At 41.9% G+C, this 72,089-nt stretch overlaps 2 long non-coding RNA genes across 2 annotated transcripts; one reads left to right on the top strand and one right to left on the bottom strand.

Annotated features, from left to right (window-relative positions):
- The first annotated feature begins 19,749 nt into the window (after positions 1-19,749).
- On the top strand, positions 19,750-44,317 carry LOC122457954. The gene is made up of 3 exons (XR_006277748.1): positions 19,750-19,808; positions 20,638-20,639; positions 44,182-44,317. It is a non-coding gene; the product is annotated as an uncharacterized LOC122457954 (long non-coding RNA).
- LOC122457953 lies at positions 35,657-44,278 on the bottom strand. Its single transcript, XR_006277747.1, has 3 exons — positions 44,148-44,278; positions 41,957-41,960; positions 35,657-35,667 (listed from the first exon to the last, which is right to left on the bottom strand). It is a non-coding gene; the product is annotated as an uncharacterized LOC122457953 (long non-coding RNA).
- Positions 44,318-72,089: the final 27,772 nt, after the last annotated feature.

Genomic DNA, 72,089 nt, shown 5'->3' with positions numbered 1-72,089 from the left:
AGAATTAGTCACCGAGGACCCTAAATCCCATTGCTTTTAATATGACTGAGGATCCAACATAACAGCCAGTTTTTTAAAGGTATTAGGTGCCTAAAGGAGGACTCTCAAGAGCATATAGGTATAATAACTCCACTGATATGAATATAATTGATTTCAATGGCAATTAGGCACATAAGTGCTTTTAAAGATCCTGCTAGACAGCTATCTGCATATATGTGACTAAATACCTTTTAAAATCTATCAGTAAGTAACTTTTGAACGTGGCACTCTGGAACATAAGTCACTTAGGTGCTTTTTAATATGTTACCACAGGACATTAGTTCAAATCCAGCTCAGGCTGGTAGTGCGTGGCTGATCTTTTGGCTGCTCAGTGGCCTTCATGAAGTGAGATTGTGGCCTCAGAGCACATTACCAAAACCACAGTTGGATAATCATCATTATCAGCAGAGAGGCCAGAACATGATTCAGCATAAGAATGAACCATGGAAGTCAGAGTCCAATGGCACATCAGTACCTTGGACTGGGGCTCTTGCACTGCTCCTGCAGGTCTTATCTGTACTGGCTCTTTAGAGGCAGTCCACTTTAAATTATGCCGATATTATTTAATTAATAAAGAGTGAAGCGGAATTCAGATTAAGTTGAACAAGTATAACTTTATCAAATCCTGTATGCTGCTCTGTCCATGTGGCTGAGTTGCTTCCACCCCCTGTGCCATGGTGTCTCCTCAGTAACATCTTCCGTATTTAACAAACTTTTTAATATAAACATTAAAAACAAATAATTCACCCCCCAGACCTCCCACCCCCTGTTCCTTCAGCCAGAAGTTGCTAGCAGATAGCCAAGTGGGAGTCTTATCTTTACTTCAGACTCAGCTGGTTACATAGTCTTTGAGATAGTTTGGTCTTCTCAGCAGGTGACCATACCAAAAGTGAATTATTAGTCCCCCTGTCACCTGTCTCAGAGTCAAGCAAGCTCTCCCTGTGAAGTCTCCTCTCTCTTTATGGGGTTGGCCTCTGAATGATTCTCAGTCCCGCTATTGTGTGATGATCTCATCTCTGTTGGCTCTCTCTAGGTATTATGTCTGTTGGGTCTTGTTGCTTCAGAACACATGTCCCTCTTCTGTAGTCACTTGTCAAGGTTCCTTCCCCACTCTGAACTCTAGGGTACAGATGTGGGGACCTGTATGAAAGACCCCCTAAGCTTATCCTTACCAGCTTAGGTTAAAAACTTCCTCAAGGTTCAAACTTTGCCTTATCCTTGAACCCTATGCTGCCACCACCAAGCCATGTTAAACAAAGAACAGGGAAAGAGCCCACTTGGAGACAGCTTTCCCCACAATATCCCCCAAGCCCTACACCCCCTTTCCTGGGGAAGGCTTGATAAAAATCCTCACCAATTTGTACAGGTGAGCACAGACCCAAACCCTTGGATCTTAAGAGCAATGAAAAAGCACTCAGGTTCTTAAAAGAAGACTTTTAATTAAAGAAAAAGAAAAAGAATCACCTCTGTAAAAATCAGGATGGTAAATACCTTACAGGATAATCAGATTCAAAACATAGAGAATCCCTCTAGGCAAAACCTTAAGTTTCAAAAAGACATAAAAACAGGAATATACATTCCATTCAGTACAACCTGTTTTACCAGCCATTTAACAAAAGGAAATCTAATGCATTTCTAGCTAGATTACTTACTAACTTAACAGAAATTCTGAAGAGCATTCCTGTTCCTGGCAAAAGCATCACACAGACAGACAGAGCCTTTGTTTCCCCCGACTCCAGCTTTGAAAGTAATTTGCCTCCTCATTGGTCATTTTGGTCAGGTGCCAGTGAGGTTATCTTTGCTTCTTAACCCTTTACAGGTGAAAGGGTTCTGCCTCTGGCCAGGAGGGATTTGATAGTTCTGTATACAAAAAGGTGGTTACCTTCCCTTTATATTTATGACATCACCTCATTTGATGTGGGTGCTGCTACACTCCTCATGACTCCTTTTGTCCACTCCTTGTGGTGTGTTTCCAATGGCTGGATCCTCACGGGATTCTCCAGAGCTAGTAGGTCCTGGAATGAGTTGTGGTACTCTAGTGCCTGAGTTCTCTGATTGTTGGAGATACTGCTGAGAGGAGATGGCCATCCTTCTGCCCACAACAGATCTCCTGTCATAGATAGTAGGGTTTTGGTCCTTCCTCTCATCAATGCCTGTGCTGGATCATTTTGGCAGCCCTATGCTGGGGTATTCCTATGTGTCAAAAGTGCTGATGAAGGGTCTGATCCAGAGGAAACAGCATTATATAACAGTCTCTTCGCTGTTTTCACAGCTTATTTCACCCTACCATTACTCTGTGGACATGCTGGCGAGGAGGTGCAGTGTCTAAAATCACATTTGCCTGCAAATTTCTTGAATTCTTCCAAGAGAAACTGGGTGCACTGTTGGTGAATACACTGCCCAGAATGCAATATCTTGCAAAGCAGACCTTCAGTGTACCAATCATTGCTCACTGATTTGTTTCTGGCATCAGCCACCCGGAAGGAGGCTCCTTCTATCAAGATGAGTAGTTGTGTGTTCATTCCCAGCCAGCAAACTTACTCCTGAGCCCATCTAAGACAGCTGTCAATGCACAGGTATGAATCATGTATTTTTGCATGATATCTTTACAAAAGAGAGCAGGGAAAAACTGCTCTCAGTCCTCAAAATATGATTCCATCCTGCACAATCAGCTCATCTTTAATTTGAAAATAGGGGTCTACTCCTACCAGTACTTGGCATTTGTTTTCTGGACATTCTGTTTGTATCACTATTTTTACCATCTGTAGTTGATGTCTTTTTCTGTAGTTTCTTTGATTTTATCAGCTTTCCTGTTGAAACTGGGAGATACTGCAGCATCTTGATCCCCTTCCTCCAACTCACTGATGATGGGTATATGGGTTCTGTACAGGATATCATCTAACACCCCTTAATCCTGTACACCAGTAATCTTCGTGAACGCTATCTGATCTCTATCTTTAGAGTTGGAGGTACATAGAATCACAGAAGATTAGGGTTGGAAGAGACCTCAGGAGGTCATCTAGTCCAACCCCAAATGTGCACTGCAATCAATGTGCACGGCAATCTCTTTGGAGCACTAAGACGTGGCTTTGCCATAATGGTTTCTAGGAGTTTGTGGCCTGTTTGAACTGTCATTGGGTGGTCACAAATTGCCAATGGAATCACTCCACTTCAAATACCACAACTAGATTTTTTTTTTCCTAATTGTATGTATCCTTGTTCAGTCTCCTGCAAAAGAGCTATATCCCATCCTCTCTCTGATGCATCACACTAGAGCATCAGTGTTTCATCATTTATTTCAGCATGTCAAATTCTTACTGTTAGGGACCTGCGTAGTCCCACTCATTATCCTGCCTTTTGAGATGATGTATGGTTTTGCTACTGAAAACAGGTGTGGACAGGCCTTGGACAGAAAATTTATCAATCTTATGACGCGCTGAATCCCTTTCACATCACCTGGAACTGGCATGTTTCTGACTATTTTAATCTTGTTAGGATCAGCTTTCCTCTCATGAATCAGTAACTGGTTAAATAGGAAACAAATGGTAGGAATAAATTATCAATTTTCACAATGGAGAGAGGAGAATAGTGGAGTTTCCCGAGGATCTGTACTGGGATCAGTGCTATTCAACATATTCATAAAATATCAGGAAAAAGGGGTAAACAGTGAGTTGGCAAAGTTTGCAGACAACACAAAATTACTCTAGCTAGTAAAAGTCCAAAATAGACTATGAAGAGTTACAAAGGGCTTTCACAAAACTTGGTACCTGGGCAAGAAAATGACAGATTAAATCAGGGGTTCCCAAACTTGGTTCATGGCTTGTTCAGAGTAAGCCCCGGCGGGCCATGAGATGCATTGTTTACCTGAGTGTCCACAGGTACAGCCGCTCAGAGCTCCCAGTGGCTGCAGTTCGCCGTTCCTGGCCAATGGGAGCTGCGGGAAGTGGCATGGGCCAGGCCACCACTTCCCACAGCTCCCATTGGCCGGGAACTGTGAACCATGGCCACTGGGAGCTGCAAGAAGCTGTACCTACGGACACTCAAGAAAACAAATAGTCTTTCAGCCCGCCAGGGGCTTACCCTGAGCAAGCCATGAACCAAGTTTGGGAACCCCTGGATTAAATCAATGTTGATAAACATAAAGTAAGGCAAATTGGAAAATACCCCAACAATACATATAAAATGATGGGATCTAAATTAGCAGTTACCACTCAAGCAAGTGATCTTGGAGTCATTGTGGAGAGTTATCTGAAAATATCTGCTCAATGTTCCATGGCACTCAAAAAGGTAAACAGAACTTTAGGAACCATTAAGAGAGGGATAGATAATAAGAGCAAAAATATCATAATGACATTTTATAACTTCATGATGCACCCACACTTTGAATACTGCATGAAATTCTTGTGTCCTCCCCCCCCCCATCTCAAAAAAGAAATATTAGAATTGGGAAAAGTACAATTGGAGAAGGGCAACAAAAATGATTAGGGGTATGGAAGGGGTATGTTACATATGAGAAGAGATTAAAGAGACTGGAGCTGTTCAGCTTAGAAAAGAGGAGGGGATATGATAGAGGTCTATACAATCATTAATGGTGTGAAAAAAGTGAATAAGGAAGTGTAATTTATTTGTTTTTCACATTGCACAAGAACTAGGGGTCACTCAAGGAAATTAATAGTCAGCATGCTTAAAACAAACATCAGGAAATACTTCACACAAGGCAAAGTCAACCTGTGGAACTCATTGCCAGGGGTTGTTGTGAAGGCCAAAAGCATAACTGGGTTAAAAAAAAAGAATTAGATAAATTCATGAAGGATAGGTCTATCAATGGCTATTAGCCAAAAAGTCAGGAATGCATCAGCATGCTCTGGGTGTCCCTAAACCCAGACGCTGGATTGGACAACAGGGATGGATCACTTGAAATTGCCTTGTTCCATACATTCACTCTGAAGAGTCTGGCACTGGCCACTGTCAGAAGACAGGATACTGGGTTAGCTGGACCATTGTTCTGACCAGTATGGCCATTCTTATGTTCTTATGAGTCTTCTTTGGAACACATGTTACTGCGGTTATGTCTGCAAAATCCAGGGCTTCAAGGGGTTTCAGACTGAGTTCCATGGCTCACACTACTAGCTGCTGAACATCAGGGAAACTTGGCCCTCTGCCTCTAATTCCATTGATCACGATACCGGGCTTAACATTAACTCTCCAGCTCACCTCCACCATTCCTATGTCCTGCTCCCTATCCTATATGATCCACTTCTATTTTATGCCTCCTCACTATTGCCTCAAGTGTGCTATTTTGCACTCTCCAGTAGCAAATAGATCCCATCTTCTTTCACTGTCTTCCACTACAGATGCCTTACCTTAGTGTTGAGATCAACAATTAATTGAGGTAACACAAAGGACTAAAATATCTCTTCTGTAATAACTATACATTGTTAGGATTAAGAGGGTGAAATTCACAATGGCCTGGGAAAGTAGCAAAATAGCAAACACTGATATTTTGCTGTCATAACACAGCCCAAATCTGGTCATAAATTTAGCCCCAGAGGGCTAATCTTCCAATTTAAATCTTGTCAGCAGCAGTGGATAGTCACATACTGGCATTCAGATGGGTAGATGCAACTGGGAATGCTGGCTACCACCTGGTGCTGAATTCCTTCATAAACCACAAGGCATTTAATTTGCAATTTTTGTCGGTCAGCAGATTTGTTTCCATTTCCAAGACTATAGTACATATTTACAGAATCATATGATAGAATCATAAACAGCTGAAATGAAGAGGCAGTTCATCTTGTTCAATGAAGGATTGTTTTCTCTGCATATAAGGGAACAATCTTTCATTTCACAAGACAGCAGGAGTTCTCAGTGCAATCTAGTTTTAAATGACTCAAGCACTACTCAATTTGTTTAGGTGTTGGACTGGGAGAAGATGTGGGGGGAGTTTTGTTGTCCCTGTTGTTTACCTGGAGACAATGGGGTAACAGTACATAATAGATCAGCTTTATGAGCGAGATTGTGATGAAGTGGGGGGTTTCTCTGAATTGTGGATGATTTAATGAAATGGTATCATGACATTACTGTGTCATTGAAAGCCTTAGTGTATGTGAATCCAGCCTGACTTAGCAGGGTTGTTTCGTGTCTCTCCCAGGCTAGAGACAACAGTGAGTGATCAGTGCTCAAAGATCATCCATTCAAAGTAAAACACCTTGGGACAATGGGATTGCTGTAGGTGGGAGAAGACACTTCTTCCCCTTGTCTGAAGGGAAAAGGGTTTGAGAGAAGTGGAAAAACTGCAAAAAGCTGAATAAAAGCAGCAGTTGATGACTCCAGCAGGAGTCTCTAAAGGAACTCACAGGGTGGAAATGAGAAAGAGACATTTTGCACCAGATTAAGATGTGGGAGCCTGCAATGGAGGCAGAAAATAGGCAAAGGGGTGGAGGACCCTGTCTGTCTAATAGAACACAGAAGATCCCCTAAGGACCACCAAGGGAAAGGTGAGTTAGTGAGGGACACTGTATTTAGGATGTTTTATTGTTTTGTTTGATTAGCACTCTCCTGTGAGTATCTGTTAAGTAAAGAACATAAATATATTAAACTGGGCAACATGTGCACGTGTTGACTACTTCACCAATATTGTGTTACCCTGCCGGAGTTAAAACTGAAAAGCTCCTGGTTTTAGGTGGACTTCTGGGAAAAGGATATGATCGAGTACTGGGGAGTCTGAAGGTTCAGTGCTGTGTCCAGAGGGACTAAGTGGTTGGACAGCAGTTTCCAACACTTAAAATGGGGCTGCCAGATAGAAGATATGCATCCTAAGAATGTGCCTAGGGACCCTGAAATTGGGGCAGTGGCTGGACTCCATTCAGGGTCAAGGAGCATAAAACACTGAAGCACAGATTCCCCTCACAGCAGTGATAGCGGGTGGTCAAGAAAGGTGCTCACCGTGATCTATGATAGTGATCACATACTGAAACGTAAGGAACTTGCTAGACACCTTTTCTTAATATGAAAATTTGGTTTCAGCAGAAAACAGCAAAATATGTGGACTCTAAAATTACCAGATTAAAGTTTGTTTGCACTGTACATTTTCCTGTCTGTAGACACCATTATTTCTTTCCATATTTTTGACATGTTGTACTGCAATAGCTCCTCTTGCATTTATATAGATGCTGTCATTTAAATCATCTTGGTTTTTTTCCTGTACAGCTTGCATGTGGGCTTTGTCCTTTGCTGTCATTTTGTCTGAATCAAAATCCACCAATATATCCTCCATATTTATTTATGTATTTGAAAACCCAAACTTGTTGTGAATTCCAGTCCATTACAATAACAAAATATAGGGCCTGATAGTCCTCTCATTTATATAAGTACCAGTGAGAGGACATTCAGACCCACTTTTTCTACTGCTCTTAACTGTCAGCAATATTTCATCCTCAGTACATTGCATTGCAACAATTATGAAGCCATCTTGTGATCCCCATAGTAAAGCTATGTACTCTTGGAGCATAATCCTTGCATGCTTAAAACTCTCACCTAAATAAGAAGAGCAGTTTAGTTTGCAAGAAATATTGGACTGGCCACTTTTGATTTGTCTTTGGCAGATGATTTTAATACAGATTGCCAACAATGTGACTTTGGAAGCCCATCTGTACCTGAGTATTAAATCATAAATTAAAACATACCAAATCCTGCCCCTTTGTTCACATGAAATCCCACTGAAATCAATAGGACTATTTGAACGAGTAAAGCAAGCAGAATTAAACATTTCATTGACTTTTGTGGTGCAGGCACTGGCTCCAAGTCCCTAACATGTTGAAATGCTACCCTGGGGACATAACTGTATTTTAAATTTTATTTCCAGAAATGGTAAGTCACAGTGCTTGAAAAAAATCACAACATTCTTTCTAAAGCAACCTGCTCCAAGGAAGGTAGTGCTGCTTCAGCAAAAGAGATCTATCAGCATGAAAAGTGTCACTCAATCTTTACTTTCTCACCCAACTGAATTGAGAGAGAAACACTACCATTGCCAGACTCCCTGTGAGCTGTGTAACTGAGATCAAAATCTGCTCCATAATCCTCAGACTCTCTTTCCTCACTATGTTAATCTAATATTATAGCTGATTTTGGTTTGCTGGTTGGTTGTTGTTATTTTTATTGGTGTTAGGTGTACTGTTGATTGCTTATGAAATAAAATGGCTCTGTCACTTTTGACTAAACAGAAATATCACCTACCATCATTTCTTAATGCAGACCTGCTTTGAAAACATCATTTTAAAATGGCAGAGTTGTACAGACATTAATTTATTTTTCCTTGCACACTCCCTGTGCTGTATGATTTTCCTAACTTGCTTCTCTTGACTACGATAAATGACCAAAAAAAAAAAAGCCATTGCACCTTATCTATTTTCTTTTATTATTCTTTGCTAACCAGGGAGTGACATGTCCGCAACTAATCAGAAGCGGAGTTCATTTGTATATCATTATTATTCATTAGTATAAATGTCTCATTATGCTTAAACTATATAGTGTATGAGGCTTAATTTTCTAAAAATGATTGGATGGAGTAGAACCAAATATTGAATCATTAACATTCACCACCATTGCTCTGGGAAGATATAGGAAAAAGAAAACAGAAACATGAGAAGATAGACAAAAAGAGAGTTGTGAGAGGAGAGAAAGAGTGTTTAACTGTGCTTTGATCATCTGTGCCTGAGTCCCTCTTTCAGAGGACCCTAATTAAAGCAAATAGCCTTGGGTTACACTGCAAAATAATCCACAGTGTCATGTGATGATCTATGTTTATGTTTTGAACTCATTTGATTGGGTCAGCAAGCTATAGTACTAAGTTCAAAATGGTATTCTATAGACATGTACACATGTAATTTTCAACATTGAAATGCCAGCAAAAAGTCCAGTAAATAGACTCCATAGATTCAACATTCACGGCCAGATCCTCAGCTTGTGTAAACTGGCATAGCTCCATTGGTCCAGTGAGGATACCCTAATGGGAGGAGTTCTGAACATAACTGAGGGAACAGATATAATACAAAAGGCACAAAAAAAGGTAACCTAGAGGGAGAAAAAAGGTAAGATTCATTAGGGGAAAATGGGGGCCAATGTAGACAAAACCACAGTGATGGGAACTCAGAGTTTCCTGACTTCTTATGTAGGTTTTTCTTCTACATGGGGAAAATGTAGTCCAATACTGTTAGAGAGCAATAAAAGACTATACTGTACTTTAAGAATAACCAGCAATGTATCAGTACAACAACAAAAAACAACTCATATGCTGAAAAGAACCAACTTCATTCATTCTTCAGGGTAGTTACAACAAGATATAAGGACTGGTTATAAATTATTTAACTTATGAAAATATGCCCTGTATGGACAGTTGTCATGTCAATATTGGAATGACTATGTTAATTATTGTATTAAACTTTGGAGCATGCCCAGTTTGAACTAGATGTTTCCAGAGGACTGAGCAGTCAGACTGAGCTAAGAACAAACACAGATAATTAAAATGCTGTGCCTTCTCTCTCCAGATAACCTAACTCCTCTGTGCTTCTTATCATTACTTATCCAAACTGTCCGCCAGCCATAAAGCAACGTGCATGACATACACTCCACTACATACTTATCTCTTCAAAGCAATTCCTTCATAATGATGAAGATTCTAAACTACAGTAACCTCATTATCATGAGGTGGATTCATACTCCCTTTTCCCCTCCAGAGCCCAAGTCCACAGGACCATTTAGAAAGCAGGGCCAGAAAATATACAGATGTTGTAGTTCTCTGGGGGTCTGATTAATCAGTCCTGGGGCCTCCACAGAGCTCTGCACGAAATGTCCCTTAATGGTGGTCTCCAGCTCCACCATCACCTGCCATGGCAGCACAGCCAGAGCAGCAGCTGGTGAGCCTCATGATTCCATGGGAAGATCACAAAGTGCTTGGAGTTAGTGCTGTCTTTATGTTCAACACATTTTTTCTGCAGATCTTTTATAGATCTGGTTGGCAGCATACCACACTAAGTAGTTACTCACCACTCTCTTCTTCTCTTTAATCATTTTTGCTGCATGGCCCATTGGCCACATGGATAATTTTATAGACACAAGGCAAGCAGCAACACAGAGGAGATGCATCTCACATAGATGCTTTCCCCTATCACACAGCCCTAGTTTTCTCTGCAGTTTTGCTCGCCTTCACAGCAGGCAGCACAGCAAACCTAACAAGTTCTCAGTATTTAACTATAATGTCTGATCATAGTACAAGAGCAAGAGAATGAGAAACTCTCCATGGCCAAATAATTAAGCCACTGGCTAGGGACATCAGAGATTCAGGCTCAAGTCCCCACTCTGCATGATTCAAGGCACAGACTTTCATCACAGATTACTCTATATGGCCATCTGTTCTTTCACATACCAAAGAGGCCTGACCAAGCCACTGCTCTTTTCAACCTCAGTGACTCCTTATTCTTAAGGGTCTAGTTCAAATCCCCCTGTTAACGGTCACTTTATTTCACTTTGGGGGACAAGGTGGGTGACATAATATCTTTTATTTTCCCTCCAATATCCTGGGACTGGCATAGATACAACTACACTTCATGCATGTTTCCCTTTGGGCAGCTATGTTCTTATTAATGATCTAATACATAAATTAGTTCTATGATAAGATTAGCACAGTTCCTAGTGGATGACAGAGACTCTTTCTTTTGGCTCACAGGGCAGAGTTGCTCTTCACAGACTAGTAGCTAAATCCACCATTGGCATAATCACATGCTACTCCATCAATTTGCTCATCATTCAGCCATGAATTTATCCTGCTGAGTATCTCTCTACTTGCATGCCCCTCCCCCCACCACATTACTGTAGTATCTGAAGAATAATCTTCATGAGCTGTTCACAGAAATATCATATTTGTTAAATTCAATCTAGTTGTAAATTAATGCTTGGCAGACCCTATATTTCTCACAATTTGTGAATCTTGCATGGAAGGGATGTTGTATTACCTCTTTATTTGTGACTGCTACCAGAATACTGTGCCTAGTTCTGGTTTCCACAATTCAAGAAGGATGTTGGATAAATTGGAGAGGGTTCAGACAAGAGTCATGTGAATGGTTAAAGGATCAGAAAATATGCCTTTTACTGATAACCGAAACGGATTGAACTCCTGGTGTCAATCAATCAACAAATAAAAGGTTATGGGGTGACTAGATTAAAGTCAATAAACACCTATATGGAGAACAAAAAATTGATAACCAAGGGCTCTTCAGTCTATCAGACAAAGGTATAAATATTTGGAAGCTGAAGCTAGATAAATTCAGACTAGAAATAAGGTGCACATTTTGAACACAAAGTAACCATTGCAGCAACTTACCAAGTGTAGTAGTAGATTCACTGTCACTGGAAATTTTAAATCAATATTAGATTTTTTCTAAAAGATATATTTTTCTACTTTGATTCCCATCCATCAGCTCAGCAGTGATGATGGTGCCAGAGTAAGTCTTTCTATTACCTTCTATCTGATACCAGCTTCATGGCTTCATTCATCTTTAAACCTTTTGTGTTCTGTCATTCTTTACTGTGTCTATCTAGTGCATTCTTAGGTTTCCTCTATTTCTAGTTTCTTGCACTCTGGTATGTATCTATGGTATCCTTTCTGTTTCCATTCTTGACACATGTCCAAACCGCAACAGTTCTCTTTCTTGAATATTCTATAACAGTGTTACTTCTTCTCCTAAACATTTTCTTATCACTTCATTTTTTTTCTTTTCTGCAGCATTGAAACTCTCCATATTCTCCTCAGTCAGTTCATTTCTGCATTCAATATCTTTCATTTCTTGGCTTTCCTCACGCTCCTGCATTCTGACCTATACAGCAGTACTGGCAGGACAGTTGTCTCATATACATTGATTTTCATTTTAGCCTTCCAGATCTTGTACAGTTTTCTGAATACAGTAGCAGCTAGTCCAATTCTTCTTTTTATATCATCTTCATAGTTCATATTCTTTGATTCTAATCCTCCAAGGTACACAATTTCCCCCCACTTGTTCTAGTTCTTTGTCTCTGTCTTTAGCCTTGATCTCTACTTGTTTCTCTTGTCTTCCAATTGCCGTCCTCCTTTGTCAGTGCTATGAAGTCAATATTATCTGTGAATCTAAGGTTATTCATTGTTCTCCCACCTAACATGATTCCTCCCATCTAATCCCTCAGTGCTACAATATTACTGCTCCCAGTACCAAGATGAACAAATCAGGAAATACATCCTTGTCTCACTCTTACATATTCCTGAACCATTCATCAACATCCTGTAGATGTTGTCTATCACTTGATCAATTTCTTGAGGGTGCCATACATTCTCCAAAATTGCCATAACCTTTTTTGCCAAATGCTGTCAAAAGCCTGTTTGAAGTGTATGGAGAAGTTGTTGCAGGTTTGGTTATGTTCTATTTACTTCTTCAACATGTCTTATCATAATCAGCTGATCCATTGTACTTTGTCCTGATCTAAATTTGGCCTCTTTCTCTGCTTCCACATTTCTCTTCATTTGCCTCTGCAATCATAGAATCATAGAATATCAGGGTTGGAAGGGACCCCAGAAGGTCATCTAGTCCAACCCCCTGCTCAAAGCAGGACCAAGTCCCAGTTAAATCATCCCAGCCAGGGCTTTGTCAAGCCTGACCTTAAAAACCTCTAAGGAAGGAGATTCTACCACCTCCCTAGGTAACGCATTCCAGTGTTTCACCACCCTCTTAGTGAAAAAGTTTTTCCTAATATCCAATCTAAACCTCCCCCATTGCAACTTGAGACCATTAGAATCATAGAATCATAGAATCATAGAATATCAGGGTTGGAAGGGACCCCAGAAGGTCATCTAGTCCAACCCCCTGCTCAAAGCAGGACCAAGTCCCAGTTAAATCATCCCAGCCAGGGCTTTGTCAAGCCTGACCTTAAAAACCTCTAAGGAAGGAGATTCTACCACCTCCCTAGGTAACGCATTCCAGTGTTTCACCACCCTCTTAGTGAAAAAGTTTTTCCTAATATCCAATCTAAACCTCCCCCATTGCAACTTGAGACCATTACTCCTCGTTCTGTCATCTGCTACCATTGAGAACAGTCTAGAGCCATCCTCTTTGAAACCCCCTTTCAGGTAGTTGAAAGCAGCTATCAAATCCCCCCTCATTCTTCTCTTCTGCAGACTAAACAATCCCAGCTCCCTCAGCTTCTCCTCATAAGTCATGTGCTCTAGACCCCTAATCATTTTTGTTGCCCTTCGCTGTACTCTTTCTAATTTATCCACATCCTTCCTGTAGTGTGGGGCCCAAAACTGGACACAGTACTCCAGATGAGGCCTCACCAGTGTCGAATAGAGGGGAACGATCACGTCCCTCGATCTGCTCGCTATGCCCCTACTTATACATCCCAAAATGCCATTGGCCTTCTTGGCAACAAGGGCACACTGCTGACTCATATCCAGCTTCTCGTCCACTGTCACCCCTAGGTCCTTTTCCGCAGAACTGCTGCCGAGCCATTCGGTCCCTAGTCTGTAGCGGTGCATTGGATTCTTCCATCCTAAGTGCAGGACCCTGCATTTATCCTTATTGAACCTCATTAGATTTCTTTTGGCCCAATCCTCCAATTTGTCTAGGTCCTTCTGTATCCTATCCCTCCCCTCCAGCGTATCTACCACTCCTCCCAGTTTAGTATCATCCGCAAATTTGCTGAGAGTGCAATCCACACCATCCTCCAGATCATTTATGAAGATATTGAACAAAACGGGCCCCAGGACCGACCCCTGGGGCACTCCACTTGACACCGGCTGCCAACTAGACATGGAGCCATTGATCACTACCCGTTGAGCCCGACAATCTAGCCAGCTTTCTACCCACCTTATAGTGCATTCATCCAGCCCATACTTCCTTAACTTGCTGACAAGAATGCTGTGGGAGACCGTGTCAAAAGCTTTGCTAAAGTCAAGAAACAATACATCCACTGCTTTCCCTTCATCCACAGAACCAGTAATCTCATCATAAAAGGCGATTAGATTAGTCAGGCATGACCTTCCCTTGGTGAATCCATGCTGACTGTTCCTGATCACTTTCCTCTCCTCTAAGTGCTTCAGGATTGATTCTTTGAGGACCTGCTCCATGATTTTTCCAGGGACTGAGGTGAGGCTGACCGGCCTGTAGTTCCCAGGATCCTCCTTCTTCCCTTTTTTAAAGATGGGCACTACATTAGCCTTTTTCCAGTCATCCGGGACTTCCCCCGTTCGCCACGAGTTTTCAAAGATAATGGCCAAGGGCTCTGCAATCACAGCCGCCAATTCCTTCAGCACTCTCGGATGCAATTCGTCCGGCCCCATGGACTTGTGCACGTCCAGCTTTTCTAAATAGTCCCTAACCACCTCTATCTCTACAGAGGGCTGGCCATCTCTTCCCCGTTTTGTGTTGCCCAGCACAGCAGTCTGGGAGCTGACCTTGTTAGTGAAAACAGAGGCAAAAAAAGCATTGAGTACATTAGCTTTTTCCACATCCTCTGTCACTAGCTTGCCTCCCTCATTCAGTAAGGGGCCCACACTTTCCTTGGCTTTCTTCTTGTTGCCAACATACCTGAAGAAACCCTTCTTGTTACTCTTGACATCTCTTGCTAGCTGCAGCTCCAGGTGCAATTTGGCCCTCCTGATATCTTTCCTACATGCCCGAGCAATATTTTTATACTCTTCCCTGGTCATATGTCCAACCTTCCACTTCTTGTAAGCTTCTCTTTTATGTTTAAGATCCGCTAGGATTTCACCATTAAGCCAAGCTGGTCGCCTGCCATATTTACTATTCTTTCGACTCATCGGGATGGTTTGTCCCTGTAACCTCAACAGGGATTCCTTGAAATACAGCCAGCTCTCCTGGACTCCCTTCCCTTTCATGTTAGTCTCCCAGGGGATCCTGGCCATCTGTTCCCTGAGGGAGTCAAAGTCTGCTTTCCTGAAGTCCAGGGTCCGTATCCTGCTGCTTACCTTTCTTCCCTGCGTCAGGATCCTGAACTCAACCAACTCATGGTCACTGCCTCCCAGATTCCCATCCACTTTTGCTTCCCCCACTAATTCTACCCGGTTTGTGAGCAGCAGGTCAAGAAAAGCGCTCCCCCTAGTTGGCTCCCCTAGCACTTGCACCAGGAAATTGTCCCCTACGCTTTCCAAAAACTTCCTGGATTGTCTATGCACCGCTGTATTGCTCTCCCAGCAGATATCAGGAAAATTAAAGTCACCCATGAGAATCAGGGCATGCGATCTAGTAGCTTCCGTGAGTTGCCGGAAGAAAGCCTCATCCACCTCATCCCCCTGGTCCGGTGGTCTATAGCAGACTCCCACCATGACATCACTCTTGTTGCACACACTTCTAAACTTAATCCAGAGACACTCAGGTTTTTCCACAGTTTCGTACCGGAGCTCTGAGCAGTCATACTGCTCCCTTACATACAGTGCTACTCCCCCACCTTTTCTGCCCTGCCTGTCCTTCCTGAACAGTTTATAACCATCCATGACTGTACTCCAGTCATGTGAGTTATCCCACCAAGTCTCTGTTATTCCAATCACGTCATAATTCCTTGACATCACCAGGACCTCCAGTTCTCCCTGCTTGTTTCCAAGGCTTTGTGCATTTGTATATAAGCACTTGAGATAACCTGTTGATCGCCCCTCATTCCCAGTATGAGGCAGGAGCCCTCCCCTCACAGACCTTCCTGCCTGTGCTTCCTCCCGGTATCCCGCTTTCCCACTTACCTCAGGGCTTTGGTCTCCTTCCCCCGGTGAACCTAGTTTAAAGCCCTCCTCACTAGGTTAGCCAGCCTGCTGGCAAAGATGTTCTTCCCTCTCTTCGTAAGATGGAGCCCGTCTCTGCCCAGCACTCCTCCTTCATGGAACACCATCCCATGGTCAAAGAATCCAAAGCCTTCTCTCCGACACCACCTGCGTAGCCATTCGTTGACCTCCACGATTCGACGGTCCCTACCCAGGCCTTTTCCTTCCACGGGGAGGATGGACGAGAACACCACTTGCGCCTCCAACTCCTTTATCCTTCTTCCCAGAGCCACGTAGTCCGCAGTGATCCGCTCAAGGTCATTCTTGGCAGTATCATTGGTGCCCACGTGGAGAAGCAGGAAGGGGTAGCGATCCGAGGGCTTGATGAGTCTCGGCAGTCTCTCCGTCACATCACGAATCTTAGCCCCTGGCAAGCAGCAGACTTCTCGGTTTTCCCGGTCAGGGCGGCAGATAGATGACTCAGTCCCCCGGAGGAGAGAGTCCCCGACCACCACCACCCGCCTTCTCCTCTTGGGAGTGGTGGTCGTGGAACCCCCAACCTCAGGACATCGCATCTCATGCCTCCCAACCAGCGGAGTCTCCTTCCGCTTTCTCCCCCCAGACGTATCATCTGGTCCACTCTCCGCATTGGTACCTGTGGAGAGAACATGAAAGCGGTTAGTTACCTGTGTCTGTGTTACTGGAACCCGGACATTCCGCTTACCTCTTCTGGAGGTCACATGTTGCCAAGCTTCTTCACTGGCCTCTTGGCTCCTCTGTGCAACCTGCTCTACATCTTTAGAGCTTTGTGCCCCTAGAAGGCTATCCTGAGTTTGGTCCAGAAAATCCTCAGTCTCTCGTATACAACGCAGGGTCGTTACCTGTTGCTCCAGACCTTCAATCTTCTCTTCCAATATGGAGACCAGCTTGCACTTTGTACAGACAAAGTCGCTTCTGTCCTGTGGAAGAAAGACAAACATGGCACATCCAGTGCAGGTCACAACAGCTGAACCCCCCCCTTCCATATCACCTACCTACTATGAGCTTCCTCAGAGACGTTGGCAAGATGTAAGCCTCACTGGGCTCACTCCAGGCGAACTCCCAGGCAAACTCCTGCTGTGAGCTGCTCTGCTGTCCCCGCTGCTCCGCTGCCGCTCAGCTGGTTCGCGAGGCTCTGGCTATTTTTAAACAGCCAGGCTTCCCTGACGCAAACACCCAGACACCCTAATGCCCGCCCCCTGCAGGCTAGCAGCCAATCAGACACTCACTCAGGCTCCCTCCCAGCAAACACACGCTCGGATACTTCCTCAGCAAGCAAACACACACACTCGGATACTTACCAGTCCCAGGCAAACTCCTGCTGTGAGCTGCTCTGCTGTCCCCGCTGCTCCGCTGGTTCGCTGCCGCTCAGCTGGTTCGCGAGGCTCTGGCTATTTTTAAACAGCCAGGCTTCCCTGACGCAAACACACAGACACCCTAATGCCCGCCCCCTCTTGGTGAAACCTTTTTCCACACACTCAATATGCTGATTCTTCTGTAGTTCATGCACTCACTCTTATCTCCTTTTCCCCCATTCGCTCAGGGCTTCCTTGTTTGTAAATTTTGTTGAATAACTTATGTCTCACTTTTACCCTGTGTTTCTTGCCTGCTTGCAGAAGCTCTGTTATTATGTTGTCACTTCCCAGTGCCCTTTTCTTTTTCAAACTTTCTATTGAGATCTTTACTTCTGATCACAATTCCGACTTCTTCTTTCCCTCATTTTGTAGATGAAGCATCTCCAAGACTGTTTCATCTACCATGTTCTACACTTTTTATAGTTCTTCAAATATTCTTTCCATTGCTTATTCTTTGCTTTTTCATTATTTGCCTGTGCTTTTCTTTCACTGCCAACATCTTCATCCCATCCAATTGTCTTATCTTGCAATAAACCCCTGCATTGTATTCCTCTTTGTGACAGGTTTCAGAGTGGTAGCCATGTTAGTCTGTATCAGCAAAAAAAAAGTGAGAAGTACTTGTGGCACCTTAGAGATTAAGAAATTTATTTGGGCATAAGATTTCGTGGGCTAAAACCCACTTCATCAGATGCAAAAAGCGGAAAATACAGTAGGAAGCTATATATATAGATATAGATATAGATATAGATATAGATATAGATATATACACACAGAGACCATGAAAAAATGGGTGTTGCCATACCAACTGTAATGAGACCAATCAATTAAGGTGGGCTGTTATAACACAAGCCATAGGACATCCTCATTGATGCCAGCACAAACTTATGATCTGATTCGATATCAGCCACCAGTGTGTTGTTGTTCCTCTTTGTGTATTCTTGTGCGTCTTTGCATTGTTCATTTATCCAGTTTATCTCTGGTTAACCTATTGTACTCAGCTTTTAGACTTGCATCTTCCTTTTTAATCTTCTTCAGCTTCTTACACATGTCACTCAATTGCCGCACTTCATTCATTATCCACTTTGGTATCTTCATTTTGGTCTTGTAGCCTATTTATTCAGCAACTCTCATAATCCCATTTTTTTACACTGTTCCATGTGTCTTCGATGTTCATTTTTTCTTTTGCCAGAGATGTGATGTTAAATTGCATGGCTTCTTTGTATTCTTTCCTGATATCTGCCTCCTTCAGTTTGGCCACATCATAGACCTTAGTTCTTAGCACTTTTTTGGTGGCTCTCAGCTTCAAACTCATTGATGCCAGCACAAATTTATGACCTGATCCGATATCAGCTATCAGTATGTTGTGCAGATCACTTATGGCTGATCTAAAAGATATGCTCTAGTTCAAACGAGAATTAATTTAGGGATGTCTTATGGCCTGTGTTATACAGGAAGTCAGAACAAATGATCCCAGTGGACACCTTCTGGTTTTATCATCTCTGAAGCTATGATGGTACATTCTACACTTTATTCATTCATACAGTAACCTGGGGTTTGAATTTTGTTTTCCAGCCAGCCCTATTTGTGATGCTAGTATCACTCCACTAAAACATGAAAGTTTTGGGAAAGGAACTGAGATTTAATTTCATTTATAGAGTGTCTCATATCAGAATTATTGTAAAGTAAATATGAAAGATGAGCCTGTGGAGTACCGTCAAACACATCCAAGCATGAATACAGAAAAGAGAGAGGCACAGCACTCAGTCTTATACCCAGGAGAGAATTGGGGACCAAAACACTGCAAAGTTGAAAAACAGTATGATGGATCAGAAAGTACTCAATTTTTTCTCCCTCTCTCCATGTTGAGCCATTCTACAGAGGCTGTCAGACATGTACTGCTCCAGAAACAGTTATATTGGATGGGGTTGAGGCCTCCATCTTTGTTTTGCCTCTAACCAGTGACTTGCTATGGTTGTTAAGAAGTATGTTTGTTTTGGACCAGTACTCTGCCTCAAAAAATGTATTCAACAAAATGAAAACTGCTCAGTGAGACAAGGATATTGAAAGTGACAATGATATTGAGATCTGAGCTGACATCTTCATTGTCAGAGAACATGGCATATCTCATTATCATTCTAGTCATTTTTTTTCTGTTTGTACCAAAACTCTGGCTTCAAACACTCCAAACATAGGCTACTAGAGGCAGACTGTGAACCTCTGACTCTCACCAATGAGCAGCTACTCATGTGAGTAGTGCTGTCATAAATATAAAGGGAAGGGTAAACACCTTTAAAATCCCTCCTGGCCAGAAGAAAACATCCTTTCACCTGTAAAGGGTTAAGAAGCTAGGATAACCTCGCTGGCACCTGACCACAATGACCAATGAGGAGACAAGATACTTTCAAAGCTGGAGGGAGGGAGAAACAAAGGGTCTGTCTGGGTGATGCTTTTGCCAGGGACAAAACAGGAATGGAGTCTTAGAATTTAGTAAGTAATCTAGCTAGATATGTGTTAGATTATGATTTCTTTAAATGGCTGAGAAATTAGACTGTGCTGAATAGAATGAATATTCTTGTCTTTGTGTCTTTCTTGTAACTTAAGGTTTTGCCTAGAGGGATTCTCTATGTTTTGAATCTAATTACCCTGTAAGATATTTACCATCCTGATTTTACAGAGGTGATTCTTTTTACCCTTTCTTATATTAAAATTCTTCTTGTAAGAAATTGAATGCTTTTTTCATTGTTCTTAAGATCCAAGGGCTTGGGTTTGTGGTCACCTATGCAAATTGGTGAGGATTTTTATCAAGCCTTCCCCAGGCAGGGGGATGTAAGGTTCTGATGAGGATTTTGGGGTGAAAGACGTTCCCAAATGTTTTCCCAGTAAACCCAGTCAAACATTTGGTGGTGGCAGTGGAAGTCCAAGGGCAAAGGGTAAAATAGTTTGTACCTTGGGGAAGTTTTAACCTAAGCTGGTAAATGTAAGCTTAGGAGGTTTTCATGAACTTCCCTAGAGTTCAGAGTGGGGAAGGAACCTTGACAAGTGCCCATTGACTTCACAGGTCAAAATGGAATAACGCAAGGAAAGTTACTCCAATTCAAATTGCACTGAGGACTGGAAATAGGAGAAAGGCTGATAGTTTCAAAGCATCCATTTTTTATATTGTTGTTCACTGGTATAGAATGATACAAACTGTAAATGAGACCAAGATTATCCAACCTTAGAGTGAACGTCTATTTGTGTATAATGTTGGGGGAATTTGGGTCTTTCAGAGTCTGGTTATCCTGACACTTTCCTGCGTGCCTCCCTTTAGCTAAGTCTGCGTGTACACTGCAATCTGTGGTGTGACTGAAGCCTGGGAATACAGACCCATGATAGTTGTTCCTGTGCTAGCATGGCTAACTAACAGCATAGAAGTGGTGGCACAGGCTTCAGTGTGGTCTCTATAAGCACACTGAGGAACCTCAATACCTACTTCCTTTGTTAACCTGTGCTGAGGCTTGGTCCCCCATGTCTATTTTTAGCTGTACCAGCCCTGATAAAGGTAGCATGGGGAGGGCTACCTGAGCTGCAGTCACAACTTAGATTACAGTGTAGCCATACCCTCTGTGCGGAGGTACAGGGAATTTCTTCTGGGCAGCCAGGTGAAAGTCACCTCCTTTGGGAGTTACCAGACCTTAGATCTACTGCGTGCCTGTTTCTGTGTTGATACAACAGTTTTGATGACTAGTTAGCACATCCTTTTGAAGCCTCACCTTTTTTTAACAAAAGGCAACTATTTTAGGTAGCCTTTGTGATGGTAGTGTTTGGGGTTTTTTTCTTTACAGTTGTTGAATGACAGCTGTGTTGACAACGATTGCATTTTTTATCACAAGTCTCACAGTATTTGATGTTTCCCATAAAGCCCCAGCTCCTAGGGACAAATGATTAAATAAAAATCTCAGTTTTCATTTTAAAATAAAAATTAATTTTTCTATCCCTCTAATTGTGGGGGGAAAGCTTGAAAATGAGACCTGGTTGCATTCTGAAGGTTCAAAAATCAGAAGAAAAAAACCCACAAAATGTATTTTTTTAAAATCTCATGATTTTTAAACCAAATGTTATGATATTGTGGGACCTGACTCATAATTTTTGAATATTTTGGACTGTCAGTATTGCTATTGACATCATAGCATCTCCGCTATCAAAAACACAGTCTTCCAATGATGTAAACTGGCCTAACTGTATTGCAGTATAGCTAGTCTGATTTATATCAGCTCAGGATCTGGCAAGTATACCAAAATGTTTGTTTCCACAAGTCCAATTTTTAGCAATATAAATTGATTACTCATAACTATGGGACCAATGATTTATATTAAACCATTATTTATAACTGCCAATACAGCTCATAAGATCTTTCTGATCATCCATCAATATTGACTCCCAGATTTAATGACTTCATTACAATAACCATTATTGTATTATTGCAACTTGAAAGAAAATGTAAACTTGATCTGAGCCAATGAAAAGAATGGCATAATCAATCAAAAATTGCTAAATTGGTGGAATGAGGGTGGTGCTGAGCACTACTTTTTGTATCTTTTGATTTTCCATTAAATGATTATAAATTCTATTACAGCACCACCAAGTCATGCCAGGTAGTGCTAATCTTGTACCAAAAGCTATTTGGTTGTTGTTGCTGATGTCTTTACGTCTTGTCATTTCCAATGAAACAACACACATCTAATCTAGAAAACCATGTTTCTTTATTCTCTACAAGATTCTTTAAATGAGTCATTTAAAACTAGGGTTATACTGAGAGCATATTTTAGTAAGTAACTCCCATAAAAACATTCAACCTTTCTAAAAATTAAACTGACTGACTTGAATATTTTATTTCAGGATGTGATGGGACAATGTTGCTCAGCCCTGCAGGTTTGGCTCCTAGGAGCTGGAAGCAAAACAACCCCTGCTGATTTGCTAGGAGGTTTGTATTCTAAGAGAACTTTCCACAAATGAAGGATATGGAACAAGAGATCAGCAAGATGCAAACAAGCTTAACCCTTTTGTGAATGCTCTATGCATTTTTGGAGAAAACAGCTTCAAAACCCAAGTTATTGAAGGAACGAGCAAGTTACATATCAGTCTTTGGCACAGATCTAATTGTATCAATACTGGAAAGAACACACCATTATGAATTGTGGGTACCATTGTGGCTGCCAAGTATTCAGTGTTTGACTGAATTTAACCAATATAGTTGCCTGCTCGCTCACATCCAAGGAAGCCTGACCAAGTGTCACAGCTCCAGTCGAGTGCCCACTCTTGGCTACTTGCCAACCTCCTGTGAGGGGATCTAGACATTAAATCCTTGTGTGTTTTAAGTCTGAATATAGCCTATGCCCTGTCCTTATCTTGGGGTGTCACTCAGGGTGCAGATCCCCTACCTAGCACCTGTTCCTGAGAGTTACAACCACACAGCCCATTGCCCAACCACTAGAATCAATGCTGAGAAACTTCCCTTCTCCCCTGACTTAAATACACCCTCTCCCAGAAAGAGCTTCACCCACTTGGATGTTCTGAGCCCACTACTTACCTCTTCAAGGGGCATGTGAATAGTGTAACACAGAACACACATTCAGATGCTGCATAGGATTCTAAAATCATCAGAGCTGGACACTGTATAAAAATGTAAGAGTGATGATCCCAAAGGGCTTCCAATCTGTTTCCCTCTTCTCCTTTGGGTGAAATCTTGGTCCCACTGAAGTCAATGGCAAAACTCCCATTCATGTCAACTGGGTGAGGATTTCACACTTTAAAATTTCCTTGCCTTCTTAGACTCTTCATTAGAGCTAGGACTGTCTCTTACTGTTTGTTATAATGAAGCCCTGATCTTGCGTGAGACCTCTACATAGTCCCCAATACAAATACAGTATGTGGGTTTCTGTTTGAGTAAAGGTATCAGAGTCTGTCCCTATATGTTTAATATAGCAATAAACAAAAATACTTTTCAATCTTTAGAAATACTCTCAGTTTCAGGTAGATTTCTTAATTTATTCATTGATCGGATGACAAGCAGAGCAACAAAGCATATTTTCTGCAACTGTCAATAGATATACTGTAACAAATATTCCAAATGACAGGTTTCAGAGTAGCAGCCATGTTAGTCTGTATTCGCAAAAAGAAAAGGAGTACTTGTGGCACCTTAGAGACTAACAAATTTATTTGAGCATAAGCTTTCGTGAGCTACAGCTCACTTCATCGGATGCATTTGGTGGAAAAAAGTTTTTCCACCAAATGCATCCGATGAAGTGAGCTGTAGCTCACGAAAGCTTATGCTCAAATAAATTTGTTAGTCTCTAAGGTGCCACAAGTACTTCTTTTCTTTTTGCAAATATTCCAAAGTCATTCAAGATACAAGTTAGTGGTAAGACCACAAGGTGATATTATCAGTCAACTGTCTCCTTTTGCTTCATCTATCCATATAATACCTTTTTTTAAAAAAAACCTTCACCAAACAGAATGCTATGGAAGATAAAGGACTTAAAACCTCATTGATTTATTTACTATATGAAGCACAGTTGAAGCTTATCAGAATCATTTTCATACACCAAGAGCAGAGGTTCTCAGACTGGGCTGTGTAGAATGTATTCTGGGGGCGTGAGGAGCTTTAAGAAAAAAAAACATACTGCACACATTTTATGTACAGCATTGAATAACTATCAAAGCTGATTCCTCCAGATGTATCAGGTCCTCACATTACGCTGTGCATTTGACTTTCGATGGTGCCGTGTGTTTTGTTGGATTTTTGTTAAGCTTCCATAGTATTGCACAAAGCTGTTGCCATCTGTATGTTACTGCATTTGCTATGACGTGATGTGCACATGTAATTGTAAGCATCAACCACAATCGCAATTCTGCTTTTGGTCTTACTACAATGGATCATTGGTTCTGTCTGAAGCAATGCCTTATCTGTTTTTAATATTTAGTGAGAGTTGCATGTTGATTTTTTTCTGTCAGTATATGTACTTGTTTGGTGTGGAGACATGAACAACTACATACACAAAGAAGGGGCATGCAATCAAATAAGTTTGAGAACCACTGACCTGGAGGATAACTATTTCTTTGAGTGGTAATAATAAAATAAAATATGTCCAGCATTAAATTAGCCAGTCAGACACTACAGTCATCTACTCACTTCCTCATTGCTGATGATAAGATTGCATATCACTTAGACAGTAGAATGTGTAATTCAAGATGTCAAATGTCTTTTCATTCCCTAATATCAACCCACGGCAAAAAACATTTCAAAGTTTTCAAACACTTCAGGACCACTCATGACAAGATGATTCAGTTTGGGTGACTATAGTTCAGATATGCCTTGTGGTGATGCCTAGGTACCATAAGCTAAACAGTTTAACCAATTTGAAATGTATTCACTGACCTGTCGTTGTGATTTTATCAGCAACTTCAGAAAATGGTTGTCAAAAGTGTGAGCAATAGAATATAAAATTGATACTGCTATTAGCAATACATGATGGATCTGACACATGAACAAGAAAATCTTTCACAGAGTATACTGAATCCTCTGATCCAAAAGTATCAGTCTGCTGGGGCTATCTACAAGTATGTTAAGGGCATATTACATAGACTCAGGTATGGATATATTCAAAGTAAGTAACAATGGAAAACACATAGGTAATCCTGGAATTACTTCTTGTCTAATGTTTAGGTAAACAATGTTTATACAGGGACTTCCACCCAGGGAGTAATTCATGTTCACAGTTCTCTGCCACCCTTCCACCCCCGAGATAGTGTCAGAATCCATATTTCTGGGATTCAAGAGGGGAAAATAGCACTTTTGAACATTACTACTGTCACTCACCATACTGTAACACGGCAACTAGCACTGACCAGCTGGTTTTCTTGGTATTCTTCCTTTCTTCCTTTAGTTAATTTTGTTGATGAAGATATGGCAGATATTGCAACCACATGCAGTATCTGTGGGAGAGCATATTGTATTAAGTTTCTGAATGGTTTAAGTACCAGTGGTGGCCAGGAATTATATGGAACACCGGGAAAGGGGAAAAGTTGCCACAGCTCCTCCAGGTACCAAAAACAGTGTGGGGTGATGAAGGTTAGTTCCTGGAACTGTAAACAATTCTGTCAGATGGCTTCCATGTACTGGTTCAAACTGGACAAAGACAAAGAAAGGGCTTTGGTATAAATAGGCAGTTTTGTTGCAGCCACATTGGTCCCAGGATATTAGAGAGGCAAGGTGAGTGAGGTAATATCTTCTTTGCACCAACCTCTTTAGCAGAAAGAGACAAGCTTTCAAGTTTACACAGAGACTTGAAGAAGAGCTCTGTGTAAGCTCAAAAGCTCGTCTCTTTCACCAACAGAAGATGGTCCAATACCAAATATTACCTCATCCATCCTGAGTTTAAACTGACACAGGGCCTTCTTTTTTGTTCAGAAAATGAACAGGAACTTTTGTCCAGTGGAGGAGCCAACTCATGTGAAAGGGTTGGAAGACTTTGGCTTACTAGGGTCCCATAAGATTGATGGGTGACCTCTGGTAAGCCCTTAGCATGCATATAGGGACTTTTATTGGTTTTAAGTTTTCTCTGTAACACTTTTGCCCTAAGAATAAATGTGTTTTGCTTTGTGAAGGCTTGTTGGTAACTAGTATATACTGTTGTAGCTCTTTGGAAAAGAGTTAACCACAGGTGTTAGAATCTGGTATGATTTTGTGGGAAAAATCACAGTGAGGTGCAGAGGGACTGCAAGACTAACCCCCAAGTCTGGAGAGAGAGAGGTGCAGTCTCTGCCCAAGAGAGGTGGTGACTGGGAAGCCTGAAATCTTACAGTTGGTACCCCCTGAGAAAGACAAGGAGGGAGATCAAATGTACAGTTAACCCTTAAATTGTGACAGCATGCATGAAAAAGTTAAATAAAATGATTGTGGCAATTGTAGTATTTGTAGAGTATGGTAGAACAGCAAGGTGAGAATTAGTTTTGTCTGTATGAGAAAAATGGCACAGGGTTAATTAAATCATTTTTTTCTATATAATTAATTTGGGGCAACCTACCTGGCACTATGGTGGATGTATTTAAACCATTTTAACTCCTGCTGAATTTGGTTGAGCTTGTATGTGCATCTAAGAAGAGTCATCGGACTACTTTGACTAGATTGATTTAAAATCACTTCTGTTAATTGGTGCAACTTTTCTCATATAGGCAAGACACAGCTTAGACACAGTTACTAGAACTGTTTGTTTAAAATAGTAGAATAAATACATTGTTAAAATTAGAGAGAGTGGAAACCTCTTTTAGCATGTACTGACAATATTTATTAACTTTCTTTTTTTCAATGAATATACATACTTTCCATCTTAAGCACCTATTTTCTTTTCATCTACTCTTGAAGTTTTTACTTTAGAGAAAATAGATACATATGCCAGTTAGAGAAAACAGGATAACTTAATAATACATTTTTTTTGAATAATAAATGTCAGACTCATGAGGAAATGGGTCAGGCTAGTTTTCAAAAATGTTACCCATAGGATCCATTTCTGGATTTGATAACTTTGCTTATGAGAAGCTTCAAATTCCCTTTTTTTCCCCCTAGCAATACTCTGCAGCAGTGACATCTGGTGTTTTTTTGTGCTTCACCACATTTTCACCAATCTGTAAGTACTGAGAAATAGAATGAAAAGACCTTATTTACAGATAAGAAGATACTCACTGTCTATGATCAATAGTGTTATATCTAGTGATTCAAGCAGCTCAGTTAGAACCGTAACAGTCAGAGTTTATTACTAGTAAATCAATATGATGTTTCTTTGCTATGCATCTCTTTCAAGAATCTGTATAGTACAATGATTATCATTATATAATGAAGTCCAGTTTCTCTTTTGCTGTCTTCTGGGTTTGATCTTGTAAAACTGGGAATTGATTTTCCTGAAATTCAATGTTTCCACTATATGGCAGATATGCCACTTAGCACCAGCTTTAGGTGCTAGCCCTTGAGAATGAATGCCCGCTGATGGAGAAATTGGTCAAAAATTTCAAGCTCAGCACCTTAAAGCTAAAGAACTATTTATTTTTTATGTCATGGGTGCCACACAACAGCCTACCATAAGCAAGCCTGATGCACATGTGCAATTGATTTTTGTCCACCACCGTGACAGAATTAACTGTGAGCAAAAGAAGGGTCTCCGATTCTTATGCTGGGTTTCCACTGGGGTGAATAAACTTAACATCTCATGAGAAAGCATTAGAAACCAAAAAGAAAAGGAGTACTTGTGGCACCTTAGAGACTAACAAATTTATTAGAGCATAAGCTTTCATGAGCTACAGCTCACTTCATCGGATGCATTTGGTGGAAAAAACAGAGGAGAGATTTATATACACACACACAGAGAACATGAAACATGGGTTTATCATACACACTGTAAGGAGAGTGATCACTTAAGATAAGCCATCACCAGCAGCGGGGGGGGGGGGGAAGGAGGAAAACCTTTCATGGTGACAAGCAAGGTAGGCTAATTCCAGCAGTTAACAAGAATATCAGAGGAACAGTGGGGGGTGGGGTGGGAGGGAGAAATACCATGGGGAAATAGTTTTACTTTGTGTAATGACTCATCCATTCCAAGTCTCTATTCAAGCCTAAGTTAATTGTATCCAGTTTGCAAATTAATTCCAATTCAGCAGTCTCTCCTTGGAGTCTGTCATTAGAAACCAGAAAGCTAGCTGTTGTCCTAAAGAATGGTTGAATCTTCTTCCACTTTCATAGTGACAAAATTTCAAGCTTTTATATTTCCAGCGATTGTTGTCAAAACATTAGTCATTTAAACTGAAGAAGAGATGTAAGGAATCACTTTCATTTTAGCCCGGGTATTTAAGGGCTATAAGCATTCACTAGATAGATGCGGACTGATAGCAAACCTGATTGTCTTTAGGCTATCCTGTGCCTCTGAGATCTCATCAGTAACTAAACCTGTCATAAGGCATGTTTAACAAAAAGGAAAAGTATTGTCTGTTTGGACAACTTGCTTGTTTCCTTAAGATATGGTCACTGTCTTCCAATAGAGATAGGAGATTCTATCACTGTTATCTTAGTTTTTTCTGTTACTTGCCAAGATACCAGCTCCTTCATGACTCTGCCTTTATGGGGATAATATTAAACAAATCACACACTCACAGTGTGCGTCATCTAGATATAGTCTTTCCAACTGTTTGTGTTTTTAGGCAAGTCCAAGAGGAAAGCATGCTTGTATTTCCAATAGCTATTTTGTACATATGACTGGTGCAGCTTATTTTTGGAGTCCAAGAAAAAGACTAAGAAGTTGCCCTCTCTCTGAATTCCTTTGACATTTTTTGATACACCTGAGCATTTGTTTTTCTTTGTAAATGCTAAGGAAAAGCCACAGCTGTCCTTAAACTGCAGATAAAAATGATAGCTACTTTTGAGATAACAAAAATTTTTAAAGGTGATGTATTATAGCACAATTGATACAATTAAAATAATGCTATACCTTCCACTGACATTCAACCTGTGGTCAAGAATCTTCTAGTGTTCCACAGAGGACTTCCAAGTAGCCCACATACCTTGCTTCAGCCACACGCACATGAAAACTGATCCAAGAGGTAGTCCTGTCATGCTAGAAAGTTTTAAATTGTACATGTATGAGTCTTTTAACAAAACTACCTAGTATACCCTTTTTATGCTACTACATGTTTGGGCTACTATGCAGGAAAATGGAGTAACAATGAGTATCTTTCTTTGTTGGGAGTAAATTCAAACATGATCAAGTTTTCTGATGATGCAAAAACTTAATTGGAGCATCGCTGGTGAAAATCAACATATCTGATTCTCCATGCTTTTGGCCCATTACTGCAGGACAAATTACCATCTTCAATGCTGGGCCCATACTTCATAATCAGTTAATCCAGCAACAGAAACTTGCTAAGAGTGGGAGTGTGTCAGAGTGGGAAATACTTACAAACAGATCTATCAGTCATCTACAGTTACTGTATAGGGTGACAGGTGTCCAGTTTTCAACTGGAACAACCGGTTGAAAAGGGACCCTGGCAGTTCCAGTCAGCACTGCCAACCGGGCCATTAAAAGTCCAGTCAGCTGTGCTGTGGAGCTAAGGCAGGCTAGTCCCTACCTGTCCTGGCTCTGCAGTGAGCAGGGAGCAGGGCCTCGGGGAATGGGCGGGGCTAGGGTTTCAGTTTTGTGTGATTAGAAAGTTGACAATGCTATTACTGTGCTCTGCATTTTACCAACATATTTTTTTCATGTTTACTCTGCTTTTTGGTAGGGTAATTTTTAGGTTGAGTTATAACAATTCTGAAACATTTTATACTGGTAACTTTTGTGCAGTGTCTTCTTTTAAGAATATTATTGTTAAGGATGTTTTCCAAGAAAGTAATAAATCACATATTATGATGAATTGTCAAATATTCATACATTTATCATCCTCATTATTCAACATGAGTATACTCTCTCAAATTCCAGCACATGGAGTTTATACCTGTGTTCCCAATTTCACAAGTCACAAAATAAGTCAGAGCCTAGCAGTTTGATAATTTCCATAAACGGAACATAAATTATTCCAGGTTCATGTTTGCTCATTGTTTCTCAAATAAGAAAAAAATCGTCTAATGCCTAGCATCATCTTTATAGAAAGCCAGCATGTGGTAATCATGACCCAAGAGATTAACTGCTCTTATTCACCCAGATATTTTTTCTTCATATTTTTAAACCAGAGTCCCTCAGCATGTGGCTATTCACATTTTCACTTGAGGATCAATGTTGCTGGGAGATCTATGGAAATCTTGCAGCTAGATCCTGCCTAATCTTATTTTTTCATTATTAATCAGTGTCTCAGTGGTGTAATATATTACATATGAAAAGGAATTGGGCACTAATATGAAATCCTCATATGTCACAGTGCTTTATATATTTTCAAAATGTCAGTTTAGTTTTCATTTGCATTCTTTTGTCTTTGTATACATACCACTACCATAACAATAATAAATTCTAAGGGTTAATATGGACAGTCCAATCTGCAATCTGTGTACCAGCCAACTGTAGATAAACTAAATAAGATGGAATTAGATTTATATTTCTTTTTCATATATATATATATATATATATATCTCACACACATACATACAGAAAGAGAGAGAGAGAGAGATTGAACAACACAACTGTTAAAATGTTCCTCATTTATCCAGAATGTTTGGTGGGTGGGTGATCTCTAAGCATTCATCACTATTTTTTTTTTCATTTACTAACTGGGAAGTGCACATATGCATATTTTAATCAGTTTTTATTTCTGAGTTTCTCTCAATTAGAAATAAATTTGTTTCTGTGTCCTTGTGTCATGATTCCTCAGTCATTCATCTTAAGCAATCTAATGGTTCAATAAGTTAAATGTGAATTTCAAATGCAGAGTGCAGCAAATAATTCTTTTGTATGCATCTAATAGTCTAGCAGCTGTCATAAAAATCCTAATTTTTCAAAAAATATTTTCATAGGTTTACTTCCCCCATGTACTCTGATCATAAGCATAACATTTTTTTATTAGCAATGGGCTGAACCAATTTAGACAAATGTGGATACTTTCCTGTTTTGACAATCTATCCAGGCATAGGTAGGGAAAATATTTTATAAACTGTGAACTTTCACATGTTGTTTAGAGCTGTACAAAATGTTCACACTTCAAAACATTCAAAGCCATGTCAGACTTCAGGTTTCAGTACAAACTCAAGACATGATGGTGTCCAGGACCATATAAGTATATAGAGTACATTAGACAGACCACACACGTTCGTCAAAAATTTGAAAGAAAACTTAGAACAAACATAGGACTAACTTTGGACTAATCTGGGCTGATACATGGTTTTGCACTGAAAACCTGGGAAACTTGTGGTTCTGCGATTAATTCAAGTCCACAAAATCAAAGCAAAATTTGGTAGGTGCAAACCCATATTTATTGAAACTAACTAAAATAGTTTCATGAGCCCATATGAAGTAAAACTAATGAGTTCATAGTGCTCTGGTTCTATCATTACACTGAATATACAAAACAACCAATGGAATTTAATCAGGGTTTTCCTTTTCCCTCCAAGCCAATTTACAGATCACATGATCTCTCCATGAGAGAAAGCCTCATGGAAAAGTCCTGTAGAGTTTAATAGGGAACAATATTCCTGCTTCAGAACACTACAAAATGACATATTTTCCACAGATTATTTGAACCAGCACTTGGGAAGGATGAAGCCAACAAAGTTCTAATGGAATTGGATAGTTCTTTAAAATCAATGTGTACAGAATGCTTTCAAATTATAGCTCACCTTAAGTGATCACTCTCTTGTTACAGTGTGTATGGTAACACCCATTGTTTCATGTTCTCTGTGTATATAAATCTCTCCACTGTATTTTCCACTGCATGCATCCGATGAAGTGAGCTGTAGCTCACGAAAGCTTATGCTCAAATAAATTTGTTAGTCTCTAAGGTGCCACAAGTCCACCTTTTCTTTTTGCGAATACAGACTAACACGGCTGCTACTCTGAAACCTTTAGAGGTATGTTGTCTTAATCCTTCTCAAGTGCATTCTATAAAGAAAGGGAGCAATGTATAGTCTTTTCTAAATACAAATTACTGTCTGGAACTCACCAGGGGAAAAACAGAAAAGACTAAGCAATGGTGGCTGTTCACCAAATAGGGTGGCCCAAATTGCCGTAAGACCCAGTGTTTATCTGGTGGAATGTAATGGAAGGTAGGTAGGGGACAGAATAGTTTTCTAGATGAGAATGGGTTATTTTAATGTTCTGTGATTTGTATAGTTATATTCTGATTAGAGATACTAGGGGCATATCCTGGGTTGCTGCTGCATGTTTATATAGTTGGATCGTCAGATTACTCATGAAAAGTTTAAGAGAATCAAGGATTTTAAACCCAGCCTTTCTCACAACTTGAACCTGTGTTTTACATTTTTTTTATTCCCCTCTATCCAACACACACTCCTTTCATGAAGCTTAAATTTATTCCCTTTCTGTTTTTTACTTAGTACATATAAATCCAGTAGAACATTGACAGATGAAAAAGAGGATTTCCCAGGCTCGGCACACAGAGCCTGAATTTATTATTGAATTTGTTATTTATTATTGAAAACATATTATCAAATTGAATGAGCAGAGTACATAAGTAAGAGTCACATAGGGGAAGCTATAAGTCATGTTCTGACAGGTTACATGTGTTTAATGTAGCTATTTACTTTTTTATTCATGAGAAATGAGTAGATTCTACATTAATTGTCAACTCCTTTGGTGGCCTTGGCTACCTCTGAAATGTATGGCTTCTTCTTAAAACACTCTTCCAATATGTGCCTGTTTTAAATGGATTAAAATGGATCACAGTCTGTCAAACTTCATTACAGAGTTATATTGTATTTCATATTGAGGCAGTTTGAGAGATTCTTACTATATTTACATTATTTACTATTTATTATTATTGTTAGGAAAAAAGAATGAGGAAATTGAAGCAGTGAGAGGTACCTAATAGCCATGTGCTTTATAGCAATGAATGCTAGTATAGCAGCTGGATTGTGGGGTAATCATCACAATAACCTTCTGCCACTTTCTGTCCCTAAATGTAGAGAGGTAGCAAGGGATAAAGACTAAGGGCTCTTCTACACTTTCCGGGGGATCAACGAATGGCGATCAATGCATCGGCGGTCAATTTAGCACGTCTATTGAAGACTCACTAAATCGACCGTAGATTGCTCTCCCATCAACTCTTGTAGTCCATCATATCGAGAAGAGAAGGTGGAGTTGATGGGAGAATGTCTCCTGTCAACTTCGCGTAATGTGGACCCCGCAGTAAGTAGATCTAAGATACGTCGATTCGAGTTACACTATTCACGTAACTCAAATTGTGTACCTTAGCTCGAATTTCCCCTGTAGTGTAGACAAGGCCTAATATTAATTTAACTTTGGAAGTATAGCTGTCTGCTTCCTAAAAATGTGTCCATCAGCTGTTCACCACTGAGCTTAAAACTGGCACAAATTTCTATTCAAAGCAATGGAGACCTTCATTCAGAGAGACAGAAAGTGTGTGTGTACATCTTCTTGCAACAGCTTTTAAAATATGTTTCAATCCATTTATATGCTTAGTTCATATCCAGGGCTAGACTTTCACTAGCTATTATGCAGGTGAAGGATGACACTGGAATTCAGGGCCCAGTTTCTTCCTTTGCCCAGGCCTGCCAGGCACATCAGGGGAAGCAGCCTGACCATCTTGTGGGGGTACCTTGTATCCTTCCATGAACACAGGTTTGCTCAGGGAAGGACTGTGTTCCATTTGTGGGTGCTGTGGCTCCAAAATGCTTTTAATATAAGATTATACCTTACATGCACAATGAAGCCATCAACCTTTCCTGATTTAAAAAATCCCTGTCATGGATACATGGGCAAACTATGCTTTGGGCCCCTATTAATCCCCCCGTCAAGAGCCTTCATGAGATGACAGTCCTAGCTTCCTACATCTCCATTTGGGTGGAACTACACAGTCCAACCACTCAGACTGGATCTTGTTGAAATGGATCTTTAGTGGCCCACCGCTGGACAGATTTTTACTGGTACCAGTGAAAATTCTGATTCAATTTGCTCAACGCACAGCAGTTTATTTGAGAAAGACTCACACAAGCAGTAAAAAGTTACATAATGCGTCTCCCTAATAAGCCTCAATTCCCTAAGCATAAACCCTCAGTAACTTTGTTGGCTTTACATAGTATCCTGATTGGTAAACAAAGCAGGTATAGCTACCAGTCCTAGATGAAGACTTCTCTTCTTCTCTTCTCTTCCCCTCTCAAGTACTTGGTCTGTTAAATGTTCCCCAGGGCAGGGTCTTGGTTCCCCAGAGGCCCTCTGGTTCAAAAGTCCTACAGAAGTCCCTCATAACAGGGCCTTAGCTACCCTGAGACTCTCTGTCTTACAGCATCACAGACATCTTCAGATGTTAATTGGGGAACTAACTAACTAATTTACTCTTCTTAGCATTTATGCCTCTTGTTCTCAAAGGAGTCACATGTCCCAGAAATATGCGCTGTGGTTGTTTCTTTACTGTTTTTTCTCATTAATATTTTAGAAGGGACTGCAAAACAGAGACCAAAGATCAGTCAGTGTTTACCTTCTCATCAATCATTCACTTGAGCTCTTAGCGTGATGCCATCCCAAAGGGTTATTTTGACCAGGGTCAGCTTGTGTCAAGCTCACTGATCACATGTTTTTGCATTTTCTTTACTTGGTGAGCTGGCCAATGCCTGGTATATTCCAAAGTTCTATGTTGAAACATACATACATGTTAGTATATTGGCTTGTTTGTCAGCCTGAGATAGAATTTTGTGTTTGACTTTTTGATACTCTTATATCTTACATTAATATGTGTAAACAAAGGACAAAGACATTGCATGTTATATCTGCCCACAAGCAGATGGGCTGAAAAGTGATGGAGCTAAAGTGCTACTAGGTATGGTGGGAGTGTAATATATGACCGTACACTGGAAGGCTGCCTGGCTCTTCTCTCAATGCAAGGTCAAGTAACCAGTCGGGAGAGGCAAGGGGGGATTGGAGGGAAGGTATAAAACACTAAAAGGCCAAAGAAATGCCTGCCCCTGACCATAGCACAACTTCACTCCTCACCCCTCCGCTGGGATACAAAAGAGGTGGGACGAAGTCCCAAGACTCATGATCCCCCAAAATGGAACATGACCATAAGTTGTCAGTGGTGGGACTGTGTGCATGCACTGCAGGTATATTTGGCCTGCTAAAAAGGAGGAGGTGGGAATGGGGACACAGACAAGGTTCTGTGGTGTCAGAGCTGGGAAGAGGGACACGGGGAAAACACTCTGCGGCATCAGAGCTGGGAACAGAACACTGAGAAACAGACTCTGCTGGCATGTAGAGCTATGGATATGCTTGCTTGGATCTAACCCTAATAAACATCACATTGCCTGCACTTCGGACTTCTGGTCTTCTGCATTTTGTCTTTGTGACAAGAACCAGGGGAGAGGTTGAAGGAAAAGCCCTCTAACAAAGCAGATAGTCTCTAGTCACTCTCAGTAAATTTCCATACCAACTGTCTGATGCTAAAAGAACCCTGCTCCCAGAATCCTCTAGCAAATTCAGACATATCAAACTCAAACATGCCAAACTCATGTTCACTACATTCATTTATAATAACCATAGTCATTCATGTTTCCCAATTGTGTTAATGCAACAGGCCCCACTATATTTGACACTTATAAACCATTTCACTCCAGGGACCTGTGACAAGTGAGCTGAATCAAAAAACAAATTCCAAAACAGCATCTTCAAAATAAAGTACTATTTATTCATCTCTCCCCCCTCCCCCCAAAAAAGGTACAAAACAATAGAGCAAATGGCAAATCTACAAAAAGCCTGTATGCATGGGAATTACTTACACCTAACCTTTCCTTGCCAGCTTTTGTAAATCCCTTCAGCACAGCAATCTCCATCTCTGGCTGGGAGAGATGACTTTATGACTATAAACCTGGCTATTGTGTTTGAATATTTTTTGGGATGCGCCCTATCTAAGTTATTGTATTAACTTCCCTGTTTGGTTCCTTTAACAACCCATTTCGATCTAGCTCCGTAGCATATCCATCATAAATACAGAAAAGCATGCACATGTTCATAACCAACAACAACCCAAACACACAAGCAACCCCCCACAAACCAAATCAGAACCAAAAAAACAGATATTTCATAACTCCTGTTCATCACACTTCCATTTATGGAGCTAGCCATCTTTAATGAAGAGTTATGTAAATTTCACTTTCTGACCATTTGATTGGTGTATCACCCACCTATACAATTAGGTTCTCTGCCTATAAGTAATTTCTACAATAAACATGCTACTCCCACACACAAACAACTCGCATTCCAGCACACATCAAAAATATTCATTGTTGCATTTTTCAAATGTAAATATAATTATATTTTAGCAATTTTCTATAAATGGTTTATGTTTCATTGGAAATATCTGAATAGTTAGGGGTGTTTTTTAATGCAATGGTTCAATTCTCTTTTAATTCCACCAGCACATGGATTTTCAAATAAATAAATAAATAAAGGGTAGGGTATAAAAGCAGAGAGAATGAGAGGGAAAGAGTGGTATCAACTAAGAATCCAACTCACTGTTCAATGCCCCTGAATTTAAAATTAGAAGTGTTTCACTGCACCTGAATTACTTGAATTACTTTGGCTCAGATAAGTAATTCTAATAGATAGGCTTCACTGATAATCTTTTAACTTTAAATTTAGACTTCCTGAAATATCTGGTTCCTTCAAAGAATAATTTTCCAGGTTGAAGAAGTCCTATGAAGCTCCAAAGACCACTGAGGACAGAGACAGATTAGTGGTGTTATATAGTATATATGTATACCAGAACCTTGACTCACTTATCAATGTGCAGAAATTTTTACATACGAAGTTTCATTTTAAGCTGTCTACCATGTTTCTGTTATTAATTGGTAGGAGGGAAAGGATGGTTACTGAGAATTAAAATATTGTACCAGTGAAGAAATACTGGAATTAGAAGGATAGCAAAAGATAGATGGATAAGGGCTGAAGAATGGAACTGAGGAATTCAGACATAGGAACAAACTACAAAGCAGAAGTAGTAAAGAAATAAAATAGATAATAAGACTGGTTTTAGGAAGATACCTTGTTAAGCTAAACACGGAAATGATTTGTACCCTTCGGAAGAGGCATCATGTCTTACATTCTGTGGGGCACCCAGTAAACTTTTAGGACATGCATAAATAAATTAATAAATAAATAAATGTTTTCCCTCCAAATGCAGTGTCTTTTTCTCTGTGTCTGTGATCATGTGTAACATTTTTAAGTGGCCAAAGGACTTAGAAGCCTAAGTCTAAGATTTGAAAGTGGAACTTCTATGTTTAATATAGAAATTAAATATGGACAGACTTATTATATGGGTGTATTATTCACTCAAATGAGACTTAGACTCCTAGATTTTAAAAGTGATTTAGGCACCTAAAATGCCAAAAGGGCAATATCTTCTTGGGAGCTCAATCTAATAGGCATTCTCAAAGGCCACCTAGGAGCTCACCTACTTGATCAGGGCCCACAAAATACAACCAGAGGAGGCAGTGGTAGTCCTGCCCCTCTCCTTACAGCCTACTGATTAGAGCACTCACCCAAGATGGGAAAACCTCGGTCCCCATTCTGCCTCATTTGGAGCTGGGATTTGAACTTGGCTCTTCCACTTCTCAGTGAGTGCCCTAACCACTGGAATGTAGGGTATGCAGGAGTGGGTCTCTCAGTTTTTCCTGTTGAAGTTGTTACACTTTGTATAAAATACTTAAATTGTCTTTTGGGCCCGGACTAGAACTTGGGTCTCCCAGACAACTATCCTAGCCACTCAAGTATAAGAGTCAACCACATTGTGTATCTCTTGCCCAAAGGTCGCCCCACCCACATTTTTTGTGGAAAAGCACCTAATTCCAGGATACGGTTCACAGCTGAGAGTTCCAAGTGGAGATAGGCACCTGACTTCTGTTGCAAGCCAGGGCTTAGGCCACAATCCCCTCAGCATTTCCTAATTACTAGCTTTGTCAGCTCCTTGCTCAGCTCGCTGGATTTTTGTGAATTCCATTCTTTGGTGCCTAATTCTCTCCATGCATTGTATAGGGAAGCCTGGGTCCCTAACTCAGGGCTAAGGATTTCACTACGTAGTAGGGTGCATAAAGGTAGGTCTTGCAATCAGTGGCAAATTTACCATGAAACAAACCATGCAGTGGCATGAGGCCCCCAATTCGAGGGGACCCCAAAATGCAGGAAAAATCTGAAAAATGACTGAATTTAATAAGTGTTGCAAGTTGCAAAGCGGTCCAGGCTTTCTGCATTCTGTGAACTTATTCTGCAAACTGTGCTCTAAATGTGTTTTTTTGAAGTAGCCTAGCAAAGAATTTTGCTTCGCCATTTTTTCATTGTCTTGGCAACAGCATAACAGCAACTAAGGAAAATCATCATTTGCCAGTCAAAGTCTGTCTGCTTGACCAATTGTCAATTGAACAAAGGCATCCTCCTCCGCACTTTGCAACAATGCCTGTGATTTGTCACTAGTATGTAATGGTTCAAAATACCGTTTTTACATAGCCTGATAAAAACACAGGATTAACTACGTTAAACCAATTGGGGGGTCCACAGCCCGCCCGTGGCTATGCCCCTACTCATTCAGACATTTTTAATCTGCCTAAAATCAAGGCCAATTTTTTATCAATAATAAATCGACACTAGGAGTCTGGCAGTCAAAAACGCAAAAAAACCCGAAGGTGAGGCAAGAAGACAAAGCTAAGCAAAAAGACAGTTTGTCATCTTATTTTAAAAAGCTTGAAGTATTGAATAGAGGACATTCATCAAAAAGTATGGGTGAGGAAACATAGGAATTATCTGATCACTTGGAGAGCTGTAGGGATACCATAACGACTGCAAAAGTTGAACAAGGGGATTCTGAAGTGACAATGGTTCTTACTCCCATCCTTGTTGCCTGTCCTCTCTGTTATTATGGCATACAGAGATGTTAGATAAAAATACAAACAATACTGGTTCTGGAGGGTTGCAATGTAACATGACTTTATTTCTTATATTCAGAATGGTAACACACAAGAACCCCAAAACAGAGAGACAAAGCAGACTGTTCCCTAAGCATAGAGGCACAACTAACCCCACCTTATTGTAGGCTGGCTGGCTGCTGAATTAACTACTGCTAGGCCCCAACTGCACACTTCCCAACAGTGTCCCCTTGTCTTAAATCAGGATCATGAAGCCCCCCTGAGAATTTAAGGGGACAGATCACAATTTGAACACAGTTTTCAATACACCACACGGACACAAGGCATGCAGACTGCTGTTTCTATGAGGCACTGCAGTCCAACAGCAAGATGCAGTTTAATGTTAAATTGACTTGAAATAAATGTTTTGATTTTGTACAACAAACCAAGCCATTTTCATTCAGGTCCTATGGAAATTTTCCATTTTGTGGAATCTGCATAATCTGTCCAAAAAATCCTTTCAATTGAAAGTTTCTGACCATCTCTATTTAGGAGCTTACATCCCATGAACTCTCAATAAAACTTAGGCTCCAAGATACCTATGCCCCTCTTTCCATGTTCTTGCATCTTGCAATGGTGTGGGAAATGAGACATTCTGACATCCTTTAAGACAACGAAAACTGCAAATTCTCTGTACTTTATTTAGAGAGAGGCCTCACCTACAAAGTTGGGATCCAGGTGAGGATCCAATCTTTCTCAAAGTTCTGGGTTGTTTAGAGCTAGGGTTTTAAATTAGGCCCCATCTCTAATTTTAACTTTTTTTTTAAAAAATGAAGAATCAATATATTATTTAGTTGAACTTTCTAATCCCATGAGCTCCCCTCCCTTGGTTAATTATTAACATCTTGAAGAAATGTCTTAATTCTCAACACTGGGCTTTAATTATAAGACTGTGATGACAGAAAAATCAATCATTTACTACTATCATAATATCAGGTCCATTAGGGGTAGCCTCTGCTGAACCGAAGCCCCAGAACACTTTTCAAGAACTTCACCCATTTCTAATTAGAGCTGCATACATTTTAATTTTAAAAATAGAATGGGGATTATATGTATAATTAATTCCTGGTTCCTACAAAAATTATTATTACCATTACTCGTTGATAGACTCAGGATGAAGTCAGTGACAGTTAATGATATTTATGACATATTTTCAAAACTTCTGCAAATGCTGCTTCAGAGGAGATTGTTGCTATTATAAATCTTAAATGAAGGTCTAACTTTCCAATCCTATTTCCCCTTGTAAATAAATATTGTGAAAGTAAGTGGACACAGCTCAGCAGGGTCATTTACTTTTATAGGGCTGCTTGGAGTAAGAAAGTACTTTTATTTGGTTGGTGAATAATATACATCACTGACTGTTCCCCATGCAAAAAGAAAAATGGCATAAAAAAAGAAATAAACCAGGAAGAGGATGGGACTCCTGATTTTATACAGTGCCACAGTTAAAGGAAACTGAGATTTTCTGAACCCCTTATGACCACATTTCTCTTTTTCCAAAAATCATATCTGTCCCTCCAATCTGAAATGTGAACTCAGTATTGATTTTTATGAATTTGTGGTGGTTTCAGATGTCTCTGGAGACGTTTGCAAAAAGTTGGGTTTACCTGGGCATGCAACTCAGCCATGAATTGCCTAAGATTTATATTCATTGCCATATTTTTATGAAGTGCCAATTATATAGGTTAAATACTACTAAAATATTTAAAGCAAACATCAGATAGCATGATGGACAATGTCTTTCAAGTAATAAACCAAATCTAGTATGGTGTTTGATCAATTAAATTCTGTATATACTGATGGTGTATTTATTCAGAGGTCCTCTTGAAACGAGACCCTGCAGTGCTGGTAAAATTATTGGTTACAGTAAACAATTGCATGGCATCAACTTCTAAAACAAACTGATCACCACAGTGATGGATTACTTTAAAAAAGGACTCCTAAATGGTAATTAGATTATTTTTTGGCTCCAGGTAAAAAATCACCGTTCAATACCTTATCATCGATTATTCTCATCTGGTACGTGAGTGATGTGTAAAGATACACAGTTTAGCCAATCTCATTGTGCAAATCATGTAAGCAGTGCAAAAATAATTTAGTGGTGAACAGTCATGTACAACTCAGTACAGTTATTTCTCAAAATAACTTGAAAAATTTTGGGACTTTAAGTAGGAAAACATCTAGGGATGGAGAAATCAGTTCCAGGAAAATACAAAGCAACCTACATTGTCCCTCCAAGCAAAATTCAATCCCTGTAAACTGTGGGCATGGGGTGGGGAAGTGAGAGCAGGACCAGACTGGAGGAGCTGTGGTGGGACTGGAGGAGCTGTGGTGGCACCTGGGATTGGGCTGAAGAGCAGGTAGGAACTGGAGTGATTATGCTAAGGACAGGACCCACCTTCCCAGCCTGGAGCTGGCTCCCCCTCCCACGCCCAGTCTCAAGAGTTCTCCTCGCTTTCCAGACAGAGCAACCATCCCTTCCCCACTCCTATCCCTGACATCCTTGACATCCCACCTCCTGACCCAATTCCCTCGCTCCTCATGCAGAGCACCCTTGGTGCTCCTCCTCTTATCTCTCATTGCCTGCATTGAAAGTGAGCTTCCATCACCGCTGCCTCAAGGGAGCTTGATTTTCAGAGTGGAGCTCAATAGTTTCCTAGGCTCTTTTGAAAATCTTAACCTTAAGTCCTTCCATGTTGGATACACATTATGCATCATATTAAAGCACTTTATTAACTGCAGTTAGAAGCTAACACTTCAGAAGTCTGTCCCCACTGAAGAATTGGACATTTTACCATTGACTTCAGTGGGACCAGTTTTTTACCCTCTGTTTTTATCTAGAAAATAGACTGCCCCATTCATATTTAGATATTTGACTATGTCTCATCCTGTTTGTGATCTGTGCCATGTATTCTCATGGTACAACCATTATAACCCTATGTATTGATCTCAGGAGTGGTCTCATACAACTCTTCTTTTAAGTGTTATGACACAGGAGACCAAGCTCATCACTTGTGAAGGAGAATGCTAATTGACTTTGGTGTGAGATTGCAAAATATTCCTCACTACTCCCCAAACAAGCCTCAGTATGTTTGGGATATATTTCTCAGGTATTATTTGCTTTATTTGCCTGTATCATACTTTTTCTTCTTATGCCCTCACCTTCTTTCTTTTTTATCTCCATATATTTGTTTACACTGAATTAATCTCTTGCTCTTTTACCTTTGGGTACTATAGCATGCAGGGGTGTCTTAAAATGTCAACTAAAAGCTCTAATCCTTTTTGACGTACCATGACCCCTGAGGAAATATGCAGAAATGCATTCTGCTTCTACATTAACTAAGACTTCATCTTATGCATATCTGTCAGACAAATGGAGTGGAAATGATACATAAGACAAATATAACTAGACACCCTATCTAGTAAACTGACATTTCATTTGTTCCTCCAGCTCAGTGGGGTGGTTCTAAAGACAGGAGCAGCCTTGAATTTTGAAATTGTTTTGATATCTGTAGGGGGCAGTGCTGAGTGTTTGGATTCAAGAAAGTGCTTTGCTAGGTTTGGGGGAGTGAAACATAATATTAAATGATACAAGAAACCATTCTCATTTAGTAGTGGTAATGTTAATAGTGGCATATGGCTGACTGGCTATAAATAAAAAAGATCTTGAGCCTGATTTCTCTTGCATTCTACCTTGTGTACAGATTTATATTTGTATAAAGTGCCATCATGCAGATTCAATAGCATTTTAAATGCATTTTGAATAAGTGTCCATGGCTACATAAGGTGATGGTATTGGTGAATGAGGTTCCTTGTTACTCAACTGAATGTGAAAACTGCTAAACAGCCAATGAAGCTGTTTTTATCTCCACCTTAAAAGGAAGAAATCCAGGTATTTTTCCACAACCAAATATAACTTTTTTTTTTCAAAAGAGGACAGGGAAGACTTAAAATATACTAAAAGTTCTTATACCTGTTTATCTCTTGCAGATGCTCTCTCACTGTGTTTCTCCACCCCCCCCCCCAACCCCCAACCTCTCACTCAAAGAATCAATGTCCCAATGATTTCTTTATGTACTCCTCCTGTTTAGCTTCGGTAATCCAATCAGGGAACAGAAATTACACCATGTTACTACAGATGGTCACCAATCCCCCAATGTAAATAGTGAATCAGAAACTATGATGACTCATGCTGCACAATTCACAAAGAAAAGATTCCTCAGACAGAGGCAAACAAATTAATAAAAAATATGATGGTGTAAAATTTTCAAAAGTGTTCTAGGACCAGTATTTAGGCACCTAAGTGCAGATAGATGCCTAATGGGATGTTCAACTTTCTTTGGGGCCGATGTCCTTTAGAAACTCCCACTAGGGGGCTAGATCCATGAAGGGGATATAGATTCAGCATTGCAAGCAGGGGTGGATTTAGAATTAATGGGGTCCTGTGTGCAGCTTCATTTTCGCCCCCCCCCTTGGGAACAAGCTAAGAAAAAGAACATTCTCTCTTATCCCCCCCTCCCTCCCCCACCCTGTTTTCCATTCTTTCTTTCTTCCTCCTCCTATATTATAAGTAATAGGAAGTAAATGAAAATAAAGTGAGGTACCTTGATTGTTTTTGTAGTCTAACTTTTTTTCCCCCTAACTCATCATGTCCTCTTGGAGGTAGTCGTAAAGAAGACAGGAGTTTGACTGTGATAACAGCACATCTCAGCACTTTCCTCCAGTAAACACACTCCTTTTCAAACTGAACCGACAATACAGAATCAATTCTTCCAGATAATTTACACCTTTGAGTGAACTTACACATAGCATTAATATGAGCTTTGGAAGTTTCATGATCAACAATATGTCTTGCGACTTTTCTCCAATTAGAGTGCCCATCAACAAATGTTTGTTTTCCTTTACTATGGTTAGGGAATAATTTGCAAACATAACAGTAGACTGCCTGTCATAAATATAAAGGAAAGGGTAACCACCTTTCTGTATAGAGTGCTATAAAATCCCTCCTGGCCAGAGGCAAAATCCTTTCTCCTGTAAAGGGTTAAGAAGCTAAGGTAACCCCACTGGCACCTGAACCAAAATGGCCAAGGAGGGGACAAAATTCTTTCAAATCTGGAGGTGAGGGGAACAAAGGGTTTGGGCTGTCTGTGCGATGCTTTTGCCGGGAACAGATCAGGAATGCAAGCCTTCCAACTCCTGCAAAGTTAGTAAGTAATCTAGCTAGAAAATGCGGAAGATTTTCTTTTATTTTTTGGCTTGTAAAGTTCACTGTGCTGGAGGGAATGTGTATTCCTGTTTTTAAGCCTTTTTGTAACTTAAGGTTTTGCCTAGAGGGATTCTCTGTGTTTTGAATCTGATTACCCTGTAAATTATTTACCATCCTGACTTTAGAAAGGTGATTCCTTTACATTTTCTTTAATTAAAAATCTTCTTTTAAGACCCTGATTGATTTTTCATTGTTCTTAAGATCCAAGGGATTGGGTCTGTGTTCACCTGTACCAACTGGTGAGGATATTATTATCAAGCCTTCCCCAGGAAAGGGGGTGTAGGGTTTGGGGGGATATTTTGGGGGAAGACATCTCCAAGTGGTCTCTTTCTCTGGTTTTTGTTTAAATTGCTTGATGGTGGCAACATACTGTTCAAGGCCTAAGCAAAGTTTGTACCTTGGGGAAGTTTTTAACCTAAACTGGTAAGAATAAGCTTAGGGGGTCTTTCATGCAGGACCCCACATCCGTATCCTAGAGTTCAGAGTGGGGTAGGAACCTAGACACTGCCTTAGTGGTTTCTGAAAAAAACAACCAAATTCTCATTTCTGTTGTCCCATTTTTTTTCATCCTCAGAAAATGGGACCCATTAAGACCTCTAAATTGCATTCATCCTGCATCCTCATACTCTTTTCACAAATTTTCCATGTAACCTACATTTTTCAGTTTATTTACTAAGAAATATTCTATCATATCCAATGAAACAGATTTTGGCCATAATACAATGTCTTCAAGGTAGATTTCTTCCCTTACTTCAACAAGTAATATTCTTCCCTTACTTCAACAAAGTATCAATATTTTGTAGTTCATACTCCGACCTACTCATGACGACGACAGCACCTCCTTTGTCAGCCTTTTTGATTATGATGTCAGAGTTGTTTCTGAGGCTGTGGATGGCATTGTGTTCTGCACGGCTGAGGTTATGGGGCAAGTGATGCTGCTTTTCCACAATTTCAGCCGACGTGCACCCATAACTATTTCACATTTGTGGACAATGTATACCTTCAAATCAGCGGCACTGTGATGGGTACCCGCATGGCCCCACAGTATGCCAACATTTTTTATGGCTGACTTAGAACAACGCTTCCTCAGCTCTCGTCTCCTAATGCCCCTACTCCACTTGCGCTACATTGATGACATCTTCATCATCCGGACCCATGGAAAAGAAGCCCTTGAGGAATTCCACCATGATTTCAACAATTTCCATCCCACCATCAACCTCAGCCTGGACCAGTCCACACAAGAGATCCATTTCCTGGACACTACGGTGCTAATACGCGATGGTCACATAAACTCTATATCGGAAACCTACTGACCGCTATTCCTACCCACATGCCTCTAGCTTTCATCCAGATCATACCACACGATTCATTGTCTACAGCCAAGCTCTACGATATAACCGCATTTGCTCCAACCCCTCAGACAGAGACAAACACCTACAAGATCTCTATCATGCATTCTTACAACGACAATACCCACCCGCTGAAGTGAAGAAACAGATTGACAGAGCCAGAAAAGTACCCAGAAGTCACCTACTACAGGACAGGCCCAACAAAGAAAATAACAGAACGCCATTAGCCATCACCTTCCGCCCCCAACTAAAACCTCTCCAATGCATCATCAAGGATCTACAACCTATCCTGAAGGACGACCCATCACTCTCACAGATCTTGGGAGACAGGCCAGTCCTTGCTTACAGACAGCCCCCCAATCTGAAGCAAATACTCACCAGCAACCACACAACAGAACCACTAACCCAGGAACCTATCCTTGCAACAAAGCCCGTTGCCAACTCTGTCCACATATCTATTCAGGGGACACCATCATAGGGCCTAATCACATCAGCCACACTATCAGAGGCTCATTCACCTGCACATCTACCAATGTGATATATGCCATCATGTGCCAGCAATGCCCCTCTGCCATGTACATTGGTCAAACTGGACAGTCTCTACGTAAAAGAATAAATGGACACAAATCAGACATCAAGAATTATAACATTCAAAAACCAGTTGGAGAACACTTCAATCTCTCTGGTCATTCGATTACAGACCTGAGGGTGGCTATCCTTCAACAAAAAAGCTTCAAAAACAGACTCCAACGAGAGACTGCTGAATTGGAATTAATTTGCAAACTGGATACAATTAACTTAGGCTTGAATAGAGACTGGGAATGGATGAGTCATTACACAAAGTAAAACTATTTCCCCATGTTATTTCTCCCCCCCCACCCCCCACCCCTCACTGTTCCTCAGATATTCTTGTTAACTGCTGGAAATAGCCTACCTTGCTTGTCACCATGAAAGGTTTTCCTCCTTCCCCCGCCCCCCCGCTGCTGGTGATGGCTCATCTTAAGTGATCACTCTCCTTACATTGTGTATGATAAAACCCATTGTTTCATGTTCTCTGTGTGTGTATATAAATATCCCCTCTGTATTTTCCACCAAAGGCATCCGATGAAGTGAGCTGTAGCTCACGAAAGGTTATGCTCAAATAAATTTGTTAGTCTCTAAGGTGCCACAAGTACTCCTTTTCTTTTTGTGAATACAGACTAACATGGCTGCTACTCTGAAACCTTAGGAAGAAAGTAAACAATCTCAGAGTTCAGTTAAAAAGAGGGTGAGCAACTAGGTTAGGAAAGCAAGTCCTCACAAAGCCTTCAGTGGGAGCTTCTGGGTGCTCAGTAACTTTTGAAAATCAGGCCACCTATTTAGCGGTCTAAATATGCACTTGCTCTTCTCTATCGCTCTCATGTGTGGGGTTCTTTGGGGTTTCATTTTGCCACTGCTCATGTCCTGCATGTATGCACAAACACCATGGGATCAATATGCAGATGAAACTAGACACTACAGCTACTGGAACACGATAGATAGATTAGCTACTTCTTCTTTTCAAGGGGCATGGATATTTTGATCACTGTGCTATCTATAGTCTAATGAAGTCAGTGGAAAGACTCTCATTGACTTTAATGGACGTTAGATCAGACTTTTAGTGCAGGACTGAAATAAGAGAGTGGATAGACATAAACCATTTTAGGCTCAATTTAGTTCAAATGGAAATTATTCTAATAGGGAAGGAAAAACATCTAAAAGAGTGGAGGAAGCTGCAAGTGTGCACTTTCTTCAAAGGGTGTCAGTCAGGTTTTTGCCGGGATGGTTCATGGTTTGGGGGTTATTTGGAACACTGCTTCTGGAACTTCAAGTGTCAGCTGGGACGTGAAAACTTTTTTTCCATTCATTTTGGCTAGTGAACTTTTCCTGTTTCCATCTGATGCAGGCCCTACCTTTGTAACTACAAGGCCAGAAAGCTTCAGCTGGTGCAGAGTGTCGTTGTTTCAAAAGGATGAGATTTATCAGCAGATACTGTAATATACCAGCATTCCCAGATCTGCACTGGCTATCTATGGTTGTAGTGGATTATGATCCATAAAGTCTTAAATTGTCTAGAACTCATTCTATGAGAGATTGCATCTCTTTGTGAGCCCCATTATCGAAGTCTGACATCTTCTGGGGTCACTATAAATCATGGGATTTAAATTTCCTTCCCTTGATTGGAGCTAGGGCAACAGAGGGCCTGTACTTTTGGCACCCGCTTCTTTAAGGTCCATGAGTTTTGTCCACAAATATTGGGGACCTAAAGTGACTGATATTTATACCAATAAAAATAGCAATTGAAATAAAATCGATCAGGAATTGGCTGCTTTACTGATGTAGGGTGCCATCTCTCTTGTTAAAGGACACCAATAAAGGTTTAAAAATAAAACTGTACTTCAGTTTCCCCATACTATTCCACCAAAGATATAAAACCCGTGACCTGAAAAGTCCAGCTATACAGGTTAGACCATAATTTGGTGTCTATGCCCATTCAATCTTGGTCTCTGGAGACCATGTAAAAAAATACACATTAGTACCATATATGATAGTATTTTTGTGTTGGATATGCATGTGTGTTGGGAACTAGACTCATTTCATGTACTGTGAATCATTGAAGAACCATGAAAAGTGAGACCTTTCAGTGTGGGACAGATTTTGAATAGTAACTTATAGTTTCATATAATAATTACTACAACCCACAGCCGAGCAAATTCTAGTCCCCTTCTTCTGCAACAGTCAAAAACAGCAACTTGTTCCAAATGATGTAACAGGGCAATAAATAAAAGACTCTTTCAGAATACCATTATTCCAGGATTTGGAATAATATTTTTTCAGAGGTGTTTTAATTACATTCATCTTTAGTGATGCTGATTTTTGTTATGGATCATTTACCCTAGTGATTACACAGCTACAGTATCTAAATACACATTGGGTGTATTATATTTTAAATCTTAAAACAAGACACAATAAGGATTACAGAAAGGTTCTTTAACATTCCATCTTCTGATTCTGAACTTTTGTAACTGCACCCTAAACTCCTTTAAACCTATTTTAGACATGTTGCTTAACATTTACCAAGAAGCTTACTGGATTCTTAAATTGATAACCAGTCTTCTTCTCAAGAATCCGCTAAAACAAAGACTTTCTTTTCCAAGCCCTTAAACCAACATATTAGAATTAATCATAAGCCAAGTTTAAAATTAACAAAACATGACAATAAAAGTGAATGGAAGTGTGAGATTAATTGTTCAGTCAGTTCATTCCCCCACTCCCACCCCCATGACATTTAGCACTGTACATTCTACTTGTGTTTGGTTTTGTTTTTATTGTTTTTCAATCCCACTGATTTCCTGCCCCCTCCCCAAATGATGCCTCTTACGGAACCTCTCTTCTTTATTTTTTTATGGGAAAATATATATATTGAAATGACTACAAAACAATTGATACAAGCCTCAGGTCTAAAAAGTTATCAGAATAACATGTTTTTTTCTTTTAAATTAACTCTGTTTATGTATCAGCATTTCAATTATGATTGTTGTTATTTTTTTCTGGGAAACAAAGTAGGATATATCTGGAGACTGAAATTCAAGCCCCATGTTAATTCTGTGAAATGCAATTTGTTGACTACATCCCTTCAGAAATGTGCACTGTGTAATATGCAATATTCATAATATGGCTAGATACTTATGAGACTAAATTTAATTGTCAGTTCTGCTCAACCATTGTTTAATGAATTCCTAACAATTTGAAAGGCAAGCTGTTGGAGGGCCATTATTAAATTTCATATTTGCTTTGCAGTTTTCTTCACTATTGCTTCATCTATTTAGGATTATGATGACATTAGCTTTTGATTTCCTTTAAAAAATGAAGCTATGAATATTTGCTTCTTGCACAATGCAAAGTTTAAATTTTCCTTGCTGATGCTCATTGGCTTGAAAAATGAGAGAGAGTGAGGTTATTTTATGTTAAGAAGGATTCTCATTTAAGCCAAAGAGAGATGATTATAACAATCAGTGGGACAAAATGTAGATATATAAGAGAAAACTAATGACAGTATGCAAGATGAAGTGTACTGAATTCATTAAGAAAATTCAAATAACTGTGCCAGTAATTATTCTTATGATATTAATTTTAGTGGGTGCTCCCTTGTGCTTGAATTATGTGAAAGGGTAAGCAGGAACACTTGGTTGACATTCACTATCCTTTTCATTATTATATACACCTCTATCATTCCACCTTTATTAATCTCTTCTCTACACTAAATTGACTTAATCTTTTTGATCTCTCTTCCAACGGAAATCTTTCCATATCTAAGAATTTTCATTTCCTTTCTTTGGACTGTTTCTATTTTACTATATCCTTTTTATGATGCAGTGACCAGAAATGTACACCACATTCATTGGATTCATATAATCAGTATTATTCCATTCTCTTTCTCTTAACACAGCCTTATGTCTTGTAGACTGCCATTGTGCAGTGAGCAGATGTTTTCACAATGACACCTAGGTCTTTTTCCTAAGTGGTTACAGTTAATTGAGAATCTATCAATGTATATAAGTAACTCAGATTGTTCATTCCAATGTGCATTACATTCCCCTTATCTATAGTGACTTTCAACAGCTAACCTTCTAATGTCTAGCTTTCTCAAGTCCTTCTGGAATTTATTTATGTATACAGGCTTTTTTATTGTACTAATCATTACAGTATCTGAGCACCTCACAGACATTAAGAGGTTTTAGGACAAATTATTATCCCCATTTCAATTTACTTTAGCAGTTTTACACTTCTGTCTTTGAGAGTAGTGATGGTGCAGCTGGTATATCCCCTGCTGCTCTTTGCAGGTAGGGTGAAGAGTGGGTAGCTGGCACACTGAGGGTAGGGAGTGATCAGCAAGTAGATTAGCAGACTATGTCCCCTAGGGATAAGGGGGAGGAATTATGCCTCTCTTCCTGAATCTCTCTGAGGCCTAATTCCTTCCCTGGAAAAAAAAACAGGTAGTTTTATACTCCTCAGAGAAAATAACTTTCTCTGAAATAACTGACAAAATAATTTTGTAGCCCATTAGATCCCCTCTGAACTAAGAATAGCAAAGAAAATAATTCCTGAAGTCCTCTATAAACCTGGTGTTTGTTCAGTTTCTATATTAAGGACTCCACTAGGTCCAGAAGCTGGAAAAGGGGAAGGTTAGAAATCCCAAGGAGGGTTCCCCTTTGAGTCACTTTCTTGGGCATGGTCCTGGCTCTCCTCAAGTAGAGCCTTTGCATTCGGTGCTAGATTCCCCAAAGAGGTTTGGGGAAGGGATAGAGATTCAAGCCCATAATGAGGAATTGGAGAAGGGTGGGAACATGCTTCCCTCTGTTGAAGTGAAGTTCAGTGGCAGCAGTCCCTCTGCATTCCAGAAACCATTGTGCCACTGAAGAATCAATGTGTCCTGGAGTTTCCTGCTGGGTTCATGTACCATGCAATGAACCTTTCTGTAGGCCGTGGCTTGGTACCACAACTCAGCCTTAAACCTCAGCCTTATTTGGCCTCAAAGGAGTTGACTCAGCATGAAACACCTTTTCCAGTATGCCATGAGTGCTCGCTCACTCCTTTCAAATCCCAGCTTGCTTTTCACCACTGATGGACTCCTTCCCTATCTGCTCCTCCCCCATTTCTCTGTGTAGAATGTTAGAATGTCTACAATTCATTCCTAATACAGTGTTACTCACATTATCTTTCCTGTAGTACTCACTGGATCTTTCCTCACCCATTCCTTTGTCCCTTGCTTTCAGATCTGTCTGACGTAGACTGTAAAACCAGAAAGGCAGGGGTCTTGTGTGTTTTAATCTCTGTGATCATAGAATCATAGAATATCAGGGTTGGAAGGGACCCCAGAAGGTCATCTAGTCCAACCCCCTGCTCAAAGCAGGACCAAGTCCCAGTTAAATCATCCTTGATGTGATATTTGAATTTAAAGTGATATATATATATTTAGGATAGGCCTAAGAATAATTAATAATATGATTAACTGATAGGAACACCATAAAATCAATCTAACACTCTCTCATTTCAGAATACAAGCATAGACATTTCACATCACTAGTCCAGAAGAGATTTGAAGGGCAATGTCTTTAGTAAGTCTTGCCACATACACGAGTAAATGCATTGAAATGTCCAATTGTATGAGGACCACAGAAGTTCCCAGATGTAACAGAATATCTCTGCTTTTTCATTGGAGGAATCAAAGGGATCAGGATTTCTGTAGGCCTCATAGAGGGCCTGCACCCTGAGGCACAGCTCAGCATTACAGCTTCCCTCCACTCACCAGCACAGCTGAGTTTGCGAGGGGAAAGATGAAGGCCCAGGAGAGAAGTATGGGTACAACAAATGGTTCTGCCAATATACAGAACCACACACAATGAGCTAGGGAGCGGAACTGCCTACCAAACAGCTCCATGAGCTGTTTTATGGATTTCAGGAGGATTTCTCCCACCCATTCCCCATGATCTTTTCCCCCATTACAAGCCTGACTACTCAGCCTTGCTGTAGTGCAAGGTTGGGTAAGATATTGACCTTAAGACTGCAAAGGCTCAAAACAACAACAATAATGGGCATACCATACAACTTTCCCCATTAGATCTATAAAGGCATTTTATCAACATATAGCCTCAACAAATTTCAGCAAAGAGAGGCTTCGCAAGGATAAATAACACAACTTTACTTTTCTGTCTAGTGTCTGACAGCAAAATAATAATGTGCTTGCTGAGCATTTGTCACTTTAATGATGTCAATAAGCCTTAGTTCAGTACAGGACGTAGGAGACTACTTATAACCAGTATACAGTATTATGGAAATAATTAAACACAGAAAAATCCATGCTGTACTCCAAATTAAAATATATGCATTCTTATAAAAAATCTCCTTTATAAGGCAATGATTAGGCAATGATTCAATGCTAATGAAAGGTTAAATATATAAGAACATATGAATGGCCATATTGTGTCAGACCAAAGGTCCATCTAGCCCAATATCCCAATTCCAGGATGCCATGTGCCCCAGAGGGAATGAACAGAAAGGCAATCATCAAGTAATCCAATCCCTGTCACCCATTCCCAGCTTCTGGCAAACGGAGCTAGGGACACCATCCGTGCCCACCCTGGCTAATAGCCACTGATGGACCTATCCTTCATGAATTTATCTAGTTCTTTTTTGAACCCTGTTATGAAATTATTGACTGTTTTCTCCTTCCTGGTGACGCAGATGATCCAAAATGATCCACATGTGCGGGAGCTCCCCGGGTAGAGATCTCCCCATTTCCATGAGTGGTGTGATTAAAAATGCTTCTTCCATGGGAACATCACCCTTTGCTTGGCCTGCACAGTCACCTCTTTGCTTGAGGTATGTAAGGTTAGAGCTCTGAAGATTTCAGGACAGAGAGTTGGGACACAGCTTTCTCAGGGTGAAGAATCAGAAGTGGAGGGTCTGGAGAATGGATTGTTCTGCTCCCTGCAGTACTAGCCCCTGCACTGCTTCTAAATTTTTGCATAGGGTGTAATCCTATGGGGAGCTGCACCACTTCATAGAACATAAAGTCGGAAGGGACTCACAGACCATCTAGTCTGACGTCCTTGTTGGTGCCAATGCCACGCCAGGTGCATAAGTATAACCAGTTTTATTGCCAAAGTATAATAAGCCTCCCAGCCTTCACGAATTACTAAATACGTGTTTTCCAGCAATGAAGCAAGCAAGCAAGAATCAATCCTTATGCCCCTTCTGCTACGGACAGTCCCAGACTCTTCTGCCTTGTCCTTGAAGGCTTGTAGCAGGCGCTGCTCCAGCATGGGGAATTCCTGGGCACCCACAAGGCTAGGGTCCGCAGGAGAGACTGTTCATCTAAAGAAACTCTCATAGCTGCTTTTAATCATCACCTCCTTCTAAGGGGGGGTGTGTGTGGGGTTTTCATGCGAGCCGGGCAAAGCACAGCAGCCAATATGATTGGTAGCTAAGCCGTTTATCTGTTATTTTCTCATTGCTTTTATACACTCCTCTTACATAATATTTTCAACCCCCTCCATAGTCCATCACCCGACCACGGAGACATCTCGTTGGTCGAGCAGCCTCAGCACGGGCTATGCACGTGCGTCCTTCCTCTTGATTGGAGCACAGCTGTCCGCCATCTGCTGTCAACAAGGTCTGGTGTTGTCAGCCCGCCTGGGCCACGCTCCAGCCTGCAACCACCTCCCACCAGTTCATCAAAGGTTCACCGCGATCCTAACTAGCTCATAAATATTCTTAACTAGCTCACAAATACACCATGTTCCCACATCTCCCCCCTTTTTATTAGATGATACACGGACCACCGGTCACTTGCGTAGTTCCATCCAATTTTCGTTCATTAACAGGGGTGACCTAACGGGGGCGGAGCGATGCATTTTACGGAATATATCAAACAAGGAGGGGAGACATTGCAGACAGCAACAAAGGCAAATAAGACCAATACATAGAAAAACTATAATTCCAAATAACTGTCGAAGCCACCCCAAAGAAGGCAACCAGCCTGTAAGCCAGTCCCCAAATCCCGCAAACCCGGTATCCTGACGGATGTGCTCGGTGAGGGAAGTTAACTCATCCAGACGCTCTTCAATGTATCGGCTATTATCCGTAAGATTAAAACAACACATATGTTTAAAAGATTCACATCCCATATGATGCTTAAGCAATAGAAAATCAATCGCAGCTCGATAATCTAAAATGGCATCTCTCAATTCCTGCTGTTCCATATTTAAAAGAGCAATTGCCTGTGATGTAGCATTAAGCGCCTTAACAGCAAAGCAAGCTAATGCATTCAAAGTCTGTACCGTGTAATAAGTTGAAAAACCAGGAATGCCTGCAACTGCATTCATTAAGGCCAAATATTCCAAGTGACTATATAAGGTAACATCGGCTGAGCACGTATCTTGCAGGGCCGCACTCCGCCGACTTCGCTGCTGATTCTTTCCAGGCAACAAAAGGGTCATTCGGCTAAGGCAGCATAAGGTATTATGACTTAAATTAGCGGGAATATAACTGAAAGTCCATGCGCCGCAGGTAAAAAACCAACCAGACGGCAAAATAATATGTCCATAATTAAAAGAAACATTAACCGCATTAGTACAATTCAAAAAGGGGGCGCTTACTGTTTGGCAGCCCATGAGTACTTTTGTGCGTGTGCAATTAACCACTCGCGCACACGTTACATTATTCGTCCCGGCTGGATACGGGGTATGTAAAGATAGGGCCCCAGGGGGCAAGGAATAATTGGCGGGGCCCCAATTTGCCATAGTCGAATACTGTGAAGACAAATTGGCATAAGCTACAAGCATGGTGTGATTGCCAATTTCTTCAGGATAATGACATATGGGCACAAGACAAGTGCCCAGTAGTTCCCCGGCTGCCACAGAATCAGACAAACAAAAGTGTGTGACAAGGCTATCAATGCTAGACGTTCCCATAGGTTATACGTCATTTGCACATGTAGGGGTACAAGGAGCCCCCCTTGCAACCCAAGCAATAATACTATAACAATTTTGGCAACCCACATCCTCATTCTGGAAATAAACAGGATATGGCCGCAAGCACAACCTCCTCTGATGCTTCCTCTCCAAGCGTGGGATCTTGTTCTCCAGGCGCCAGGTTCAAGGGCGAGCGAGGTTGCTGTAGCCACGGACGTACCCACTTGGCCGGGATCCACCGGGGACTTGCATCAGTAGAAACACAAGCATATCCCCTTCCCCAGGTTAACAATTCCACCGGCCCTTTCCACATCTGTTGGCGATAGTCAAACCAGCGCATTTGGGGCCGGGCGATTTGTTCATCCCGGGTCAACCCAAAGAGGTGCCGGAACGCGGGGGGTGTGTCATGTTGGCCAGGCTGTAACCAATTTAAAACATGCCTTTAACAGACGGGCCTGCGGGGTATGCTCAAGTGCATCTGGATGTGGGTCACAGGTTACTCCCCCTTTTTGTTTAAGTAATAAGGATTTAAGCGAAGCATGAGTACGTTCAATAATAGCTTGACCCGTAGAATTACCGGGGACCCCGGTGACATGGGACACACCCCAACGAGCAAGGAAATGAGCCGTACGGCGGGATACGTAACCGGCACCATTATCAGTTTTAATGGTGGCCGGAACGCCCATAGCGGCAAAGCACCTTTGCCAGTGGCGAATAACATCACGAGTGCCGGTTGAAGAAAGGGCAGTAGCCCAGACATAGCCGGAAAAAGTGTCAACAGACACATGATCGGAGCGAAGGCGGCCAAATTCAGGGAAAATGGTAATGTCAGTCTGCCAGAGCTGAAGGGATGCAAGACCGCGAGGATTAACATCGAAAGAAAGGGGTAGAGAATGCCTCTGACAATCTGAACAAGAGGCAACAATCGCACGGGTATCTGCAAGGGGCAATCGAAACTGACGCGCAAGAGCGCGTGCAGATTGGTGAAAAAAGTCATGGGAAAGGCGAGCCTGAGCAAAAGAGTTAGGAAGCTGAGCATATAGTTGTGGGGGATTAACAAACGCATCGGCTCGCGCATTACCCTCCGCGAGGAGCCCAGGAAGACCAGAATGGCTACGGATATGCATAATAAAATAGGGGACCAAACGAGCATTAAGGAGGTGCCATAATCGTAAAAAGGCACGCCAGAGGACAGGATTAGGAACGCGGCGAAGAAAGGCACGTTCCATTCGGCATACCACCCCAACAACATACAGGGAATCAGTAACAATATTAAGAGGTGTGGTAGGCCATTTTTCAAAAGCACGAATAACGGCACAAAATTCGAGAACTTGGACAGAACCTTCCACTACAACGGCCTCATGGAACCAGTGGTCAGCACTACGCCAAAAAAGGCCGGCATGGGCAACGCGGCCGCTAGCGTCAGTAAAGACCGTAAGGCCAGAGAGAGGTGCCAGAGAAAGGAGCGGCAGATGTTCCAACGGAAGGGGGGCAGAGAAAAGACGGTGCGGGGGGTAATGATTGTCCAGACGGCCAGCGTAATTTAAAAGGGCCAACACAAAAGGCAAAGATTCCGCAAGTAAACGAGTAAGGGTGCGGGAATCATAGGGGAGATAAATAATGAACGGGTCATAACCCGCGAGGGACACCAAGCGGTCTCGAGCACTTACAAGAATCTGGGCAATAGCATCAACGCGAGTGGTGATTGTACAGGAGTAACGTGAGGGCGGGAAGATCCATTCTATCACAATAAGAGTATCAGAAAGACTGGGGTCTCACTGAAATAAAAAGGGCCTCCAGGGAGGCATCGTGGGAGAGTAGGGCGATACAAAAGGGGAGATCAGGAGCAATACGGCCAGAATATTGGCGCGCAACCTTATCTGCAATTTTTTGAAGGGCCACAATATGAGCCGGAGAAAGGGAACGGGGATCAGTAGGAGTTTGTCCGCCTTGAAGCAGACTAAAGAGGGGTTGCAAATCATCATTAGTAATACCGCATATAGAGCGGACCCACTGGAGATCTCCAAGCAAATGCTGTACATCGTAAAGAGAGCGGATATCAGTATGAAAGGTAAGTTTTTGGGGCCGCACAACGGCATCAGTAATTTCCATGCCCAAGTATTGAAAAGGGGAACTCTGCTGAATTTTATCAGGGGCAACTACAAGGTCAGCCACCTGGAGGGTGGATCGAATTTCTTGAATAGCTGTATCGGGACACAAATCAATACCAACAAATAGGAGATCATCCATATAATGGTAAATAAGCCAGCGAGGGTGCGCGTGGTGAAGGGGAGCAATAGCCCAGGCCACAAAAAGCTGGCAAATGGTAGGAGAATTTTTCATGCCCTGTGGGAGTACGGTCCACTGAAAACGATCAGCGGGCTCAGCTTTATTCAGTGATGGACCGAAAAGGCGAATTTCTCGCGGTCCACCGGATGTAGGGGAATAGTAAAAAAGCAATCTTTCAAATCGACAATAAGAAGGGGCCAATCACGGGGGATCATGGTAGGGGTTGGCAGCCCAGGCTGCAAGGCACCCATATCTTTCATAACAGCGTTGACCGCATGGAGGTCCTGTAATAAGCGCCATTGTCCAGATTTTTTGGGAATGGTAAAAATAGGAGTGTTCCAGGGACTAGTGGAAGGCTCCAAATGACCCGCCAATAACTGTTCGCTTACAAGTCTTTTAACATGGGCGAGCTTTTCTGTTGTAAGCAGCCACTGTGCAACCCACACAGGAGAGTCGGTCAACCATTCGAGTCGATGGGTCGGTCACCCATCAGTGGCCGCTAAGCAAAAAGGGGTTCATTTTGTAGTGTGACGCCCCATTGGTTCAAACAATCCTGGCCTAGGAGCCAAACAGAAGTAGCAATAACATATGGGCGTACCCATGCAACAGTAGAGGGGTTTTGAGTGTCAATAACAGCAATAAATTCAGTACTAATACGGATGTTCTGAGTTCCCCCGATACCACGCACGGGGGTGTTAAGTTTTTGCAGGGGCCAATTTGAAGGCCATGATTGGAGTGGGAGAACAGTAACATCAGCCCCGGTGTCTAAAAGGGCATCATGATAAAGCGAGTGTCCGTCGGGGCCCTTATAACATACGGCTCGAAGCGGTTTGCTGGCAGTTATTTTCATTGCAAAAGCGATCTCAGGAATTCCAGTAGACCCAAAACCACCAGAGCCTCGATGAACTGGATTAGTATGGGGAACTGCGCTCTGAAAAGGGATTAATTGTGCAATACGAGTGCCTGCTGTAATGAGGACAGGAGGGCAAAAAACACGCACCATGATCTTTATCGGGCCGGTATAATCTGCATCGACAAGGCCCGGAAGAACAAAAATACCCTGTCGGGAGGCGGAGGAGCGACCAATTATCAGGGCACTCAGCCCATATCCCAAGGGTCCCGTGGCTGTGGACGGTAGAAAATGCACTTGCTCATCATTTATGGAGATGTCAGTGGCGAGGGCCAGGTCCATTCCGGCACTGCCGGCGGTGGCTCCTGCGAGGTGTTCCAAACAGCCGGACGAGGGGGAGGCATTTGTATCCGCGCGCCCCTCCGTTGAGCGCTCATCTGTCCGTTTTCCGGTAAGGGGGTTCCGTCCTTCTTATAGCAAGAACGGCATTCCGAAGCACGATGCCCAAACTTATCACAGCGATTGCATGTGCCAGCAAATGGGCGAGAAGAGACGGAAGGCACAACCCGTTGCCCACCCCTGTCGTTTCTGTTGGGACAATCTCGTTTCATATGGCCGGGGCGCCCGCAGGCAAAACACAAACCTGGGGGCTGAACGGGCCCGCGGGCCCCACAGGCACGGCCAATGAGTGGTTTAAGAGCGACGGCTAAGGCTGTCGCTTGGGCCTGCGCATGAATAGTAGCCTTTTCCGCCTCCTCAACCGCCGTGGCACGGTTACATGCCTCAATCATCTCCATTAAGGAGGCTGTTTTTGGCAATGAGGCCAAAATGCGACGACAAATAGGGTTAGCATTCTGCGTTGCTAAATCCATTCCCACCGCCGTTCTGGCGTCCTCCGTTAAGTTAGGAGATCTTTCTAAGGCCTGCCGAAGGCGGTCCAAAAAGGCAGAATACGGCTCCGACGCGTCCTGAACAATTTTTACATAAGGAGAGGAAGGTTTTCCCATCTGGGGTACCTCTTTAAACGCCGCCAACGCCAGACCCTGCGCCTGCTGCAGGATGCCAGGGTCTAGGCGGGCCTGGAGTTGAGGGTTGGTATATTCCCCAGTTCCCATCAAAGCATCTAGGGTGACCGCCCGTAAGGGGCTGTCGTCCGGCTGATCCATATTACGAATAATCGCCACCTCAGCCCTGCGACGCCAGCTATCCTTCCATAACAGGCGCTGGGTCGGGGTCAACAGCATATCTGCAAATTTTTGCGCGTCATAAGGACACATAACTTGACTAGTGAATACTTGTTCAATTAGAGATTGGACATAATGATTATCTAAGCCATACGCCATAACGGATTTCTGTGCTTCTCTAATCAATTTCCAATCAAGGGGGGCCCACCTTCGGCGCCCGTTGGCCTCCGTGGTAACAAGGTAAAGCACGGGCAACTCAAGCACTAATGGGTACGCCGAAGGGAAAAACTCCCCTTCGATAATCGCATCCTTTATCACCCTGTGCCAGCATCGCACCGGATTTGGGGGGCCCTTTCCCTGCTTCTGCCCCGGGAACTCAGGGGATTCCTTCTCCTCATCAGAGGAGTAGACCGGGGGTGGGGGCGAACCACCCCGAGTCCCTAGTACTTTCGCCACCTGAGAAGGGCCAGGAGGCGGATCGCCTGCCATAAGGGCCAACTGCCAAAGCATGTCAGTCAGCTGCTGGCCCTGCTGGTGCATCTCCTGCAGAAACGCGTCGGATTTAGTCAATTTAGCAAGATCGGGATAGGCAGGCTGGGAGGCATGTTGGGGAACAACAACGGGAGAAGTATTTGCAGAGGGCACTGACTGCCCCGGATCCCACTGAAGCGTATCCAAAACGACAGGGTGGGGGTCATATGTAGGCATATCTCTAACCCAAGAACGGTCGACGTGCTCGGTGGCATCCATAGGCACATCATCTGGTGGGAGCGGAACAGTACTTGGGTCTGGCACCGGGACGGCGCGGAGGGAGCCACAGGAATTATGGTCTCGGGACCACCGAAAAAGTCTCGAGCCCCCACAGGAAGAACCTGTGGGGGATCATCCTTAGGTTTGGGGCGGAACATCTCAGAAACCATCGCTTGCACCTCCGCCTCAGCTGCAAGGGCCGCTATAGCTTTCTTAACCTTGCGCCAGGTCTGGCTAAGGGACACAGCCTCCTTATTCCCATGGGCAACGGAGTCCCAGAGATCCTGTCCCAATCGCTCCCACACTTGTCCATCAAAAGCATGGTTTGGCCTCTTCAGAAACCCTCTCCTCTGTCCCCATTTCAGCAGATGAGACAAGGATTCTGCAGGTTTCAGAGTAGCAGCCGTGTTAGTCTGTATTCGCAAAAAGAAAAGGAGTACTTGTGGCACCTTAGAGACTAACAAATTTATTAGAGCATAAGCTTTCGTGAGCTAATTTGTTAGTCTCTAAGGTGCCACAAGTACTCCTTTTCTTTTTAAGGATTCTGCAGTTACTTTCTCGCCCTGTCTCTCTATGATACGAAGTAAAAATTCATGCACGGTTTTCTCTTCAGCTGATACAGCGGTACCCATTGCTACTTAAAGCCACTCACCTGTGCGCACTTGCGTCACTCTCGGACGCCCAGGAGCCAAAAAGCCGGTGCCTCCTGCCGCAGCTAGAATCCTCGCTTTTTCAGAAGGGATCACGTCAGGGTCACCATTTGTGGGGTTTTCATGCGAGCCGGACAAAGCACAGCAGCCAATATGGTTGGTAGCTAAGCCGTTTATCTGTTATTTTCTCATTGCTTTTATACACTCCTCTTACATAATATTTTCAACCCCCTCCATAGTCCATCACCCGACCACGGAGACATCTCGTTGGTCGAGCAGCCTCAGCACGGGCTATGCACGTGCGTCCTTCCTCTTGATTGGAGCATAGCTGTCCGCCATCTGCTGTCAACAAGATCTGGTGTTGCCAGCCCGCCTGGGCCACGCTCCAGCCTGCAACCACCTCCCACCAGTTCATCAAAGGTTCACCGCGATCCTAACTAGCTCATAAATATTCTTAACTAGCTCACAAATACACCATGTTACCACAGGGGGGCATATTCATCCACAAGCAGGCTCTGGCAGGAAACATGGCTGTTTTCTATTCCCACACTTCACAGTCTCAGGCCTTTCATATCTCTTCACTTGTTTATCCAGCCAAGTGGCTGCAAGCCAGCTTGGCCAGTCAAAGCCAGCTGACTACCAGCTCCCCCCAAACCATGCTGTAACAACAGCCCAAGGTAACTTGTGGTCAGCCCCCACACTCCTGTTTATCACAGACCACCAACACCACCCAGCACCCTCTGGGTCCTGTCTATGGCTGCTGTGGAGCAACTGCAGAGCTGCCGCCACCACCTCCAGCCAATGGCACTACTGCTCTTTGAGGAGCTGTAGTATCAGCAGCATCCATCCTTTCAGTCAGATATTGTCTCCCTGCCAAAAGAGCAGAGTCCCTTCCCTATGGAACCCCAACATTTGTGGTGTTGGGATGCAGGGTACAGCCTTCCAAATCCCTTCCCCCCAGAATTGCCTGCCTTGGTATAGAATTGCTGAGAGATCTCTTAAAACAGTTCCACCTTTGCTTTCTACATAAACTAATTAAATTGTATTAAGATTCCAGGAATAGGGAAGGGTCCCTGAGTTATTACATTTCTTAAAGGAATAAAACTAAAATGTGAGTTCAAAACTCAATAACAAATGACTTTAAGCATGTACCCTTTACCCACCTGCTCCTCTGGACTTTACACTATACTCCTCATTGCCTTAATATAAAAATTAAATTTCAGCTAGTGACTCATGCATTCCACTCTTCTTGATCTAGTTCCCTTACAGTACAGTAGTCAGAGGATGTATCTTTCAGGAAATGATTTCATGTCCCAGAGGGGGGTGAATTTCCTAGGTCACCCCCTTTACAGTAAAAGAACCATTAATTCACTAATTGGAGACGCACTAATCTCTTCTTGTGTAGAAGGTGATGTAAATCTTGCATCCCCTGGCATATCCCCAAATGCCGTGCAGCCACTTTCTGCCATGATACTGACATCATTTCACTCTAAAGTGGATTTAACCTGTCCAGAGAGGATCACACTAGTGTAAGGGCATTCTCTGCAGGAATACGCACAATATATGTACTCGCCCCATGCACATTCCCCACTGCTGATTTAGGGGGGGTGGGCACAGGTAAAGGAGACTTAGTCAGGATGCACATGCACCATGCCAGTCCCTGGCTGCATCCAGCCCTCTGTAACTGTTATGCCTGGGGAAAGGTAGAGCAGTCCAAAGGCTACTCTAACACAGTACAGCAGGACTGACCTGAACAGAGCCACCCCCAGGATCGGGGTGGTGGTGGTGAAACAATGAACCTTAAGCAACCTTTGCACATCTCCCCTTAACCTACTCTCTCTCCTCTCAGTTTAATCACACCTCGTAATCTGCTTTATTATCTTTTATACTAGCCTCAAAAGAAATCAGCTCTTTTCTCCCTTAACTATAGTACCTAAAATCACACCCCTTCATTATTGGCCTTATAACTGAACACTTACACTTTTACTATACAGTGTCTCTGGGCAACAGGTATAAGCATTTTTTGCTATTACTGGTACTGTCTACTTTGTTTACTTTTGGGGGTACAATTTGTATGATGCCTAACCTTGCATTCTTTTGTAAAATACAGTAAACAATTTTTGCTTGGCCAGAGCCAATGGATTCTTCCCTCATGATCCAGAGTTATTTTAAGATATTTTAAGACCAATTAATAAAAGCTACTTATATTTTTCTTATAATATTGCTTATGCTGAATCTCCACCAGGGCTATTTTTCTTTTAAATCTCCTGTCACTAAATTTGACTTTTTACAACTATTTTTAGATGATTTGATGTTTATAAGTTGCCACCATAGACAAGCTTTTAATATGCCTGAACAGACAGACACAGTAAATTGATTTAGTTTAAAAGTTTGTTGTGTTCTTCCCTGAAAGATAAAATGAGGTATCATTGGGGGAAGGGGGAGGAGAAAAAACCCTACTTATCTTCCATCTAAAAGGTCTGATCAACTGCTCAGACAGAATCAATGAGGGTCTATTTTTCACAATGGCATATTGATGGTGCAAAAGGCACCTGTAGAAATCCTATCTATTTTGAAAAGATAGTCTATTGGTGATTAATCCACCAGTACCTTTTATTTATACAGGGCTCCAAAGCACCTTGTCACATCTCAGCTGCGATACATTGGGATATTTCCTCCGCACTCATTTCACTGCTCTTTACTGCTCAGACCATAAAGCTGCCTTAAAGGATGTAACTGGGTATGAGTGTATGTATGTATGTTAATACACATCTTAATACAGTGTATAGTAACCAATTTATAAGGTATTTTTAAATTATTCTTGAACTCAAGGAATATCCAAGGCACTGCAATTCTTCTTACATTTATCAAATCCAAAATCCAGCATTTAAATATAATTCCCTCACAATTATTTCACAATGTGAGAAATTTAGAAACCACCATATAAAAGTCATTTGTTACACCACCTGTGATAAAACAGATCAATTCCTTTATTGCATTTAGAAGATGATGGAGCCATTTTAGCCTTAGAATACTCCCTGCCCACATACATTCTTGTTATTTATGCAGTTTAAAACTCTTTCAGATTTTACCTGGCAACATACGACTCTTTTTCACACACACCCCCACTCCCAATGGATGGTAAAAAAGAAAAAATCAAAGACATAGGAACTGTGTTCTTTAAACAGACAAATGTAGAAAGTCAAATATACTGATCAATGAACAGATTACTGAACAGTCAGAATACATTTGTTTTCATGATCCTTCTCTGACAGCTTAGAGGAGCAGATTGATAATTAACGTGGTCACTCCACCACAGTTTGCAGGAGTGGGCTAAGCTGAATACCTCCATACCTCCTACCCACTCTGTCCATATTTTAATGTGTTCACTGTCCTCCAGATGGACTTCTGGTAGAAACACTATCTGTGCATGTGTGCTTTTCTCTCTAAGCTTCAGCTGCTTAATCAGAACTAAATACCTGGAATGCTTCATATAATCAAAATCTATGATAAATCCATGTTCAGGCAGTTAAATAAAAGGGGCATGATTTTCAAAGGTGCTGAAGCCCCATGTGTTTCACTGGCCTATTTAGAACCTTCGGAAAATTTGGCTTCAATTTATCCATTTATTATTTTTTTGAAAAAATCCCTCAACTTCTAAGCCCACCCTGTAGAGAGGGATCCCAAATGATTGCATCCTAACCATGTTCATGCTTCATGTAAAGAATCCTTTGGCAGGTTGCTTTACTTGGTCCATGGCAAATTAAACCTACAGTTTGCGTGGATAGCCACAACTTTACAAAATAAAATCAAAAATAAATCTACAGGTCTGTTGACACACAGTCAATTGTTGACTTAAAACTATAAAAGCCTGGCTGAAGTGATCTGAAGCCAGGCAGCTCTCCAAGTTATGAAAAATGACATAATCATTTTAAAAAGACACACTACCACATGAATGTTTTGCACTAGCATTAGTCAAGACAGGGAAGTGTACAACAAATGACAAACACACCTGGACTCTTTTTTTCCCCACTACTTTAAAAAGAAAGCACTACAGTATTCTATAGTCATTGTCCGAAATATTACAGCTTCCAGGACTGCTGCTGCAGTGTTTAAAGTGACAACTGTAGAGTATTGTCCTATTTTTAAGGGTTCAGAGAGGTTGTAGTTGAATTATCTCATGCATCTAAATCAAAGATCTTCCCCTTCTAACCTCTTAATATATCATCCCTCTGTCCCTGACCTCATCCATCTCCCTCCTCTTTAAATCTTCCTTTCTATCAGCCAACATGTATTCTTTGAATTACCTTCCTGCCTTCCTTATTGTTCCCCTATCTCCCTCCTCCTTTTAGGCTACAAAAATCCTTAAGAGTTTTGTCAGCTTCCACTGCTTTGATTTCCTTCATGCCAACTTTCTCCTTGATCCTTTCCAATCAGCCTTCTACACTCCATACTATTATTTTTAAAGAGATTTGTGGCCTTGGCTCTTCCTCCATTTTCCATTATTTGATTCAGTACTTTCACTTACATGCACTAAGGTTTTGTGAAAAGAAAAGGAGTACTTGTGGCACCTTAGAGACTAACAAATTTATTAGAGCATAAGCTTTCGTGAGCTACAGCTCACTTCATCGGATGCATTTGGTGGAAAAAACAGAGGAGAGATTTATATACACACACACAGAGAACATGAAACAATGGGTTTATCATACACACTGTAAGGAGAGTGATCACTTAAGATAAGCCATCACCAGCAGCGGGGGGGGGGGGAGGGGGGGAAGGAAAACCTTTCATGGTGACAAGCAAGGTAGGCTAATTCCAGCAGTCAATAAGAATATCAGAGGGACAGTGGGGGGTGGGGTGGGGGGGAGAAATACCATGGGGAAATAGTTTTACTTTGTGTAATGACTCATCCATTCCCAGTCTCTATTCAAGCCTAGGTTAATTGTATCCAGTTTGCAAATTAATTCCAATTCAGCAGTCTCTTACAGACTCCAAGGAGAGACTGCTGAATTGGAATTAATTTGCAAACTGGATACAATTAACTTAGGCTTGAATAGAGACTGGGAATGGATGAGTCATTACACAAAGTAAAACTATTTCCCCATGAAGAAAAGGAGTACTTGTGGCACCTTAGAGACTAACAAATGTATTAGAGTATAAGCTTTCGTGAGCTACAGCTCACTTCATCGGATGCTACAGCTCACAGCTCACGAAAGCTTATGCTCTAATAAATTTGTTAGTCTCTAAGGTGCCACCGGTACTCCTTTTCTTTTTACTCTCCTTACAGTGTGTATGATAAACCCATTGTTTCATGTTCTCTGTGTGTGTGTATATAAATCTCTCCTCTGTTTTTTCCACCAAATGCATCCGATGAAGTGAGCTGTAGCTCACGAAAGCTTATGCTCTAATAAATTTGTTAGTCTCTAAGGTGCCACAAGTACTCCTTTTCTTTTTGCGAATACAGACTAACAGGGCTGCTACTCTGAAACCTAAGGTTTTGTGATCAGCGGTTACTAACTGGCCCCCAGCTTAGCCTAAAGCCATTCAGTACTAGGGTTTTTGTCCTTTCCGTAGCCTTTCACTGCTAAAGTTTGCATTCCTTGATTCACTTCCACCAGACATCAGAACTGTCAATTCAGCAAAACTCTTTAAAAAAAGGAAGTTTTCAATTGAATTTCAAGTCTTGCTTTTCAATTTCAAGTTTAGTCCAGTGTTATGGGTTTGTTTGAGGTATTTTTAAAATCAAGTACATTGAGATACTTTATATCTCAAATTCAATTTATATAATGTATTGTAAGGCAAATTTCACTTCTTTTAAAGCCAAATGCATATTTTTTGATCTGCTTCAATGACATCTTTCCTGCCAGTCTTTGGATAAAATCTTAATAAAAGAAACTTGTCCCTGAGATGCAGAAAAGTGCTGCCATATTGGATGTAACTGTCAGATGATTTACAGAAGCACAGAAATTAGAGATGGAAATTATCTATCGGGTCACCCAGTTCATCCCACTTGCAGTGCAAATTACTCGTTATAATACATTTCTATGCTGTCTCCAGTAGAGTATTAAATGATGCAGGAAGTGGAGATTCTGCAACTTCCTTTGGGTCCAATTGTGCTGCCTTTACTCATGTCAAGTAGAGTCTTACTCAGCAAGTAATCCAAGTGAAGTAACTGCTGAAAATGAGTAGAAGTAGCTGAATCAGTTCCTTTAAGAAGCTAATCCACAGTCTAACCAAGTTCAGTAGAATGAGATTGCATACACACACACACACCATAATGCCAATACTTAGCCTATTTTTGTATCTTTATTCCTTCTATTGCTCCTAGTCATGGACCAGTCCAACAGAATACTAAACAGATGCATGGTTTTCAGCATTTGAGTAGTCCCTTGGAAATTGTGCTTAACATTATTCACGTGCTTATGTGCTTTTGCTGAAACTGTAGTTACACATTTCAGTCTGTGTACACAGTGCCACATGCTCCTACTATTGTTTGGCCAAGATAAACTTACTGCCTTCGATCACTCTCTCCTTCTCATCAATAATATCTTGCTTTCCTTTAAATTCTCTCTTTATATACATCTTTCAATTGCTGAGATGTCCCAAAGTGTAGGTATGTATTATTCTAGATGAGGGCTACAGTTTTCAAAAGGGCTTTAAAGTAAAATAGGGCCTGAGTCCCATTTTCAAAAGTAATTTAAGCATTTAGAGCTTTTCAAAGATGCAATAAGTGCCTAGCCACCTATCAATAATCATTAGACGCCTAATTCCCATTGAAACCTAATCAGCTTTTGAAAAATCTCCGTAAGCTTCTATCTACATCTTTAGAAAATCTGACCCTTAGAAAAATGTTCCTCGGGGTCTAATCAGCAATCCTGAACTCAATCACAAAACTCCCATTGATTTTCATGGCAGCCGGATCAGGCCCTAATACATCCCAAATTATATTTTAATGATACCATGACAATGCAGTGATTTTCTTTGATATGTTCCTTTACACTTTTGTGATTAATGCATTTGCAGAAGTTCACATTTTCAGCAGGATCCCGTCTTTTTCAGAGTTGCTCTTTAACTCAATTGTCCAATGGTTACTCGCAATGAGGAGTGAAACCACCAAGCAACGTTCAAGGGTTTGGTTTGTGTGTAATTACCAGAACAAGCTAGTTACACAGTGTGGCAGAAAATACTATTCTGAAGATGTCATTTCCATACATGTGTACCCAAGCTGAGAGGCTCGTTCGCAGCTCCAGTACAAACATATCCAAAGAGACATTCTCTGGCCACTCCCTGTCTCTGGCCATGTGATGGGGAAGTAGGGTTGCCAGGTGTCTGGTTTTTGACCAGAACACCCAGTCGAAAAAGGACCCTGGGGCTCCAGTCAGCACCATTGACCAGGCCATTAAAAGTCTGGTTGGCTGCACTGGCAGTCTTCCTACCTGGCTCTGCATGACTCCAGGAAGCTGCTGGCATATCCCTCTGGGCCCTAGACAGAGGGACCGCCACGGGGGTTCTGTTTGCTGCTCCAATCCAAAGTGCCATCTCAGTAGCTCCCATTGTCCAGCAACTGTGTCCAATGGGAGCTGAGGGGGTGGCACCTGCAGGAGCAGGCAGAGCCACATGGTCGTGCCTCCGCCTAGGAGCCTGAGGGAGATATTGCTGCTTCTCAGGAACTGCCTGAGGTAAATACCACCTGGAGACCGCACCCCCTCCATGCCCCATGCCCCAACCCCCTGCTCATCCCTGAGCCCCCTCCTACACCCCAAACCCTGGCCCCACCCCAGAGCCCACACCCCCAGCTGGAGTCCTCATCCCGCCCTTGCTTCCCAACCCCCTACCCCAGCCCGGATCCCCCTCCTTCACCCTGAACCCCTCATTACTGACCCCACCCCTGAGCCTGCATCCCCAGCCCAGAGCCTATACCCCCTCCCACACTCCAACACCCACCCCAGAGCCCTCTTCTGCCTCCCAAACTCCTCATCTTTGCACAGCCCACAGCCAGAGCCCTCACCCCCTCTCGCACCCCATAACCCTGCCCCAACCTGGTGAAAATGAGCGAGTTAGCCAGGGTGGGGGAGAGCAAATGGCAGAAGAAGGGGGGATGGAGTGAGCAGGGGCATGGCCTTAGAGAAGGGGCAGGGCAGGGGCAGGGCAAGGGTGTTCAGTTTTCTGCAACTAGAAAATTGGCAACCCTATGGGGAAGTGAGAATGCCAAGGAAGTTCCACTAACCCCTCTCCAATCCACAATGCCCTTTGGATAGTGTCACTACAAGGACAGCAAGGAGTGGCACAGTCTATTCCAGGCTTCAGCCACCACTACACTACAGGGCCCAGAGGCTAGTCCAGTGGTTAGGGTGTTAGTCTGACTTGGAAGACCTGCATTCCATTTCCTGCTGTGCCAAAAACTTCCTGTGTGACTTTGGGCAAATCATGTCATTTCTCTGTGCCTCTGTTCCCCATCTGAACTATGGGGATAATAGCACTTTCCTACTTCACAGGTCTGTTGTGAGGATAAATACAGTTTAGATGGAGATAGCCCCCATTACTAGTAGTACCGTTTATCTAAGCACCTTAGGGAGTTTGTACAATTTCCCAGAAAGTGTTCTGTTATTTTCAAGAGACGCTACGCTGTCTTTAGCTAACATGTTTCAGTGTGTACCACTATCCCTTTAATCAGGGACATTATTATATTTTTATTAGTACTATGGGTCAGGTTGTCAGCCACGACATCCAATATGATGCCTAAAAGCATTTATGCTCATGAAAATATGTGTGCTCTGTTTAACCATTTGTAGAATTACTTCTGTAGGTGCACAATAAATAGATGAAGCTGAAAAGTGGCCTTTTGGAATAAATGAGGCCTGGAATCTGTCTGCTTACCAGAGCTAGCCAGATGAATCACTCCACAATGAATAAGTATTGCAGCACATATAGGCCAGTGCATAAATTTTCCAAAAGTGACCATTCTCTGGTCACTCTCTGATTGTGAATGCATTCTCTGAAAACCAGGCCCTTTAAGGTGGCTCTAAAAAAACAGAGTCACTCATGTGCTTGATTGGTTGTTTGAAAAGTGTGAATTGGGAGTGCTTTGTTCCAGTGAGCCTTGAGTGGGCCTGACTGTTATAAAAAGCCAGTCAGCTGTGAACAAGCTGAGCAGCAAACAGCAGAGAGGCTAACAGAGGGAGTTCGCCTGGGAGTTCGCCTGGGGAGAGCCAACTGAGGCTTACATCTTGCTGGCTTCTCTGAGTAGTTACTACAACTCCTGAGGATGCTCGTAGAAGGAAGGTAATATGGATGGGGAATGTTCAGCTGTTGTGACCTGCACTGGATGTACCATGTTTGTCTTTCTTCCCCAGGACAGAAGCGACTTTGTCTGTACATAGCGCAAGCTGGTCTCCATATAGGAAGAGAAGGTTCAAGGTCTGGAGCAACAGGTATTGACCTTGTGTTGCATAAGAGAAAAGAAAGATTTCCTGGACAGACGTCAGGATATGCTTCTACGGACACAAGATTCAGAAGATTCAGAGCAGGCTGCATTGCGGGTACAGGAGGACGGTGAAGAAATTTGGCAGCATGTGACCTCCAGAAGAAGAAAGGGGAACATCCATGTACCATCAACGCAGATACAGGTAAGTAACCATTTTAATGTTCTCTCCACAGATACTAATGCGGAGAGTGGACTAGATGATACATCTGAGGGAAGGGAACAGAAGGAGACTCCGCCAATTGGAAGGCATGAGATGCACTGTCCTAGGGTTGGGGGTTCCACGACCACAGCTCCCAAAAGCAGGAGACTCAGGCTTGACAAAGCCCTAGCTGGGATGATTTAACTGGGACTTGGTCCTGCTTTGAGCAGGGGGTTGGACTAGATGACCTTCTGGGGTCCCTTCCAACCCTGATATTCTATGATTCTATGATTCTATGATTCTATGAGACGGGTGGTGGTGGTCAGGAACTCTCTCCACAGGGGGACTGAGTCATCTATCTGCCGCCCCGACCGGGAAAACTGAGAAGTCTGCTGCTTGCCAGGAACTAGGATTCACAATGTGATGGAGAGACTGCCGAGACTCATCAAGCCCTCAGATCACTACCCCTTCCTGCTTCTCCACATGGGCACCAATGATACTGCCAAGAATGACCTTGAGCAGATCACTGCAGACTACATGACTCTGGGAAGAAAGGATAAAGGAGTTTGAGGTGCAAGTGGTATTCTCGTCCATCCTCCCCATGGAAGGAAAAAGCCTGGGTAGAGACCATCAAATCGTGGAAGTCAACGAATGGTTACGCAGGTAGTGTCGGAGAGAAGACTTTGGATTCTTTGACCCTGGGATGGCATTCCAAGAAGGAGGAGTGCTAGTCAGAGACTGGCTCCACCTAACGAAGAGAGGGAAGAGCATCTTCGCAAGCAGGCTGGTTAACCTAGTGACGAGGGCTTTAAACTAGGTTCACTGGGGGAAGGAGACCAAAGCCCTGAGGTAAGTGGAGAAGTGGGATACCGGGAGGAAGCACGAGCAGGAGCGCGTGAGAGGGGAGGGCTCCTGCCTCATACTGAGAAAGAGGGACGATCAGCGAGTTATCTCAAGTGTCTATACATAAATGCAAGAAGCTTGGGAAACAAGCAGGGAGAACTGGAAGACCTGGCACAGACAAGGAATTATGTGTGATTGGAATAATACAGTCTTGGTGGGATAATTCACATGAATGGAGTACTGTCATGGATGTATATAAGCTGTTCAGGAAGGACAGGCAGGGCAGAAAAGATGGGGGAGTTGCATTTTATGTAAGGGAGCAGTATGACTGCTCAGAGCTCAAATATGAAACTGCAGAAAAACCTGAGAGTCTCTGGATTAAGTTTAGAAGTGTGAGTAACAAGGGTGATGTCGTGGTGGGAGTCTACTATTGACCACTGGACCAGGGAGATGAGGTGGACGAGGCTTTCTTCTGGCAACTCATGGAAGTTACTAGATCACAGGCCTGGTTCTCATGGGAGACTTCAATCACCCTGATATCTGCTGGGAGAGCAATATAGCGGTGCACAGACAATCCAGGAAGTTTTTGGAAAGTGTAGGTGACAATTTCCTGGTGCAAGTGCTGGAGGAACCAACTAGGGGCAGAGCTCTTCTTGATCTGCTGCTCACAAACCGGGAAGAATTAGTAGGGGAAGCAAAAGTGGATGGGAACCTGGGAGGCAGTGACCATGAGATGGTCAAGTTCAGGATCCTGACACAAGGAAGAAAGGAGAGCAGCAGAAAATGGACCCTGGACTTCAGAAAAGCAGACTTTGACTCCCTCAGGGAACTGATGGGCAGGATCCCCTGGGAGAATAACATGAAGGGGAAAGGAATCCAGGACACCGGATTGTATTTTAAAGAATCCTTATTG

Source organism: Dermochelys coriacea, chromosome 1, assembly GCF_009764565.3.
Source record: "Dermochelys coriacea isolate rDerCor1 chromosome 1, rDerCor1.pri.v4, whole genome shotgun sequence".
NCBI lineage: Eukaryota > Metazoa > Chordata > Testudines > Dermochelyidae > Dermochelys > Dermochelys coriacea.
Note: the sequence above shows the minus strand (reverse complement) of the source record. Positions and strands in the feature narration are given on the sequence as shown.